Source organism: Taurulus bubalis (genome assembly GCF_910589615.1).
Source record: "Taurulus bubalis genome assembly, chromosome: 2".
NCBI classification, from domain to species: Eukaryota; Metazoa; Chordata; class Actinopteri; order Perciformes; family Cottidae; genus Taurulus; species Taurulus bubalis.
The window spans coordinates 11,773,979-11,846,067 of NC_136590.1; the positions used below are offsets into that span (position 1 = coordinate 11,773,979).

General features: G+C 39.0%; 2 protein-coding genes across 2 annotated transcripts in view; one reads left to right on the forward strand and one right to left on the reverse strand.

Moving 5' to 3' along the window:
- Nucleotides 1–18,181: 18,181 nt before the first annotated feature.
- Nucleotides 18,182–36,063, forward strand: gfra1b (gdnf family receptor alpha 1b; the record flags this gene model as incomplete). The annotated part of the gene is made up of 10 exons (XM_079214409.1): nucleotides 18,182–18,221; nucleotides 18,539–18,847; nucleotides 19,623–19,706; nucleotides 28,769–28,947; nucleotides 29,645–29,817; nucleotides 30,026–30,135; nucleotides 31,789–31,923; nucleotides 32,834–33,033; nucleotides 35,349–35,396; nucleotides 35,911–36,063. 10 exons carry the CDS (start codon nucleotides 18,182–18,184, stop codon nucleotides 36,061–36,063), a joined length of 1,431 nt encoding a protein of 476 aa, XP_079070535.1.
- An 11,329-nt stretch (nucleotides 36,064–47,392) lies between these two features.
- Nucleotides 47,393–72,089, reverse strand: part of atrnl1b (attractin-like 1b) — a gene marked incomplete at both ends in the record, with an annotated part of 55,813 nt that continues 31,116 nt past the window's right edge. Inside the window, 6 exons of the mRNA XM_079214366.1 lie at nucleotides 47,393–47,517; nucleotides 48,436–48,550; nucleotides 54,534–54,641; nucleotides 63,886–63,964; nucleotides 67,758–67,819; nucleotides 70,757–70,914. Of these exons, the coding sequence (XP_079070492.1) occupies nucleotides 47,393–47,517; nucleotides 48,436–48,550; nucleotides 54,534–54,641; nucleotides 63,886–63,964; nucleotides 67,758–67,819; nucleotides 70,757–70,914 (647 nt within the window). The remainder of the gene's footprint in view (nucleotides 47,518–48,435; nucleotides 48,551–54,533; nucleotides 54,642–63,885; nucleotides 63,965–67,757; nucleotides 67,820–70,756; nucleotides 70,915–72,089) is intronic.

The following is a 72,089-nucleotide window of genomic DNA, read 5'->3' on the forward strand; positions in this document are numbered from 1 at the left end:
CTGCCTTTAGTCCGACATGAGAGCTTGAACAACTAGACCTGCCCTGAGGGTTTGTCAACCATGCTTAAAGGGTCACTTGGTAGAGTGTTTATTGGATTAAATTCAAAGCGGCAGAAATGAGAAAAAAAACTTTTCTTTTCGTTCGCCGGGAGACAGACGGACCTTCAGACTGCACCAGATCATCCTTTTAAGTTGCTGTTGCTGCCATTACAGGTTAGACCCAGTGCTGTGAGGTTTGTGCCGGCTTGATTTGAGTGGCTGCAGTTGAGTGGCTGCAGTTGCTGACTGGGGCTCCATCTTCAGGTGCCGCTGCACGCTCCACTCCCAGCAGGATGGCCTCCTGGCCGGGAGATGACGGTGCGAGTTGTTTCAATCAAAGCGCACAAGGAAATACACATATGACTGCGCAAAATAAAAGCCGATGCCACATGTAAAGATTATTATTTCAACCGACTCTCAGAATGTATTCCCCCGCAGTTAGTTAGCTGACTTTAATATGACTGATAGCTGTAAATTTCGATTTAGGAAATGCTGGTTCCACTTTTATTTAAAGTGCACATCACACCTTAAATGGAAAACCAACAAATAAAATGGTTGAAGCATTATGGTTACGTTTCATGACATAACATCTCTGATCACAGATGTCGTGTCTTATCATCAATTCCAAACCCAAGTAGCAATAACATATCAAATGCCCCATGACAAGTAGCTGCCCTTCTATTATTAGATCTGACGATCATAATTGTTGTTATTCCCCCCTGTCGGAATCCTCGTCTGATAAAAAATAAAAATGTGTAGAGGCAGGAAATGCCTCTTGCACTATGAGTCAACAACTGTCTCATGCTGCAAACAAACATATGAAATACTGTCACTGGGCACCCTGGTTGCTCAAATGGCAGAGCGGGGACCCCAGTGACAGTATTTCTTACTTCTTTGCCGCAAGAGACAGTTGTTGACTCTTCAATATTGCAAGAGGTATTTTCTGCCACTACACATTTCTGTTTGATTCACATTTCATATCCGGATGAGTCCTTAGCGTTGGCCCGGGTTTGGATCCGACCAGCGGACCATTTCTGTATGGCGTCCCCTCTCTCTCCCCTCCCCAGCCCCCACCCCCTTTCCTTTCTATCTTTAACTGTACTATCCACAGGCAAAAAGCACAAAACATATCTTTAAAAAAGAGATACCGTCACTGGCTCTCAGCCAAAACCAAAGCGCTCTCATCTACCCAGTGATATCCCAGAAGTCGCAACTTCTCCAACACTAGTCAATCAAAATGATGAGCCGTCTATCTTGAGATGGTGTGTTGCCTAAAGCTGAACTAACTGCCATCTATAAATTCACCATTGGCATAGTGAATCTATATTCAACATGCAGGACAAGCAAAGAGCAATGCTGATGCTCACATACTGTCATGAATGGTCCTGATCTGCTGCACATTAAGCCTCTCTGTTCTTTTGGTTCTGACTTCTTCCTGTTGATCGGCTAAAATGCCCCAGAAACTCAGAGCTACAGCAAAGCTCGATGCTAACCTGCAGCAAGACGAATGTACAACCTTTTGCTAAATAGAAATGAGAAAATGTGGGGGAAAGGATAAACACCTCTGCTAAGTTATCATTACCATTATTATTTCTATATAGGAAATATTTAGGGTATTCTCAGCATCTGAGGATTCATGCAGAAGGGAGCTTTTAAGAGATGAGATTATAGTTGGAGAGATGGTATATATTTGAAGGTTGAATTAAGATTCTGTTAAGCCGCCCTGAGCATTTTCCCTGTGTAATCAGAGATCAAATGGATTATATCAATTCAACTGAAATGGGATGAGTTATTGTATTGAAGTACCTTGATGGATAAGTATTGTATTATGTGTGAAAAGATATCGGTTAAACCAGACATCATGTCTGCGTCGATGGTTTTTGTGATTGACACCTTTTGACAGTCTGAGTACCTCAATTAAATTCAACACAAAGCAGATGAAGTCAGTAGATAATGTCTTACTTTCTTGTTGACTTTATACTGCCAAAGCCAAAATGCAGTAACTTCATATTTGGTAAAAAATTTAGTTTTTGACATTTTTTGTGCCATAAAAAGGTGTAGTTTGTGATGGAAAAAAAACAAAGTCACAGCCAGTTGGTGAGATAGCTTTAGCTAAAGCGATTTTAACTGCCTTTTACCGTTTCCAGTGATTGAAAAATTAATTGTGATGATCACAAAATCTTCGTAATTGAGCTTGTTAAAAATGTGCTAATCAAAGATAATTTTATGATACTGTCATTTGTATGAATGGAAAAGGTAGTGTTTTTTCCTTGCTACTTTTCTAAACATAGACGGCAATGTCTAAATTCACAATGTTCAATGATCATCCTAAAAAAGCTAACATTGTTTATTTAGCAACATTTTAAACCTTATAAATCTGTACCAGTTTGGCCTTCAAGCCCTATTTCATCAACGTGTTTTTATAGTTACTGCTATCTGCCTTTCTAAAGGCACCATAGATCACAACAAAATGTATGAAAATGACTATTTTGCAAAAAACATCAAACAAACAAAAGACAAAATTGAGTTTAAACCAAGTACACAGTAAAGGTAGGCAGGACAATGTTGAGAAACAGTGTCTGTTGTTACATATGTTATACATGTCCTGTTCTAGTTATCTTACATGATGCACACCTGTACACCTTATCCAAACACATACAAGTGGAACACAGTCAGTGGCAGTCAACTGTTTCATAAAAGATAGTGTTGTGTACACTTGTGACAGCTCACAGAGTATGAGCCAGCTGTAATAATGTACACAAAGCCTGAAGAAAAGACCATGTGGATAAGTGTGATAAGACATGACAATCCACAGATACTGAGATGTGCTTTACAGCTGTACGACAGCATAATATGCAAATAACATTGATGGCACAGAACAGAAGTCCCCCTTTAGCCTTCACAATGGCAATGTAGCTCATCATCACAAGCGTGTCTGGATAGGTGGGAAAGGCTACAGGGAGAGCTGTGCTTCACAACTGTAGTACTGAGGGAAAAAAGGTTTCTGAGCAAACCAGTTGTTGACATAAATATATGTCTAAAGGACAGTGTTAGGACACTGAACTCCAGATGTCCAATAAAACGTGATTTCAATCATAAATACTTCTCCCACACATTACAAGGCTCAAAGCTAACAGCTAGAGCCCATTGACCATAAAAGTAAAGCAAAATATAGCAATGCGTCCTGATTTATGCCACTTAATTTACCACCTAATTAAGAATAAGACATCCTATGACCTTCATTTCAGGCAACCACGCAAACCAACCATAAATGGAGCATAAATCTCCCGCATTATGAAGAACAACTTGTTAGTTTCATTTACACACAAAGAAAAAAGGTCTTCCTCAATTTAGCCACTGAAAGACATAACATACAGTTTCTTAACATGATGACTTTATTTCTCAGTTTGAGGAAGGATTGTTTTTCAATAATAATACATAAATACTACGTATAATACGAAAATAATATTTCATACAAGAATACCTGAAGCCACAAAAACATCACAATAATCGTGATCATTATTGTATCTTAATTTGGTCCAGAGTGGCACTCCACCACATAAAGCCAAAGGGCAGCGGCTTGAGCGAGTATAGAGACAAAGCGCTGCATGTCCCCAGTTAAAGGGACTGAAGACGGAGAGGTTAGTCCTTCCAGGCAAAGTCAGAGTTGTGGTACCTGTGATTTGCTCTTTTGCCTTGATTAATTCAGCGCTTGATGGAAGGAGCTATCCACTGCATAGCAAAATAGTGAAGTCCTGGGAAATGGCTTGGAGTCATGCATTTATTCTCTTTCAGCATGTCTTTGTGTGAGAGAGATTGTGGCACACAAGCTGTGCCCAATTTCATGCTGTATGCTAATTCTAACTGGGTGGTTACATGAAAGAATAGTGGTACACTCTAGTATAGTAAAAACACGTTAGTTTTATATATATATTTAACCTACCACTTGTATCAAGTAGAGAACTGAATCACAGTCAGTCTATTTAACCTACATGAGGTTTTCAAGTGTGCAAATGTAAGATTAAAGATATTGCTAAAGATCACACAGTTGGGACATAGTTTCTGTGGAGCTAAGAGCGCAAGAGAAGTCGTTCCACAAGGATGGCATAGGGCTGACAACCAGGCACTGGCATTGCTTTGGTCACTTCATTTTCACAATGCATTTCGTCACCTTCCTAAAATAATGCCTAAATAATCTCCTCATGATATTGGCCACCTCTGGTAAACAGATCATGTGATTCTACCCCTATAGTATAATGGCCTATGTCAAAAGTGTGACTTAGGCCATTTTATTTTGCTTAAGTCAAAAGACAATCTGATTTAGGCAATTTTACAAGCTTTTCAAGATGGCATCTTGAAGCCAGCATTTAAGATAGCAATTTGGTTAGTATTTTTGCGAGCATCTTTGTCAATGAAAATCTCACTTGAACATAATATTAGTAATCATAACATCATTTGACCGTTATTACAGTATGCCTGTTGTGCAGTGTCTGGCAGCTTGTGCACCCTTATTACATTGGTATTATTTTTTTCTGTTTTCTGAAAAATCTGAAAAAATGACGAAGGCCATTATTTTCGGAAGGTAATGATTTGTAGAGATAACAAACAACGTGGATCCGTTTTTTATGTACACAGTGAGCGGTGGTAAAGAAGTCGGGGAGACCCTGAGGACTGAGGAAAGCAGATGAAAGCGGCCTTTTTGGAAGTTTCCCTCCGTGAATAAGTAGCAGAACAGCTGACGCAGCAGCAAAGGGAGCACAATAAAATCCACGCACATTCAGCGAGTCAGACTGTTCATTGAAAAGAATTGGGAGAGATAGAGATTGTGCATGGCCACACACCCAGATGCAGGTCTACATTATAAGGTCAGTTCTATTGTAAAGATGACTTTTTGCTGATTTTTCCATTTCTCCTGGTAAAGTCAATTGCGACATAATTACATGCACGCGCCATGACCGAGAGCATTGTAAAGTCTGTTTTGCCACACCTCCTTGGCTCATCCAGTCCCTGAAGCCAAAGAAAAGCAACTCCAGAGACATCGAATTTAGTCGGCCAAAGCAATCCATCAAAGTGAACTGAAATCCACAAATCACATTTTTCAACGTTGCATCAGAACACTAATGGGGCATAAACTTCAGCTCCTCAGAGTTTAATATTAACACACAGGAACAGCAATATAAAGGGGGGTTGGAGGGAGGGCCTGAGTTCGATTTGCTTCTGTGGATTCCTCTTGGATTATTATTAATTGTTGGTTTATAATCTCATAATCCTATGGTTTACCTCTCACAAATGTAGTTATGTTAGAAGTCTCCTCATGTCAATCACAGGCAAGTCTGATAATCAAATGGAAATAGAGTTCTATTTTTAGGCCTTGTTTTTTTTAACAGTATTTAATAAAAAATGTTTACTACACAAACAAAACAGGCAAATACGGTTTCTTACAAAGTGAAAAAAAGATGTACAGGGAAGCAGGATGTAAGAATAAACTCCAATCACACGAGAATGTTCCTTTTAATGCAGCATATAAAAGGCCTTGCACCTTGAGTAATAACAGGATGTGCACATTGAACGGTATTGTGGGAATAGAGCAGAGTAAACACTCCTGTCCTCACACAACACCTGCTTCTGCTATAATCAAAGAATCGTGTTAGGCTGAATTTCTCCTTTCCATTTGCTGATCCAGCTTTAATCTGCAGTATAGTGTTGATCAAAATGTGCCTCTGATTGGTGACATTTCCTGCTGGACGTGATGACATTTTATTTGGTGGTGAAATTGATGTGATGAGGAAAAAATCAGCATTTTACATGCTGTAATTCATCATACAGGCAGAGTGAGAAAATGAACAAACCAGTTTTAAAGTTTAAAGTGAGCAGCCGCTTAATAAAGTCACACATGAGCTGTTGTAATCCATTTGTAATACACGTTGTAGGAATGTGCTTCAGTCTACCAACATGATCACTTCCGAAACATGTCCTCCTTCTCTAGATGTAACACTTCTAATATATGAAACCATTAAAATGTAAGGATCCTATTTAAGGAACGTCCTATCGCTGGCGGGATCTTCTGCTCTTTATACTTGCTGAAGCTGCACGGCTGAAAACACCACATAAGCATATCGTGAGGAATCTGTTCAGCTCAGCTGGCAAGAGCACAGCTTTATCCCCATTGAGGTTCAGAGTTCTCTGCCTACAATGTGTTAGTAAATGAAATATCCCATTAAGGTCCATTAAGTGGTGGAAAACCAGAAAATGCAAGCTACAATATACAATTATCCTTTGCTAATGATCATAGTATTTATGTTACTGATCAATGCCTTGAAAACTTTTTAAAACAAAAATGAAACCTCAAATCCAAAACTTTATGTTTTCTAAAACAAGTAGTTTCAACTCGTTGCTCTAAATCTCATCAAAATGAGTAAGTAGAAAGCAGTAAATGTGTGTTTTAAGTCCACTCATGTCTACGGATTTGACTTATTTCAACGTTAAATGACCCTACTTTATTACCACGACATCATTCAAATTAAGATAATACAAACTTTTAATGAAGACATGTTAAAACTTTTTCCCATTTGAAAGGTTAAAGCTGGGGTAGGCAACTTGGGAGAAACTTGCTTGAGTAAGCTGCAAGCTTTTAAGTAAGCATTTGAAAGTATCCAACCGAACAAAAAAACTCTGGCCCTCTCTTTAGGCCGCCCTCCAAAGCCACTCCTCCACAACACATGACAGGGAGCAGTGGGGAAAAGAGAGCACTCAAAGTGAAGTCAAAAGCAAGATTGGAGATATTTTGTTCTTCTTTCTCTCCGCCTCGGCCTACTTGCACGCGTCTGAAGAAAAAAAAGAAACACACTTCAAAGAAAACACAGCGTAGCTTACCGGTAGCCTGCCCTGCAGCTGCACTTTCCGTAGACACCAAGACAACTAGAAGAGTCGGAGGTGACAAAGAAGCAACAGAACTGTAAAATCCTCCTGCTTTCCCTGAAGTCACCGTAAGGTACGCGGGCCAGTAAGTAGCCAGGTAGGTAGGCAAATAATTGGATAGGCTTATTACAGGCCTGTGACAGCTATGATAGATACCAGATGTATTTATGTCAGAACATTTAATTGATTTGATTATTGTAAACTGTTAAATCTGAATTTCGACATATATAACAAAAAATGCTTGTGAAATAAATGGCCTACCCTAGCTTTAAACATAGTCAATTTACATAATGTCTGGTCTAGAGGACGCCATTTTGCAAGCTATAAACTGATATTCCCACCAGAAAGCCTGGTCTGGGCTTAAATGAAGGAAGTTGCTGCTTTTGTCTAATCAAGGTTCAGTACCGTTACTGTTCTGACAATATGGATTCAATTAATGAACCACCTTCAAATCACTGTGTAACTAAAGAAGTGTTGCTCAGATGAAAACCCCATTGGACGAAATGAGAAGCAGCAGATGGACAGTAGAGCTGTAAAAGATCAAAGTATGCTCAGGAAATTGGATGTTGAGGTGGTCGGCAAAGCCAACTTAAAGTCTACCAGATAAATCAATGTGTTTGTTCATTTGTGGACAGAGCTTAAAGCAAGCAGTAAAGGTTTGTCCAAGGTAGCCGTTAGAGCAGTGAGTGCCTACATCGCTGTCAGCAAGTCGGGCAGTACAGGAACACTTTGTCACTGATACACTAGATGTTGTAATTTGTGTGTTGAGTGGCATGTTCGTTTAAAGTTTACATGGCAAAGGTAACTTTAATGTTTTGTCAGCCGTAGTTTGGTGGTATAACTGCAAGCTAAAGCCCTGATTGTTGCCTTGTCTCAGGGCTCCAGAGTACGAGCGTTTTGACCAAATCATTTTATTGGTCACACCGGAGAGCCTGACATTTAGCAGGTCTGTCTCTGTGTGTGTGAAACTGTGCCTATAATACCTCGAGTGACATCACAACTTTGAAAACATATCGGTAATTCGTCAAGAAAACTACTGCAGAACTTGTTACACTGAAAGGCCCCGCCCAGGCCTGACATCATCGGCAAAGGCCCCATCACCTGTTTCCCCAGTAAGACTACATTCAGTAAGACTAAATACAATTCAGAAATAGCGAGAGGGAGCAAAAATAACTCAAGGTATCTTATCACAAGTTTTTTTATTCGGCTTTGATCGCCAAACAGTCAATCTGCTCTGGGCACCTCTCCATCGCCCAACCGCACACTTGTAAATCATTTTTCATAAAACTGTTTCACACAGCAGTGCTGTGAGCGTCAAAGTTGGAGCGTAATAAACGTTCTCTACATCTAGCCTCATTCAGGGACGTAAAGTGTGTGGGAGGGCAATGGCGGCGTTGACTATTTTTACACTATTACTAACACTACTTCCTCAACAGTTGGGCTGGCTACTTTTATTTAAGTTAAAGTACAAAAGTATTAGCATCAAAATATACTTTAAAGTAAAAGTATAATCATTATGCAGAATGGCCTATTTCATACAATATATTTACTATATCAATGGATTACAACTATTGATGCATTAATGTATTCATCACTTTATGGTTGCAGCTGGTAAAGGTAAAGCTCATTTTAACAAATTCATAAAGTTAATAATATACATATATATATATATATATATATATATATATATATATATATATATATATATATATATATATATATATATATATATACGAGGTAGCACTTGTCTCACTTAATACTACATCATAGTTTATAAGATGATTATATTTTGTGTTAAGAATCTGAATATGCAAAGTAGACCAGCGGGTAACTCATATTGTATATTTTACTCTGAGATGTATAAAGTTCCCTCTGGAAAAATAAAGTTGCATGAAATGGAAATACTCAAGTAATGTACGAGTAACTTAAAAAATATACTTAAGCACACTACATGAGTAGACTAAATGTCCTAAGTACAATACAGGAGTAGACTAAATGTACTTAAGAACACTAGATGAGTAGACTGAATGTACTTAGCTACATTTCTGAAGCAGTGTGTTTACAAGAGTACTGTGCTCTTATTTGCACCAGATCGATGCATTAAACTTAAACATGTACAAAATGTTCTTATTTCCCTGAGAGGGCCCAAGTATGACCCAACACAGTCTCACAAGACCTTAGGGGAACAACGGTATGAGTGTATAGTTTGTATGCAGGTGGAGGGGTTCACTTCTTTTGTCTGCCTTTAAATGCCATTAAACAGTCTGTGATTATTATTTGAACTGCAGAAGTAGTTGTAGTTTGTGCCATTGTTCATAATGAATGGTATTTGAGTCGTGTGTTGTCTGGAAATAATGACATTGCAAACTCAGTGAGACTTTCAAGACATTTTCTTTACCAGTATGCAGAGGGAAGTGTGGGTCCGAGATCTGTTACTAGACAGAGTAGCTGCTTGCCCTTGTGTGTCACATTATAGTGTGTTATCACGTCAAGGATAATTCGAAGTGTGGGGGGGAATACCAAGCGGGTAAACGGAGGACAAAATGATGGTGAAGGAAAACAGTGAAAGCCAAGAACAATATCCAAGACTCTAGCACAGAAGAGACACAATATGTTATATAATCACAATTTTAAACGCATTATAATCTCACTAAGATTCAATGTGTCGTCTACATGTGCTTGAAAGTGTATTTCGATTAAATTCGCCTTGTCAGGTCAAAAGGTGCATTAGAAGAAAGTGTGTCCATGTCCTGTGAACATTTTAGGGTTTTGGAAATAAGTAAATCTCTCTTAAAATACATTTCAATTAATTATCCAAACACAACCTAACCATCCTTTTATTTATTTTCATATGCTGAAACCATACTGTAAGATACATAGTGTATCCGTTATTTAATGTCACATTATTCTCTCATAGACAGTCAGTCAGTATTGTCACCCAGATCAAAAAACTGGTAGACAGCTTTGAATGAATTGGATGATTAAGACTGTCGATATAAAAAGGACACTGTGTTTCTGGTCTCGTGTTATTCTTACAAAGAGCTGACAGGAAGTTAAATATTCATAGCCTCGACTTCTCATTGTTTTTTTACGCTTATTTAACCCCCCATGAAAACAATTAGTGTATCATCACATGCAATTACTGTACCCTATCTGTAGCCTTATAGCACGATTATACATACAGCATATCAATTAAATGATGTGAACGGGCTCTTTAAATATTGCACTATCCCTGTGAAATTGTATGCAATCCCCAGAAAAAACTGTCTTATATAACCTCTTTGGAAGCATCCCAAATGGGAGCAACCGCAAGCAGCTTGTTATAATTGCTCTACAAGAACGGAGCAAGTTTACAACAAGCCTAAATATGCCTTGCTCACTTAAAGCCTACTGGAGGCCAAGACATCCCCGGCATCAGGCGGAGAGGTAAGGCAATGTTGGAGGCCCCCGTCCAAAGCCTTGCAGTGAAGACAGAGAATCTCACTCCATCGAGATAACACTGCAGGATATTTGTAGAGTGTTAAAACAATAGCAGCGTTGCTATGGTGCAGCAGCCACCTGGAAGTGGACCATCTAAAATGAACACGTACAGTATGACAGAACTGAGGTAGCTCGTGAAGCCCTGTTCTCTGATCATGAAGCCTGGTACTGGTGTTCCTCCAGGACTGGGACCCCGCCCACTCACTGTCTGTGTGCATATGTGAATAGTTAAGAGGGAACCATAAATACCAGGCTTACAGAAAAGAAAAGAAAATTCACTGTTCCACATGACTGGCTCTAAGACGGCTACTGTCAATTTACTTCAATGTAACTATGTGGAGGGAAAATGCAGCAACAAATAATAAATAATGACGCTTGTAAGATCGTGGCATGATGGCTAAATTCTCCCAGAGCATTTGAGGCGATGACACAGTGGCCGTGCAACATTCAGCACTATTTTTAAGATGATCTCCAATGTGGTATTATGAAATGCTTTGCAGTCTGCACTGCTTTGCATTGCTCCTGATGGTGGATCGACACTGCCCCCTGCTGGTTATCTCACGCTCAGCAGATCACAACAATAACCACTATCAGTGCATGCATGCTGTGCACAGTAAGGGAACGTCTTCTCTGCCATATGAAAGCATGAAATGATAGAATGGACTTCACCAACAGCTGACACAAGAGTAATTGCAAAATGAGCAGAGCAGTCCCATAAAGCAATATACTCATCATGTTTGCCTGTTTGCTTTCCTAAATGCCAGCTGGCTGTGCGAACACTTTGGGGCGTGTCTGTGTGTGTGCACCCATATGTTGACTGGTCACATATGGTAATTTGCAATAAATCATAGACAAGCAACACTTCTAAAAAAACAATCAAAACAATCCAATAGTCGAACAGATGCAGCAAATGTCCTCATATTCAATTTCACATGATGTGACAAGCTGTTCAATGTAAAAATGTTCTTTTCTTTTCTTGTTGTTGTATTGTAGACTAATAAAATCTCTGTTTCAAAATCCTCTTTATGTGTGGCTTTTTATATTGTCTTTTTTATATTGTTTTTTGTTTCTTATATCTTTTCTTAATGCCTTTCAGTCTGCCTTTTTGAAAGTTGCCTCGCGAATAAAGTGCCTTGTCTATAATACTGCTGACATAGGTCTGTAAAAACCCTCACCATTACTCATTACAATAACTCTAAATACTTAAGTCAAGATTGTCACAGTGGACAGGAGTTGAAGTGACATATGTGTATTGCTCTTTTTGAAACTGAAAAAAACATTTGTAAAACATTGTATGCAACATATTTAAATTAAAGTATATGAAGATATTATTTCTGTATTTTCTGGAATCTGTATTTTGGACACACCTTTTGATATGTACTTAGTGGAACAATGACCTTAAATCCCCTTCCTTAACAGCATCTCCTCCCACCAATAGTAACTTGAAGTAACAGGTAAGAGGAAGGTAGCCCGGGAAAATGGAGGCTGTTTTGGGCATTATATTTACTATTACTTCTGAGGAAATAGGTGTGTATTTTAACCCCAATATGCTTTATACAGGTAGGAGATCTACCTTCTGAAAAAGCTCAGAATAAGCAGACATTAACCTGAAACAGCTGACTGCAATTAAACATTCTCACTCATTTTCACTTACAAGGTAGCAGTTCCCCCGCTGTGTTTTTAGAGGGTTTTTTTCAGTGATGTCACAGTCTCTCTTTAGACACAGATAAGTGAGACAAGTGCTACCTCGTATATATATATATATATATATATATATATATATATATATATATATATATATATATATATATATATATATATATATATATATATATTTATATATATATATATATATATATATATATATATATATATATATATATATATATATACCCTTCATCACCGGCACAGCAAGAAACATGGCAGCACAAACATCCCTTTTTTCTGGGTCACAGACGAAGTGAGAGAGGAGGTTTAGAGCTCGGGGACACAGATCTCGTCTTGTTCCGTCCACAAAGATATGCTCCCTGTTACCAAACCCAAATCACACTGCAAGTCTGTTTTCCCCATCACGTTAGTCTAATCAGAGTACCCTTTCCTCTATGCTAATCACAACCAAACTGACCTTGTTCTTGCCTCAGGGAAGGTATGAGTTAAACACCAGGCATGTGAGCTGCGTAGTGACTTGCCTTTTGTGCATCTTTGATATGCAAATTATTGCAGCAAGGTGCTCCTAAAATCTAATCAGATCATCAGTTCTCCAGGGGAAACCTGTGGAAATATAGAGTTTCTGTTCTTGAGTTATTATGTTCAGAAGAATGCGTCAACAAACTGAGGAAACACTGAGAGAGAGAGAGACCCCAGACGAATGTGTCAAGAATTAAATCAGTTTCATTCAAAGTATTCTTTTGTCTAATATTTTCCGACTTCTTTATTTTTGTGAAAAAGTATGAAATACACTGATGCTTTCCTTCCCCACCCCAGAGGGATGTGAAGGGTTGGATCCTAACAGCAAGCAATCTCAGAGCCCATCGGCTATCGGTCTGAAGACGGTGAAGCCTCTGGGAGCAAGCAGATATCCAGACTTCCTTTTCCCTGCCCTTCTCATTATTTACACTCCGATTAGCAACTTGATATGCAATACTGGAGTTGGAGAGATGATGTGTATGACCGCATTTTTCACAAATAGCCAATTTACAAGCACATTTCAAACCAAGAAAATGCTAAATCATAATAATAATTGACACTCACCGCCGTTACACATTTATATTTAGAGAGAGAGAGAGAGGGAGAGAGAGAGAGAGAGAGAGAGAGAGAGAGAGAGAGAGAGAGAGAGAGAGAGAGAGAGAGAGAGAGGGAGGGAGGGAGGGAGGTCTGGTGTTTGTGGGTTTGTTTGTCTCTTACCAGAAGTCTCAGATATCTCTGTCTTTATTTTGGGACCAAAGAACACGTCCTTCTCAGAATAAAGGACATCTGAAATGGCTCAATATTGCACTATAGAGCTGAAACTACAAACCAAATGAATAAAACATTTCCTATCAAATCAAACAGAAGTTATAACATTAGACCGTGATTCAGCAGGTCAGCAAAGCTAGTACAGGGTTATGTTTTCCACTAGATGGTACTGTAGTCTCTCTATATTTCACTTGGGGCTGCAAGATGCACCATTCTTTCTATTGCTCCACAGTGATCAAGGATGATTATAAGAACATTTTTGCCTCCCAAATAGGTTATTTGTATAATAGCTTGCTCTGTAAATAAGAACTACCAAAATCTACTTAAAAGAGGAAAATATTAGAACCACAAATCTGTAGACGTGGCAGAAAGAAAACACAAGAACTTGGCTTCCATTTTCAAATTAAAAGACTTCAATAAGTGAACCTAGAAGCTGGGTCCCCAAGGGGCCAAAGGATACAGTAAACCCGAGATGGTAGTAAGTTTTCTGTTGGTTATAAAGACATACAATAAGACAATAAAGAATATTCTGCTGCACCTATTGAGATTAAACAATAGTCAACAACAGTCTGTCTGTGTTAAATTACAATCCAAACTCCATAAATCTATGCTATCTAGTCTATATTTTGCAGCAGTAGTAGTCACCTTAAATGCATAATGGTCAGACGATTCTGAAGGTGACCAGATTTCACAATGGGGGTAAAAAGTATCAAAACATCCTTATGAATACAAAGTTCCCACTTTGAATGGATACAACGTTATCACAAAGCTCTCTCTTCATATGGATGCAACGAAACCAATTTATCCATCACCCATCCTTTTTACCATATTTGGGGATTTGCTAAATTTGGGAAAATGAATGAACACACATATTGTCGATCCATATGCTCCGTGTGTTGGGAAATCTGGAGATTTGGTGAAAATGTGAGTGTTTGGATCACACCGAGCCAAAACATGGCTAAATACACTGCTTCCACTCTTCATTCTCCATGGTCCTCATGCACATCCATGCCATTCACATTTCTTGGGCATGGCTGTAAGCTGTGTGTTCAGCCATAATTTGGCACGACGGTGGGTGTTTGGAACATGCTGAACATACAGATGGACAGTGGATGGGATTAGGGAGCAGGAGAGGTTTGAGAAGTTTGTTTTTGTTCTTTTATATGTAAGGAAATCTTGTCACTGAAATCTAATGTAATTACAGCAAACCAAGACGAACATGGATTAGATTTAGGGAGAATGGATCAATAAGATTTTAACAGCTATCTTTCTTTGTTTACAGGTTGGTTAGTATTTAATACTTTAAAAAATACATATTGTGCTCTGTACGTATCTAGTCAAACTCTTTGGTTATTTATATGAATATACCTGTTATTTATATGAACAACAAAATGACTGGCTGGGCCGTAACAAGAAATTAATCCTTTTAACATGAATTGAGTTATAGATTCCTGTCAGAGGTGCAGAGACTGGCCTCGGGACTCAGTAATTGGTTAGTGTTGATCTTATGATATACACAGAACAATAATATTGATTAGCCCCTAATAAATCTCATCCTGCACGTGTTCAGGTGCTGCGAAGGCTTCAGTGATCTTAGGGGACGCATCAAGTGAATGATCACCATAAAGAGCTGGAGATGAATAATGCTGAGAGAGAGCTTTTACAAGGTAATAAAGGGTCCCGGCATGAATGAGCAAGAGACCGCAGAGCTTGAGCCTCTTCCTGTTACTGACTGAATAGATTTTTCATTTGTTTAAGTAGGACATATCATATGCAGGAAATACAACATTAGCTACTGTCACTGGAAACTTAACAACTGATGGCTTCCTAACCTCCACTGAGGCTTTAATGAACAGCAATCTATCACATCCAACAGCTATAACACTCTATCATTGTGTGGTTATTTATCGTTATTTATGTTATATAATGAATATGCTTTCACCGAGAGGTGATATTGCAAGTTGACATGTATTAATACAGACCTATGATTGGTATCATGCAATTATTTTTGATTTACCAAGTCAGTCAACATCCTTGTAGATTTGAAATGTGAACAACGATTTCACTTCAAACAAGCCCAGCGTGTATCAAACACATATTTAATGATTAGCAATGTCTGTGAGTTGAAGCACTTATGCAGCTCAGGCATAGATATTGACTTATTGGTCTAATATAGCCCAGTGTATGTACTCGGGGCCATCCAATAATCTCTCAACACTTCATTAGAGAGGACAAATTGCCATGCGGTTAACAATACAACCAAATATAAATTGCACACAAAAAACTCTTGGGACAGTATGAATGCTGGATGAAGTTTTCGTGATCTAGTCTACAATACATCTCTGATACATAGACAAATCAATGTCTTTAATGCCTGTCTTTCACTTGGGATGGGAAATGTGACATGAGTTACATCTAGTCGAATGAGTTTTTATTATGATACTAATGTAATCCAATGGGCACTCACAATTAATGAATCAGTCATGCTCCAATCGATCCAATTCACTGGCAAACAGTCAATGAGTTAGTCTCTCCTCCTTTATACTGGCTATTCATTTGCAATATTAGATGGTTCAAATGTTCCTCTTCAACCTATAATGTGCAAAGCAACTGAAATAATACGGTAGAGGAAGAAAACGACACTATCACAGCAAACTATCAGAGGAAGTTTAATAAGTTATTACAATGCACACAATATCCTCAGGCCAAATCAAAACAATCAGCCTTACAAAATAAATGTTCTCTCTGCACCTATGCTCAGCAGTTTGGAGTCAGAACTGACGCTTCTCCTTAGTTGTATTTCTTTGATATTCAGAGACCGTTATATGGATTTTCTAGATGCTGCAGCTCCCCCCTTTCTTACAATATAAATAAATGAACCTGTGATTAAACTTGATGTAACCATACTGCTGTTCTTTATACTTTGGTTACATGAGGAAGTTTCTGCTCGCGGGCATGAGAGTGGCCTCAGGCAAACTAATAGAATAAAGACGAGAATAAATAAATGAAAGGTGGTGCCACTGAAAGGGCTTCTTCTGTAAATTTGAAAGGCATGGCAACGCAGCATCAAATAGATAGTTTAATTTGTTTTTAATGGGTACGATCCTGACACATCTTGAAATGTATTTGGATCAATTCTGGTGATGTTGTACTTCTTTTGATATTAGCACATGTGGTCTTTTTTTCAGGGGAGGCAGCCCACCTCCACAAAGCAAGACATTCCATATATGCATTTCATGTTGAACAACGTGCATAACAACATGTCATATAGTGTCTATAACAAGCTACGTTTGGTTCCATACTGCATAGAATCACACAAGTAGAAGTGAAGCCATAGGTCTTCATTGTTTCCCTCATGGACCAAATGCCCGTATGTGGACAACATGTTTTATAGCATTGCAACATATACAAGCAGAACATTTTATAGCATTTAAACACAATATATACTGTGGAACTTGGATTTATTTGTGTTTATAAAATTGCCACCTTAATGGTTTCTAGACTGCAAAGCAAACTGTAATCTCCAAAAATCCTATACCCAGTAAATTATTGAGTGATAGGTTTCATTTCTTCACTCATTCTCCGTTTTGCTGATTTGTTTTTGTTCAGAAAAACAAACTTTGATAGAAAAAGTTTTGTCGACAGTTATCACAATGTATATGCTAACTGCAATTTCAGATACAGAATCAATGTTATCTTTGCCCAATTGCACTTTCAATTTGAGGATTGAAATACCTTGAAACGTTTAAACATCCTACAAAAAAGACAGTTGTAGGCCACCTCTCTCAATATATAGGACTCAAGGCTATTAATAGGGTGCATACATTTAAAGAGCCGAGCTGAGAGGGGAAAAACTTAAAGTGCCTTTAGTGAGCAACTGAGAAACTTAAAAATAGCTGCAATTTAGATATTCAATAGGAAATACACTTAAAAGGTGTTAAGGCCTGGAGGTCACATAAATATATAATGGGCCATTATAAATGTTGATTTTACACAGAGTTAATAACTCGATCCAGCATACATGCTCTTACATGGTGTAACCTGCTCGCTGCTGGCCATCAATTTGCTTGGACCGTTTTTTTTAGCAGTATGCAAATCGAGGCTGCTAATGGGATTATTAAGGTTATTGTGCGCATATAGTCGCGTGACGTCACGCCCACACTCGTTGCATCCCGAGCCTCTCAGTTTGTCACCAGAGTGGAGGACAGACCGGATCAAACGGGTCGCTGTTCTCTTTCCACCTGCGAAACGGAATGGATTTTATTCCAGCTTCCTTGGATGTATAACTCAAACACAGTCAGGACATTGGTGGGCAATCAGAGTTAAATTGACACCTTCATCAAGTTGGACTGGTGGGTTTAGTTCCTCTGACTCTTCTCGGTCTCGACTGTAAAGTTTTGTCCTCCAATCCAGTGACGGCTCGCGTGTGTGTGTGTGTGAGTGTGTGTGTGCGTGTGTGTGTGTGTGTGTGTGTGTGTGTGTGTGTGTGTGTGTGTGTGTGTGTGTGTGTGACGGTCCGGCTGCTGTGCGCGGGGTGAGGCGGACATGCTCTCCATCGGCGCGCCTCTCCGCGTCTCACTCGTCTCCAACTGCGGCAGGTTTTGCGCGATGTGGTTTTAGCTGCTGCTGGACCCGAGTCGAGAGTTTGGAGTCTCACTGTTGGATCTATGGGATGCATCATCATCATCACATCAACTCGCATTCTGTGCTACCCGAAGAAAAGCGGATCAGTGTGATGTCTCGTTTATTTTAAAATCACTAAATCGCCTCTTTATACCCGAAAAGCGCAATGATTTTCACAACTTTTGTCTTGATGCTGTCCTTCCCGGGTAAGTGACGCGTAAGATACATCTGTTGAATTTCTATCTTCGGGCAACTGTATTTGATATGTTCAAAACTTCAACTTAAAACACGCAGCAAACAGATGCAGTGAGGAGGAGGCACGTGGCCAAACGGCTAAACACACCTGCATGTGTTTGACCTCCTCTGATTGCAGAAAGTTAGTTTGCGCATTATTTGTGCAACAATACAATTAAGTCGTGTTAATTGGCTTATCGGTTCGCCTCTAGCGTGTATGGAGCGATGATGACGAATTAGTTGACATCGGGACCCTCAACGTTTCTGCCTCTCTTCTTGTAACTCCCAGACTCCGTGTTCACCTTGAAGGGTGCCGGCAGCTCGTCCTCCCGGCCCGCGCGCCCGGACTGCGTGAAGGCCAGTGAGCAGTGTCTGAAGGAGTACAGCTGCAGCACCAAGTACCGGACGATGAGGCAGTGCGTGGCGGGCAGGGAGAGCAACTTCAGCGCGGTCACCGGTCCGGAGGCGCAGATCGAGTGCCGCAGCGCCATCGATGCCATGAAGCAGAGCACCCTCAATCACTGCAAGTGTAGGAGAGGCATGAAGAAGGAGAAGAACTGTCTCCGGATCTTTTGGAGCATATTTCAGAGTTTACAGGGTATGCAAACTCTAGGCATCATCATTTGGTTGAGTCGTATGATTACTACCAAAGAACGTCTGGGATGATGATCCAGATCTTTTTAGTGAGCGTACAAAGTAAAAGTCTGATTATCATCGGAAAAATTAAAGTGTTAGAAGAAAAAGCACAGCACACATTATGCAGGAAGAATGGTCCCCGTGATGTTATATCATATTTTATACCATTATGTAATTAACGCATGTGCAAGTACGCAAGTGTAGTTTAGTCTGTAATGATGCATTATTTATTTGAAATAAATACACTGTATGCTTTAGGTTTAAAATCTGAAACTGCAAATAAATGGTCAGATATATGCTTTGGAGTGAAATGTAGTCTCAACAAGTGAAATACATTAAGTACCTCATATATACCTTGAGTAGTTAAATACAGTTACTTCCACGTTCGCTTAATCCTCCTTTTGCTGTAAATCAGTCACCCTGACACATTCCCATTGGAACTCGTTCACCAAATCACATATCACCTATAGGAGACAGAGATAATTGTACTTGTAACATAGTGAACCTAAGCTCGACCTTGTGCATAAATCCTATTTAGTAATTACATGACAACACATTGTTTACAAAACAATAGGAGTCAATAGGAGTAATTAACAAGGGATACTCTATTTAGTGTAATTAGTATAATTGATGGGCTACTGTTCAAGTATCAGATAACATCCGCCACCGACGTTTACGCAAACATGCACACACCATTGTAAGCATATTGTTGACAATATTTGTTTTCTCCCATGCAGGTAATGATTTGCTGGAGTATTCTCCGTATGAACAGGTCAATAGCCGGCTCTCGGACATCTTTCGCTTGGCCCCCATCATCGCTGGTAAGACGCTGCTTTTACGCTGACGACATTCCTCAGGTTTAAGTTTGAACATTGTGGAAAGTTAAGTCCTTGCATACATAGAGCTATTACATCTCAGTCGTGCTTTAAAGCTTTAGTCACCACATCACCGTAAAAAATCTGTCACTATTTGACAACTACTCATTTCTATTGCTGTGTGGTTTCAGGCTGCAGCTTTCAACGGCCATTATCCATCACAAAAGCTTTTATCTGATACTGTGACCCATCGTATACAAAGCAGAGTCATTTAGTATATTTCACGTTCAGCTTTCAAAGCAATAATGAGGGGTTTGCATGTTTTTACACTGTCACAGTGCTAATTTTGGATGTGGCATTTATGTAGTTTTCAATGAATTATCCTTTTAGAGTGAAGTCTGTGTTGTTTGAGCTCCAGGAGCTTGTAGGGCTAAATGTCTTAATTGTAAAAAAAGAAAAAAAAGAAAATTCAAACAGAAATGTTGCTGGCTGTATGTCGTTGTTAATCTAAATATATGTCCTCAAATACCAATCTAGTGCAGGTGGACTTGGGAGCATACACCTTGCAGGCCCATATTTAGACTTCACACTCAGAGGAGCAATTAACCATCTGTCTGCATTCAATGACACTGATAGAACAAGAGATGTGTGTGTGTGTGTGTGTGTGTGTGTGTGTGTGTGTGTGTGTGTGTGTGTGTGTGTGTGTGTGTGTGCTGCACTCTCTGGCACCCTTCAGTATTGGGCTTTCTGGCTGGAGGAGGGCGTCTGCCGGCACTAGCCAGCTACCATTTCAGTGAAAAAAAATGGTCATTCGATTTTCTCCCTCCCTCTCTGGCTCTCCCTCTCTCTGTCTGGCTCTCGCTGTGATTGAATCCACTTAGTGTATCAAAGTGGCTCTGCTCCACATGCGCTGACATAATGGCTAACTGTATTTTAAACAGAGTAACATTTTTTTAATTGGAATTTGGATTTCTCTCCTGTGGAGATAGTGTGCAAGACTGAGAAGAATTGCAAAAAAAAAAAACTAAACTTGGGTTAAGAACTTCAAACAATCAGGTAATTTATTTTACCACAAAATAATTGCTAATAATGCTGTTTAGCTGAGACAGCAGATCCCACTGAACAAATATTAAATGTCTTAATCTTGATGAAGATATATAAATAAAAAAACGGATCTGCTACTAATGCATTCATCTATGAAAGTCATTTACTGACTATAGAAGTCATGGCAGGTTAACTTGTGCGTTTTTATCATAAGAAATCACAAATGTGTATGCAAGTTTGTGAGTAACATAAATCAAGAAGCAGAGATGAATAGCGGAGCTGAATAGCTAGTTTAATGCATAGCAGTGTAAACAGCCAAAGGCTTGAAGAAAAGATAAATCACCTAATGGGTTAGATATCAGGAATCCATTTGCCGTAAGTGGTATCATTCCTGTTTGCAACTAAGCCAGGCCTCAGGCAATCTGCTGTGTAAAATAATGCACATGAGAGTCCACACCACATCCCCTGGGTCTCCTGCCAAGATCTTATGCTCACTACTGAATGGTTGAAAATCAATGTTTTTTACTATATATATTTAGTCCATTTTTATTCCAAATAGGTTTCAGCAAATCAAGATGGCTATGAAATTAGCAGATGATGACCTACAGACTTGTTTCACGTCTCCACTCATCCTGTCGTGATTTAATTGGATTTTATGTAATCGCTTTACACACATGTTTTGTCATATTACATGAATTATATTACTAAACATAAATATATATCAACACAAAATCAACCAGACAAGAAGACAAGTCTCCACCCTAGCATTCTAAATGCTAACGACAACAAGCTAACATGCTACCATGCTCACGAAGACAATTCTGAGATGCTGATGTTAAAGAGGTGTGTTAGCCATGTTCTCTGTCTTCATTTAGTGTGCTAACATTTGCTAATTAGCGCTAAGTACAGCTGAGGCTGATGGGAATGTCATATTTAAGTAAGGGGGCCGCCAAAGTCATTCGTCTCTCAAAGGACCATAAATGATTGTAATTGAATGGAAATTGATGTAAACTATTACCACTAGGCCGAGATATTTCAGTCCGGACCAAAGTGGTTGACCGACTGACGGATTGACATACTGCCTACAGACATATGCCACTCTTATAGCTAAAAGCAAAGACAGCATAGCTTCCCAGTCAATTAGTACGACTCCCCTCTGTTATTGAGTGCTATCTTTGTTAAGCCCCATTTATGGCCCCTGCAGAAAGCTTCTCTTCTGATGTATTTATATAACATTATTAATTCAAACCGAAAAGGAGTGACATCCGAGCCAATAACTGCTTGATTATAGTTTCCAGGAACTCCTGAAATGAAATGCCGCGTCATTTATGAATCAATGTACAAGTGCCTTTCAGAGATGTAGCACAATGCTGTTGTGCAGACCGAGGGAACGATGGGAATAGAGAGCAGTGCCCTTAACAAAATGAAGAAAACAGCTGCTGTATAATGTGTATGCCTTGAAAGTAATTTACTCGGTTACTCAAGGCCATCAACAAGAAAAGCTCAAAGTATTTCCTTTATTCCACTGCGCTAAAGACAACTACAGGTCATTCCAGACATGCAGCTTTGCGAGAGCTAAGAAAAGGACAGGTTGCTGCAGGGTATATCTATCTTGTACAATCACATTCCCAACTTAGTACTGTACATGTAAGATACTTTCTCGAAAAAAGATGAACTGATTCTGCATTTTCTCATCAAGGCTCACACCAGTGGTAGAAGAACACATTACACCCCAAGGGGTCATGGAGTAGCACATACTTAGTAGTGCATTACAATTAGATACAATACAATAAGTAAAGTCACAATCTAATATAAATTACAAAAAAAAGAACGCCTGAAAATGAAAGAATAGTTGAAATCACTATATATGACTACATGTATACGTATTTGTACGTGAATATGTAGATGTAAATCAGAATTAGAGCCATGTCACGACACAGACATACCTTTTATACTCAACACTATTTCATTTCATAAACGTCCACCACTCATGTTACTATGACACTGCGTGAATGTTTTTAGTTTCAGAGCGACCAAATTCTGAAGTTTTCAAAACGTCCTCCAGCCAGTTCCTCAATTTACATGTAAACAGACAGTCTGGCAGAGGTAATCTCCCGAGTACTGGCCCTGCTACTGAGCCCAGTACCTCCCCCACTGCTCCCAGTGCTCGTATTGTAGCTCATCGGTAGTCTTCCAGAGAATCGAGTCGGTGAACAAGAAGAGAAGCCCGGCATGATGATTTTCCATTGCAACGATCTCCAGAATAATTCAGTGGGTCTAGTTGCCTGAAGCAACAGATTCATCCTCTGTAGTCGTTGTCCTCTGCCCGTGGCCCATCCTGCCTGTGAACTACAAACATCAGAGTATAGAAACACTTTTAATCTGCTGATCCTTTTTACCCAAGACTGCTTTCAGTCATATCAGCAAATCATCTGAAGGAATTTCCTTTCACACACTTCTTCTTTGTTTTCGCTCTGCCCCTCTGTGGCCGCAGAATAACGCAATTCATTCCAACTGAGTTAACCAGAGGGAGCTCGAAATCCAATAATAGACACAAGTTGTGGATTAGAAGTTTGAAATTCCCTTAGCTCCTGTGTAATCAAATATTAAAACGTAAGCATTCAGTGGCATGAAGTGAAACAAACTTTATCACATTTATTAGCGAGGATATTGTATTTCATACTGTTACGTTCCTCATAACAGAAAGCATACTAGGTTTGTTTCACATAATATGAGATATCTGAACAGTGATAGAGCACTTGTAGATGTGCAAACAGGGAAACTGTGCACAGGGGTGGAGACAACAACGCCAACATCTGTAAAACAAAATGCAATCTAAGGTGTTGAATGACCACCAGGGCAACATACAAATATAAAATAACAAACAGCAAAACAGCACTTCTCCAGATATCATGACATCATAGATTGGAAAATTGCATGTCCTGAGAGTAGTTGACTGTGTGTTGGGGGTACCGCCTTAAAATATTGAGGTATAACATATCTAAAACTTGCTTTGCTACTGTGTTTTGACAATTTGATTTGGCAACATCATGCAAAAAAAAATACAACAACTATCATATGAACCATGACAATAATACGTGGATATTCAATCATGGTTGATGCAGGAGAATAGATAATCGTGACTTTCAGATAAGAAAATAAAACGCTGCCGGCTGCAGGTGACACAGGATGATGTTTTCGATCAAATACGGAATTATTTGATGGGCGATAACCACACCCTGCACCCACGCGCACAAACACCTATGTACGCTAATACTTAATCATTCTTACCGTGTGCATTTCTGCTGCATGGGCGCCCTCATCTACATGCAAATCGTCCTGCACACATCCCATACGTTAACAGGCACATACACATCCTCTCAGTGCCTCAGGGTTTTCTTCCATCTCTCAGATTGATATACGTTCATAAATATGCAGGTTCATGGTTTAAACTACAAATGCTTAAAAGTAGGAAGGAAGAATACAAAAGAAAAAGAAAGAAAGTCCCCTAAAGTAACATCATTTGGCAACTGCTGATGGTGAGACAGAACATAAACAGTTTTTATTTTAATTGGCAAAGCTGAATATCAGCCCTTTGATCGGAGACGACAGACATTCTGAAAAACCGAAGGCAAAAAAAAGTCCACATATCTGACTCCCCCACTGCATCGTCAGGTGCAACCGCAGCGATTTACGCTCATACTTTATGTTCTCGCCCACATATCCTGCAGTCACAATCATAGCATTATATGTCCAGTCATCTGAACCATAACCTTATCTTATAGCTGAATCATACTGAATATGGCAGACATGAACAATGTAAGAGGGTATTGCATTGATGCTTGAATGAATTCAGGATGAATGGATTAAATCAGGAGAAAAAAATAAATAGCTGGTGTGCTATAAACTAAGTGAGATTTTGCTAATTACATGGGTGCATTTAATCAATGGGTCTTGGGTCTGGTCGTAAATATTGAGGCACTGGCATATATTTAGTGATGCTGGTAAGAAACCTGATAGAAGGCAGGGTGCCATGAAGAAGTGGGCCCCGACCACTGCTGTTTTATTTCCATTATGGGAGATGAAGAGGGCACTAAGTGGAGGGATACACTTAAAAGGATTAAATAAAACAGCGACGAATTTATACCATTAATTATGATTATGGACAAAATGAAAATCTGGATTTTTTTTTCCCCATCAATATTGAGATCCTAAGTTTTTAAATCACGATTATTCATTGATTCAGGGGTAAAACAAGTTTTTGTTGCACTTTTAAATTTGAATAAATAGAGCACTGCCTTCCATGTTGTATTGTCCAGCTAATGTACACATCTTTGCATCAAAATAAGACATGTAATAATGTTTTTCCCATGCTGCCGCTGTAGGGTGTGCACACAGAGGCATGACATCTCCCCAAGCCGCGCATGAATTCGAAACGTCAATAAATGCTCATTTAATGGAGGGAAGCCCAAATCATGGCCGTGATTAACTGTGTAATTAACTGTGTAGCCCTACCATTAATTTAGACCACATGCAAAGACTCTGCAATATAGTTATGTTGCAGTTTTAAGTATTTGGGCGGGTGAATTTTGAGGTAAATAAAAATGAACTGTAGACATTTTGTTTAAATATAACATGTCTAATATACATAATATACACACTTTTGGCAGTAAGATGACTGAACATCTGGAAAAATTCCCCTACTGTGTGCTATATTAAATTAGGCATCATCTGCATAAAAAGGTTCACTTATTGATGCCTGGAGAGAATGCTATAGAAAGGGATGCCAGACTAATAATCGTAATTCAAGAAAAACCTCATTCTAGGAAATGCTTGACTCAACCCACCTAAATACAGTAACAAACAACTGTCAAAGGACAATGTAATACAAAATAGGCAATGTGATTATGTCTGTATGAACAGAAATCAAGTCTGCACAACTCTGACTACTTGCTACCTTTTATGTGGCCTAACAATGCCGGTCATGGTCATTGACTGAGCTAACAGTTTTAACTGACCCTGTGCAGTCGGCTTCTTAGTAATCCTCTTTTTAAATCGAGATCTCCATGCACACAGCTGGCACTTGAGGTTTGGTCTGATGGTCACACTAATACTCTGCATTACTGTAATCTGTGTCCCATGGATATGGAAGGATTTACATGTCATAGACAGATAAAAAAGGCAATTCCAAGACTACATTATTCTATATTCTTGAATTACATTCAGAGAACAAAGAAGTAGTAGGCTTGAGCAACCCTTGGCTGAACATTATCTAGAACTGGAAATAAACCCCATAAAGAAAGGAGGTTTAACCAGCTCCACTGCTTCTGACCTCACCATGTATCCTGTGTAAAGAGATTAATCCATGTAAGCCTGCATCTACAAGCAACACAAAATAAGGGGATTGCACAATATGACACATGGTGGTGGTGTAAACCATACAGCCTCTTTCTGGAGTTTCTTTAGCTTCATGGCACACAATCTCATATGCAATGTGGTTTGCTAGTGTGATATACACACACACACACACACACACACACACACACACACACATCTGTACAGAAAAGTTGGGTGTCCTGGGGGGGGTTCGCAGCCCCCCAGGACACCGTAATGAACCTTTTCTTTGAGATTCATATTCAACCCTACCTGTCTGTCAGTCTTTCAATGGGTCTTTTGTGTCAACCTATTGGAGGTCAAAGGGTCAGATTCCAGTGTTTGCTACACTGGCTTGTTATTTGGTCTACATCAATGGCAACATGGTGGCCTTGCTCAGGGGGTGCAACTGAAGAAGGCTAAGTGAGATTAGTTTTTTCTTCAGCCTGAAGGTCTTTAAACAAGATATGTTCAGACGGACATATAGGATCGCAGTTATCGGTCTGCACTTCAAGGTCAATACACCGACGACACAGGAAACTAGAGTAATGTTTGGTTAAATTAATTGATGTATAGGTTAAATGATAAGTTGGAACAGTTTTGGTCACTAGTGACCTTTTTTGTATTTTTTTGTATTTTTCTTTTCTTAGAGATCATTTGAGTTATGTCTGGCATTTATTGCTGCATATTATAAATAACCATGACAAGAAAGACATTAAGACAGTAATATTATCACAGAAACAAGCAACAATTGTTTCCAAATAATTACAGTCACAGTGCAAGCACAGAACAAACCACAGACAAATGATGCAAAATAACAACTAATACTAATCTTGAACAGAGCCCTGTCTCCTAAAAATTACCTGGGTTTCCTTGCTAATGTTAAATTACTTAATAGCCACACATTTGTGAAACAAAGAAATCACTTTTCTGAAAAGTGAGGATGGTCTTGTGCTCTTGTTGGAGATTTGAATGAAGTAATTGTTGAACCATTCGCTCATAAACTTCACCATGATCTTGGAGACAGTCAAACATGGATTGTACTCCTGAAACAGAGAATATGTTACCCCAAAATTATCATATTAAATGCAAAAATGCTCCTGACAGAAAAGTGTTTTTCTTGCATCTATATGGAGTCATATTTTGGTCTCGGTGACTGTAATTGAGGCAGAACTGTCACACCTATGGCTTGAGAGCTCCAAACACCCACTAAAGGATCACAGCTCACATCTCGCGGCACTTGTCAGATGTAAGTAATGGCTTTTGTAATATGTGATTAACCCTGGGTTCAAGAATGTATTCAGATTTAATCATGGCTCATTCTGTGGTGCATGAAAGAGTGCAGTGAGCTTCAATTCCACCTCAAAAGGCAGATTTAAAGAATTCATTCTTCCATGTCGAGGCCGAGGGTACAGCTTGTGTTAGTGCACCGAACTCAGTCGGGCAAGAAGGACTTTGTACCAACAAATAGCAAAAATTAGATGTGAGAGTCTTTATGTTGGCCAGAGAGTGTTTTTGCTGGGCTGTGATGGAAAGACTGGCACACTGTGATGGAATTTGGTTCATGTGAAATAAAGTAGGGAAAATGCACAGCGTCTGAGCAGGTGTTTGTATTTTCACGCCGTACGTTTCTGTAAGGCTGCAGACAACAAAATCACCTGTAAATTACATGCTTAAGATAACAAGAAAAACAGCAACAGTCACACAAACAACCAATGGAATATATTAATATGAGCATTGTGCTTTTTGAGCTTTGAATATTAGGGTTTGAGCTGTTCAGTGTGGTCTAATTTGGAGTTTTTCCGTTGCACACATACGGTTTGATCATGACTACCAGACTTAATGAGGTCACAGACTGGGATCTGATAACAACCTGAAGTACACAATTTAGCCAGAGAATTTAAGTTAAAATGTGTAACAAAGCAACTGCAACAAATGGAGCAACTGGAGCAACAAATTGGAACCATAAATTCTAATTAAACCTCTGTAAAAGATGTTCATTCATATACTGTTGTGTTTAGAAATGGCAAGCATGGCTTCGTTCTACTCACAGCTCTCATACAGCCTTTTTATTTTCAAAGATGCTTCCAGTAAATTATGTAATTCTAGTATAAAATAATAGTCGTAAATATGTGTTCTGGCTATGACTTAGGGATGAATAGCTGCTTCCTATTTTTGGGATTATGATTCATGTCAATAATGACAGAAATAGATTGCCTACTATCTACATAAGGGTGTATTTTCTAATGCACCTAAGAGACACTTTGAGACGTCCTTAGGACTATGGATGGGAATGCACAAATTCTGCAATATAATTAAACTGTCAGGGACAAAGTAAAGAGATAATGGTATTACACAGTGAAAAATGATGGTGGAAATAAGGAGTGCAACATCGCTTTAAGAAATTGCTCTGTCAGAAAATATTTCCTCATGATGCCTTTCTTTCTTTTCACTGAACTTGACTCAAATAGTTCTCTTCATTGTTCTCCATCTCTTGCCTGCACTGTATCTTCTAATTTGATTCACTCAGGACTGCCTTCACCTTCAAGAATTGATCATTTAGGATGTGTAAACAACAATGCAACATGTGCAAGTAAGTCCTAATTATTATATGAGGAAATATAACATGATGTATCTCTCTTCGTTCTAAGTTGAGCCTGCATCTACAAAGGAGAACAACTGTCTGAATGCTGCCAAGGCCTGTAACCTGAACGACACATGCAAGAAATACCGCTCGGCGTACATCAACCCCTGCACCAGCAGGGTGTCTGCTTCTGAGGTCTGCAACAAGCGCAAATGCCAAAAGGCCCTACGACAGTTCTTCGACAAGGTAATTAAGCATGTTCATTCTGAGAGCTGCTCTTTGTGTGTTTGAGTCGCTGCTCAAATCAACATCTAAACCAAATGTCAAAGGAAAAAAGCTATTTTAAAAGCGATCTCACATGAAGCTGACTTTGAATCCAATCTCTCGGTAAATGTCTCAGTTACTTATCATAACGCTGAACTCTACTAAAAGCTACTATTAACGCTGAGAGGCAGCCAAAGTGGATCTGACCCCATTTACACAAGCTGTTAAAATGTGTTTTGGGTGATCTGACCATCGGACAGTGCTGGACCACATAAAAGTACAGTTGTAAATGCACCCAAAACTGCAATTGTGACCAAATTATTCAAACCACCTCCTCCGGGTCCGGCACATATTGTGAACCCATTGAACACAAGTACAAATGCAGTTACATTTTCAATGCACTTACAACAACTACGTGGGCGAAAATACGTCGTGCAAGCCTGATACAATGCAGTCTTCCTCATTCCTTCACCAACTGTAACTGTAATCAGATTAAATCAGATATAATCTGGATATGAGACACATTTTAAAGGTGTAAAGGGCTCTATGTTTACATTTCGTACAGGGGGAAGTTGCATTGGAATTTGAAGATCTTTTTTTAGAGAGCAAAGAAGAAGACAGTTTTTCAAATACAAACGGACACCTTTTTTTTCTCCTTCATTTTCTTTCCAATATAAAGGTTCCAACTAAATACAGCTATGGGATGCTGTTTTGCTCCTGTCCAGCGGGGGATCAGACAGCATGTGCAGAACGCCGACGACAAACAATCGTACCCGTCTGCTCCTACGAGGACAAAGACAAGCCCAACTGTCTGTCTCTTCAGAACACATGCAAGACCAACTACATCTGCAGGTGAGAAGGCAAAGAGGGATCCTTAACAGACTTCATCTGTGTTCCAAATATACAGTCCAATGTTCTTCATACCAGTGTTTTTTTACCACTATAAATGATTGGACTATTGCTTATAAATTTGACAAAGCACTTATCATAGTATAAGCCTGACATCTAAGAACAGCATCAGGAAATAAGCATCTATAATTTGTATCTCTGTGGTTTTTAGGTCAAGGCTTGCAGACTTCATCAGCAACTGTCAGCCAGAAGCTCACTCCATATCAGGCTGTCTGAGAGAGAGCTATGCTGACTGTCTGCTGTCTTACTCAGGCCTTATTGGTAAGTTTTCTGAAGTGTTTTTAAATTACTTCAGAATTTGCAAGATACAATGTAAAGCTATACTGGTAACTGGACCTAAAGTTGGACTACAAATGGTATTTCTTAAGATTTGCTTTGAACCTATCCAGATGAACTTCCTTCAAAAGGCCCTTTTTCAAATAATATACTGTACATTATTTGTTGTCAGTCAATCGTTTGGTTATCAAACTTGATTCTATTTTTCTAATCTTTATTATCAATATGATTAGTGATGTATACAGCTGTTTTTTCTAAGTCAGTAGATAACAGAGACACATTATAAGTATGGAAAGGTGAATATTTTCCTTTAACAGCTGCACATAATTTATGCCAGTTCCTTAAAACTACAGTACAGTATTAATTATGTAGTATAAGCTGCTTAGAGGTAGTCTAAACAGGTCATAATTCATCTTTAATAGCTATTTATGTTATTGTGAAAACATTTCCTTCGAACAAGTGGATTTCTCATGATAACGCTATAATGTATCTTTGTTCAATTCTTATTTTCACTGTAACAGACCCAGAATGCATCATCATGTGAGTGAACGTAACCTCCGTTCACTGGCCATTAGCGGTGCAGCCAACTTTAGTCGCTCTCCTCCTGTCAATTTAAACACAAATTTGATGTTTATAATGCAATTATATTGGAGATTGGTGATTAGAAATGCATAAATGCCTATGTCCTGAACTCATATTTCACTGAGTATTGGCGGATAACGATCGTCAGTAAAAATTTATTTCACTCTGTGATGGTTAACTATGTAATTAATCCGCGGAAAAAAATGCGTGCCGAACTGTGAGGGGCGATCCGTACGGCTCCCGGATCCACAGTGGTCTGCTACAGCAGTAATTTACACTGTTTTCATTCTAGCTCTCTGCACAAGTGGAGCTTATTTCCTTTTGTTCAGTCTTTGATCCATCAGCAGGTTCCATCATGTAGAAAGGAAACATGTTGAGTTTTAGTAATGAGATTTGATCGCAGGGCAACGGTGATCAATTGCAAACTCCACACGCAGACATTTTAATCTTTCCCATTCATATTCTACTCCACACAGGTAACACCCTCTAATGTGCTCATCTCTGCCTCTGCACAAAGACATTTGCATGTACTTGCACAGCTAATAAGTACGAGCCAAATCAATCCCATGCTTGTAATAAGGCAACAGTTTCATTCACTTACATCAAGATGGCAAAATAGCCATGAAAGGTTTCATTTGATTTTCTGCCAATTGAGTACAATCCACCCCAATTTGGTCCCGACTGTTTGCTCCCAATAGTTGAAACAACAGGCCTTATAATATGTCACATATTAAAGCAGAATCAGTGAATCGTGATGCAGCAGGTTGTTGTGTCAGTGTGAAGGCAGAAGGTAGAGTCAATGGGGACCACACTTTCCCCCCCAATATAGCCTATTTCAATGGTTAAAGAGGGGAATTAAACGTGTGCATCATGACGCAGCTCCACAATGAGGAACCCTGCACGTTATGTAAAATAAATGGTTAGTAAAGGCACCCTATAAAACTGAATAAGCTCACTCTCAATGGCTGATCTGAGCATTCAAACATAAGTGTGGAACCAAAAGAGTCCTGAGAGTAATGTTTCAACAACTAACAATAGTTCTCTGTTTTGCTGCAGGTACGGTGATGACACCCAATTATGTGCGATCACTTGGGATCAGCCTGTCGCCGTGGTGCGACTGCGGCAGCAGCGGCAACAGCAAGCCAGACTGTGAAAGATTTGCAGAGTTTTTCACCCACAATCGATGCCTACGTGAGTTCCAGTACAGCAGAGATTATAATTTTCCTTAAAATAAATTGGCTTATTCTTCACAGCATGAGGCCAAATTGACCCTTTGTAACGTCTAAACTTCAATTTACCTTTTGAAATTATGGACTGGGAGATATTGACTACAAACTGTAATAGTACAGTGTGTGATGGTCGATGATGTGTTCACCCTACATATACAATGTATGTTACTTTGACTGTGTCTACCGTCTCTTGAGCATTTATTTTCTCTTTCTGCTCACATGTGAGCATGAATGGCAGTCAGTGCCCTTCACACTCCAGGTTTTAAAAGTATAACAGAGCAATTTTAATTGCTGCGTCCTTAATAACTCATGCCCAATTGCTTTTTACTATGATTAAGACTAGATATAAAAAAAAAATTGCCGACAGGGAAAAGTATCTTCGATAACATGTCAAAGTTAATGATAAAAAGTTTTCAGATTTCAACCGGTTATTAAAGTCCTTTTTTGTGAATCATAGCTATTATAGGTAGACACTGCTTTTAAAAATGCTCTCGAGAAAGGTCAAGTAATTTTGCTTCCTCCACAATCATCCAAAGTATCAATTATATGCAGCTCTTAGCTGGGCATGAACAAACTGTTTAGGGTTATGCCACTTACTTCTTCGTCACTGTCTGAAGACATCTGCTATCTTGTTAGATGTGCAGACTATATTATTAAAAAGAGGCTCGGGGGCCATGCTGCAGGATACGGCTTATTACATGTAATTATACAATTCTACAGTTGAATGGAAGTAATGATATTGAAAGTATATTTTCTCATAAATCCGTACACATTTCTCACTTTACATATAATTTAAATATATACTATCCATTAAAATATAGATTTAGTAAAGGAACAAAAATGTCACAAATTAATACACTATATTCTTGCAGGAAATGCTATCCAGGCCTTTGGCAATGGTACTGATGTTGGAGTCTGGCAACCTCAACCCCCGATTCAGCCGACTGTACCAGAGCCCAGCATCTCTGGGAGGGGCAAAGACCGAACCAGTAACGGACTGGATGCCCTGACAGACATCACCAAACTGGATCTTGATGGAGACTCATTATATCACATCTGTGGGACCTTACAGGTGACTTTTTTTTTCTTGCTAACTGACAAAACGGATGTTTATTTATAATATAAACAAACAAAACCAAAAGGAGAGAAAAGATAAATTCACTGCATAATTTTTTTCCAATATTAAAAGTCACTAAGTAAATGTCTCTGTGCGAGCTGAGAGTCTAATTGCATTTATCTTAGTTATTCAATGTATTTTTAATTGTACTCTATTATGGCTCAAAAATACCTCAAGAGAAAGCACAAACTAATTTAAAGAAACAAGTTTCTATGCGTTGACAGACGACAATATTAACTTTTCCGTGTTAGATTTAAATCCGGTAGCTCCTTTATTGAGAGATTACTAACCATCTTATACCTTTACTGGTCTCATTAACAAAGAAACTGTATTGGTCTCATAAGGAATTCCTATCTGAAACAAATACTTTAAATTATCATTATTAACTAGCCTACTTATATCAATCTTTGTTCGAAGTTAGTGGCTGTGCCTCTACTATACTTTAAGAGAACAGTAAATCCCTCTATGCCACAACAAATGTTTGTTATGATTTCCAGGCTTTTCTTCCTTGTACATTTTGAAGGTTTCGAAACCTCTCAAAACTTAGGAGAGCAAAAAGCCTGAATCGAAATATCAGGTAGAGATCTTTTCAGAGCTTCTGTCTGAGTTTTAGATATCTGGCTCTGTCACCTTGACGGATCCAAAATGGTTTTATGATGCATGCACAGAATAACGCCTCCCGGGCAGAAAGCTGAGACGTCAGCGTGGAGTCAGAGCTTCCAAAGCTGTCATGTCAAAGCTAATTGGTTGCCACGGTAACATCAAAAATGGCCCACAGGGGTAGTGTGTCTGCTTGTGTGTGTGTCTCAGTGTGTGTGGGGACACAGTATCATTCTCAGGATATACCACATTTTTGACTTAGCTTTGTCACAACAATAGCTGCTCATGGTTAAATAATACAAAATGCTGCACTTGAGCAGAATAACTAGCAAACTGATTTGCTCTGAAAGTGTCTCAAGAACAATTTAAGCTTTATAAATCTCAAGAAAGTTCATTTGTGACCTGTCTAACCACTCTATTTCGAAGCTGTTCTAGAGCTTCCGTTAATATCTCTCAATCATCCTCAGCAGATAATGTTTGTGCCGTTGTCATGCATTGTTAATGTCCGCAGTTTCAGCTCCATCGATAGGTTTTCAACAACTGTTTCCAGGTGAAGGATAATGTAAACTTTTAATCTCAAGAAAGAAAAATAATCCTGAGTAAACTCCTTATCTGCTGAGGAAGATTGTGTGATACGGGCCAAAGCTTCAAAATAGCTAACTTCTAAATTGACCTTGTGGTTATGTTATTTACAAAAGGTAATCCTAGTGTTTCTGAGATAATTCATTTAATTCAACATGTGTCTAACCATATGCATGAGAACACAAATCTCAAAAACAATTTCCAATGTGATTTAAAAAAGTGCTTCCACAAATGGTCCAAGCAGTCACAGATAATAATGCAAATGGTATAATTAGTTTTTTAATACCTATTGCAATTGTAGAAAAACACTTCAATGCGCTGATTATGACATTGTACGTGATAAATTGCATGTTTTGCTGAAACGTGCTTTCAGGTACTCTGAATCTGCTCCATTGAAAGTGTTTGGCTGCAACAACACATTTCAGACCTATGCTATTCTCTTCTGATAAATACTATGGGGCTATAAATGAGATGATATCACATAGACTTTAAGGGACACAATCTATCATATTGGCTTTTAATAGCGATAATATGATTTATCACCGGTAAAAGCATCCTCCAGGAGGAAAGACCTCCTATAGAGCAATTAATCACTCTTCTCCAGAATCCTGGTTCATAGAATTCTTTCTACTTAAAAACCAATGCATTGAGTGTTTATTATGTTCCCAAACCACCACACAGTCACTTTATCATTTTCTGTACTCCATCTCTGTATCTGGGAGTGTGTATTTGTTTGTGTGTGTGTGCAAAATGCATTTGGGTGTTTTTATATGTGGCTGAAGAGGTTTGGAGGAGTCTGAGAAAAGTTTTAAAGTTATTAAACTGTCATAACCTTGAGCTGGCGTAAACAGGGGATCTAACACAAACACGTACGTCTGGCTCGAGGCGGATGATTATACAAAGAGGTCCATGTGGGTCTAAACTGTGGGAATTGGTGGGCACTGAAAGTATTATCATAAATCTTATTGTTGTGTATTTTGCTGCATAACTGTGGCGGTCGGAGTTTGACTCGATGCAGTAATGATTTTGCTAGGACTTGTTTTATTTTGAAGACAATGCCCTTCTTTTTCATTTTTTCTTTCTTCTAGGCCCAAAAGCTGGTGTCAAATCTGACAGTGGATACTGCTCAGTGTGTGGTAAGATTTGTTCTACTCTGGTCAGTTCCATTCAAGGTTTTAGGGTCCAAAAAATAGATTTGTGAGGTCAATAAAGATATTGATATTTGAAAGCTACAAGGAATATGATATTATAGAGATATTGTATCAAATATGTTGTATATGGGTCCCTTAAATTTGGTAAATGAAAATGATGCACTGAGTTCAATATTTTACAGTCGAAAAAAGAAAAGCTTTCAAATGCTGTCGGGACAAAAAAGAAATAGCGAATGAATGTTCACTTTTAAACACACTATGTTTCTAAAATGTGTTAAAACCTTTTCCAGAGTTTCAACTCAGGTTTCTGTATGGACAAATACAAATTCTGCTGTTATATAAAATAATATTTATAACCTGATTTTGGAAGCTATCTGCAGCACCAGATTAGCTTTGATTGTAGACACAAGCAAAACATATTCTGAACCAGATTCACGGTAAAAAAAAAAATATATTAATTGTGATCTTTCAGCTTCATGACACTGTTGTTTCCCCTCAGAACCATCAACTGGATGAGTCCAGGAACTCAAATGCCAACGCTAGAAGCCCAGCAGCTGAACTCACCTGCTTACACCCCTCAAGTCTGCTCCTCTCACTCGCCTTTGCTTTAACGCCAATGCTCTTACGGCCTGAAGGTTTTCCACTGTTGTAGGATCGGAGGACTATGGATCAACACTCCTCTCAACAAGTGATTCAACTCATTTTTGATTTAGACATTTGCCAAAGTGAGACACATTTTTTCTTAAAACGGAAATAATCAACACACGAGCGCTGACGTCAGCCAACAGTGGATTATTTCTGAGCCGCCCATTTTAAATGTTGCTGACCTGTTGAAGCTGTTGCTGAGATATCAGCTCATTTGCCCTCCAGGCCTCGTGGGGAGCAATTTGGTGACTTCAAGAATCAGATCCAATGCTGAGGAACACTCGTTTTTTGGGAGTTAAACTCTGCGATCTGATCTGTGAATAAATTCACTTCTTTGGAATGTGTTGCAATCAGTGCGCATCTGACTGAATGGACTGTCAATGTGCTGAACAGTGTTTTTGAGAAAGAGTGGATCGTTTATGTATAACTGTGCTCGGATTTGTCCAGCCAATGAACCTGCTTTAGTTCTACAAAAGAAAAACTAAGTGTTGTATAAAAGTGCTGATCTATAATATGTCAAAAGGGACGACTAACACATTTCACAGACACACTGAATGAAATAATGCATATTTAACTCATTTCACATTGTCCCAGCGTGTCATCAAAGGACAAAAACATATCAGTCAGAAGAAAGTAACAATTTCTATTCTACATGTTCGGTACTAGGTATAGATCAGTTTTGTAGATTTATTTGATCGTTATGGTTGTTTGTGGTTTAATCATATCGCCTCGAAAAGAACATTTTGTACATATGATACATAATAACACTCTATAACAGTATACTGCCGTTAGCGTGTAACATATTGTCTGTAATGTTTTTGGGAGTCTTTGTTAGTATCTGTTGACTGAGGCCGGTCAGCATTATCCAGTGTAACTCTGATTTATGAAATGTGACAGGATATGTTTCATTAATCATGTGGTTAAAGATATGACTGTTGTGTGGTTATATTTTGGTATATGATTGCAAAGTGCATAATGTTAACTTAAACAGTATTTTTCTTGAGAATAACAAACTGTCTGTAACAGCAACAAGAACATAAAGACTTTACAAAAAGTGTCTTTACTGGCAAAAATGAAGTTATGTTATCTTTCCGTTCTATTAATAAAGAATGTGTACATATTTACAAGTAGAGCAAATGCCAAAAGACAAAAGCTTACACTGCCAGCGATTACTGCTGATATAAACAAAGGACAATGAAAACACTTACATAGTTACTATAAATGTAATGACACTATAATTATCAAAGACATTCAAAGAATGTACAATATTAAGACAAGGAATGCTAAAAAAAATGCTAAAAACTTTAAACATTGTTGCCATTTCCAAAAATGTGAGAAAATGTGAAATGTGTCACATCGATATCTTAATGATGCACGTTTGTACAGATTGTGTATCAGATTTGGAGTTATTTTTTAAAGATTTTGGTCAAAAAATACTCCATATAGGTTTATAGGTATAACAATACCTATAAACTTGAAAAACATAAACAAATTGGTTATCTGTTCTGAGTTTCCCAAACAGCTGAAATAAAAATGGTGAACGGTGACTCATGCTGGTTTCTGAAATCCACAGAAAAGGATACACCCTGTTTTGGGCCAATATCATTACCTCCAGTTCATCTGTATTTTTAGCAACCAGGAGGGACACTTGTAAAGCAGGATTATGAGATAAGAGCAGGCAGACAGGCCGCTATTGTCAGTCAGATCACATCAGTCCCAGTGCGGAGTGACACGGGTGGACAAGGACGCCGCCTGTAGAGGACAGACTGCTCCGTGGACAGGAGGGGGGGGCACGTCTCGCCAAGAACATGACACACCTGTTTGGGCTCAGTGATGGAGCACTTGACCTAGAGAGAGAGCCTACGATTTATTAGATGCGTCATAGAACCAAAATATCCTCCTCGTGTTATACGTGAGATGAAAAGGACACATTCGTACGGATAGATCAGTGATCGGAGAGATTCAAACGCGTTGCTTCGGGAAATATGGTTATTCGCTTTTTGGCAAAATGTTAAACAACATCAAGTTTAAAAAAATGACCAACACCAACAATATACAGTATAGCTGATTCTTCTGTGCCGTGGAGCTTTTTTATTGATGTGGAAGAAATTGATCAAAAACTGTAACTGATATCGATGGCCGAAGAGCAAAACCTCCTATCTGAAAAATTGCTATTTCGTAAGGATACCCAATTCATAATACAAAAAGAAAAATATGTGCAGATAGGAGGGTTTTCCCCACTTTTCCTGGATCATTTTGCAGACAGGAGGTTTTGCACTTTGGCCATCGATATGGTCCTATGGCTGGCACATCAAATGAAAATATATCCAAAAAATGCAATTTACTCCTTTGTGAGAAATAATTGATAAACCTACAGATACCAGACCACGACACAGAACACACGATTTTGGTCTTGGTTCATAAATGTTACACTCCTATCAGCAGCCTTATTTATATGGGTATCCACAATTTGACACTAATTAAGCACAGGGGTCTTGCAAGTTTTCTTTTGCAATAGCCAAGAATCAAAAACAGGTACTTGTAGCACAATATCCAAACCACTAACTCATGTATCCATTGACCAGGTATGTTAAACCATAAGCTCATTAGCTCCTAATTCTAAAAGACACTTTTTGCAAATAACTACACACGATTATTACACACATCACTCAAAACTAGAAGCCTGTGCCTGTGTTGTTGCTACACACTGCCATTGAAATACCACACAATTATTAAGCACTTGCACCCAGAAAACACATAACTAACTAATTAGATAACTTAGAAATTGGAGCTCCAACACTATAAATAGGAATCAGGTTCGCTCTTTGGTGTGAACACAAATGGAGGCCACTTTTGGAGAGTTACTGTAATCGCAAAGCTGTATTTTGTTTACATTACAATATAGTTAATGTTATCTTTAATTAGTATTTGCGTTTTTGATACTCCACTATTAGAGTCTACTCTTATGAGTGTATGAGTATTGAAAATAAGCATGTGTTCAGAGAGAATATTTACAGCATGCTACAAATGAAAATGCACAGGAGTCCAGATAATAGTGTTTTATACTGACTTATACTTACTTTTATACACCGTCAGTGTGCACTTGGTATTTGGAAATAACTATTTATTTGGTGCTTGTGTGTAGAGTTGTTATGCAAAAACACTATTTTTTGTGTTGTAAGATATTTGTATGTAATATATTTGGTCAATATGATTTTGTTGTTGTTGTTGAGTTCCAACAAAGAAACCCCTTCTTTCAGAAATTGTGTTTTAGCAATTGCAAAAGAATTGTGACATGTCAAAATGTTTTGAAAGTATAAGCTATCACTACCACAAAAATAATGTTTAACAAGTCATTTTTATTGATTTGATTGTTCCATTTCCTTGTGCTTGCTCATTTAAGTCATACTTATCTTGTTTTGGTTTCTCGAAATGGATATTAGAAAGAAAGTCAAACAACCGCAGCACTACTCAAACTACCGAACTCTTCTCCTATTACATTCAGAGATGCGACTGACACTAGCATTTAACTATTGAGGTTTTTAGAATGCAACTCACGTCATAGTTGACTGAAGCCTCGAGACAAGAATAGTTGTCATTAAACCTATGATAAATATTATTGCTTGCCAGGTTTACTGTTCGCCTGCCATAAAGCCCTGAGGACGGGGAGATAGTGTTGAGAGACTCCGCCTCCCACTACTATAAAACCCCTGCAGGACTTCTACTCAATCCAAATGTTCACCCGTGGCGTAGATTAAAGCGAGTACTGATAAAACGGTTCAATCACAGCAGCACGGCCTCATAGGGTTCACATCTAGTTACTGCAATTTTGACCTCTCCGGCAACATTGTTTCAGCGCCTCGAAACTGCTCTGTGGATTTCACCTTTTCCATTAACAAGGAGAGGAGCACCAATTTCACTTTATTACTTTCTTTTTGTTGTTGTGTCCAAATGTCAGGTTGGGCCTGACTTCTTGCAGTAAACACTTTACAGGATCAGTTATTTTGAGACGCTTCCCCTCTCATCTTTTCCAGAGTAGTGTAGGGGCAAAGATAAGAGATGATAATGCTTCGTTGATTGCACAAAACCATAAGCTCTACGTGATCAGACTTGACCGACCATAGTAAATATGGCAGAGCTGGAGATGACCTTTTAATGTAGACTGGAGACAGACAGCGTCACCTCTTAACCTGAATAGATTTGATCATTTAAGTCTTCATCTTATTTTTTAAAAAAAGGGACACTGAATTTGTGGCCGGTAAACTGCGGCCTACACAGCAACTAACGATTATTTCACACAGCCCAAAGTGACAATGGTTGTACTACCATTTCATAGTTAATTGTTCAGGTTTTTTACTCAAATTGGTTTGGTTCAAGATGCTTAGAAGTATCAATTCAAATTCTATAACTAAATAAAATAATCCAGTGTAGTTATTACTGACTATAAGAAACCAGAGTCTGTCGTCTCTCCTTCCAACCAGTAGCTAACTTCCTATCTGTGTGTTTACCAAGGCAGCGTCTTTCTGGTTTAGTCACAGTTGGCTGCTTTTGAGCTTACACCCACTTCGTCAAGGAAGTACTAATCAGCTTTAATGTCGCATAATGCCATATTAGGGCTCTCCTACTCCTACTGCAAATGTGTTCTGTCAAGTATAACAATACATTTATACAATATTTAGATAAATGTTTCCCCACGGTAGTTTTATTTGCCTGTCAAGAGTGACATAGATGTTGCAGTATTGCTTCCAGCAGTTCCATCTGAGACCTTGTAAACTCTTGTAAACCTCGTGTTTTCAATCTGATATCGGCAAGCAGACAACTCACATAGCACAGATTTATTATGTAAAACAATATTTACTGAATTCACGTTTGGTAACTAGGCTCTGCTGTTGTCACTTCCCACACACATACAACAAGCTTAGCAATCAAAAGAAGGAATCAGGCCACAAGAAAAATGTAGGCGACTGTTTAGTGAATGCAAAATATACGTGTTTTTTTAAGTCAGACATGCAGCAGATATTATTAACTTCAACAAAAATCTGGTTCTCAAATGTTTTGTGGCATCGATAAGCAGCAGATGGCCATCAATACACCAATAACACTTAAGGTTGGGCAAAACCTGGCAAACTTGGCAAAGTGTGCAGCTGAGTGTAGCGGCAATGTAATCATAGAAAGAAGCAGCTCAGCACTTTAGATGCAATTATGATATGAAAAACAGTAACCCGAGCTGTGACATCATAAACCCAGCACATATGAAGTGTGCAGAGAAACTGTGAAGATAACATATCTTATGATACAATAGCCATGTTAAGTTGGCCATTAAGCAAACACTACAAATGCATACAGTAGTTATGCATATGCACTCTGTGCAAGAGAACTAACTATTTTGCATCCGTGAAGCCAATAAACAATATGTCCCATTCTGTGATACAGATCTGAGTTTGCAGCACAGAATGTAAAACAGACCCCACATAACAACAGGAGGGGGGAGATTTACTGCAATTCACACACAACAACACTGTCAACTGTCATGATACGTACATGAGTACTCATATTTCATTTTTATGTAAATTAATATAGCATAATGCACCTGCCAAACAACCAAAGAGGAATGAGCTCAGCCTCAAAAAGAATAACACGCAAATATTGCACTCCATATGTTGCTAATGTTAGGTAGCAGAATAAAAGAAGGAATTAGCAACCAGTGGATGCCAAGACACATCTAAGAAAACAGGAAGAGCAACCACACGACATGACCTGATTCTCAAGCGCGCACACACACACTGTATAGAGGTTAGCATTCACTCTATTTAACAGTAGGATACATGGTAAAACAAGAATAAGATCAAACCTCATACCAGATGAATTTACATCTCACCTTTTACCAAGTTGCGCTTCAACCGCTGTCAAACTATAAGAATTGAACCTCTTGGTTTTGTCGAAAATACACTTAAAACGATCTCTGTAGCCATGTTCAGACAGTCTTTGTTGCTATTTATATATATATATATATATATATATATATATATATATATATATATATATATAGAACCAAAATTTGGATATAAAAAAGCAAGAATTGGAGTAATAACTTTTGATGAAATGTTTCCGAGTATTGTGTCATGTACTTAACTGAGCGGACACAACTGGCATAATAATGTCTTAGTAACAATACAGTACAATGTCTTGTTAAAATTAAAATTACCAGAAGTTTCTCAACGTAATCTTTTCCCTCCAAAAACGTTTGGCAAGAAGACATGTAGATCCTACAAGATGTGAATTTCAATAGCTATGATTAGGATGCAGAGGCAGTCCTGAGCCACACAAGTGATACACACTACCTCACGGATATTAGTTCATTTCTTTCACCCTCCCCACTGCAGGTAAAGCACACCGACGTTAACATATCGTGAAGTTAAGGCCTGGACAGTTTGATCTACACTGTGCACTTGCAGCCACATTCTTCCAGCAGGATTATATTGGATGGTTTGGCAGATCCGTCTTCTGCCGCACCCCCCACAAATTGTATTGCCGGAAGTGACAGATTAATCACCATCTCTTGGTAATACTGGAGACAAACCAAGACAAAGGGGAATACAAATCCATACTCTTTCATCATAAGTGAATCAGGGAACTCGAGAGCCTTATTTTCTGCATTGATGCATGTTTTGCCCGGACGGCAATCCGCCCATTCACATGCGTTTGGGAACTCTTAACCTGATAAAGTCAGTGCGACCTGCAGATTTATTTATGTAGTGCCATCTGGTGGTTGAATTAAGTGCACCGTGATAATTTACGCAAAAAGACAAAGTCACGGTCTCCTCTACTTTATCCAATTTATCTCAGGAACATTTTGTAATGTTATCAGGGCAACAACAGAGGAAACTGAATTAGGTCCTATTTATAAAGGAGGAAGGGACCCACGTTGACATTGATACACAGAGATTTGACTTTGTCACGGGAGGAGGAAAACTAAGATGAGTGGGAGTGTTTTGGTGAAGCAACTCCCCCCCCCACCCCCCTAAGTAGTAATGTAGCGGGAGCAAGTTGGGAATCGGAAATCAGATTTCAGCTTTGAATAATGCGATTCATTCATGAGCGATGAATCAGAGTGAGACCAGACTGGACTTCAGTTTGCCAACAGTGACTCAGACTCAGCACAGCAGTCACTCTGAATATTTTCTGCACATCTCTCTCCAGCACTTAGCAGTGACCTCCGTTCACTCAACTGTCATTTTGAAAAATAACAGCCAGTCACACTTTGCAGCAGCCAGCAGCCCGTTTGGCCAAAAGCCCTCAGACGTTAGCAGCTTCCTGGATCTTTTTCAGACATAAGGCCGATTAGCTCGCCCTGGCTTTAGCATTATTAGCATTGTACGTAATATTATATATTCACAAGGACCTGCTCTATATGTGCATTTAAAAGTAAACAAAGAAACACCATCAATGTCAATAAAGGATTATCTTATCTCTCTTAATATGCAAATATAGATAAGGTGTGCTGCATTAGATATCTGTAGAGAGAACTGTCATTAGCTCTTCTCCTCTTGGTTTTACAACTACTGACAGTTTGCTGTAGTGTCTCTCATATAGTATATTATAGTATATGGGCTGCATATACGTGGCATAAATCCTCAGCCATGTTCTAAAGCTTTTTGTATGCATTTATCGATTCATGATTTCTTAGTGAAATCCCTTCTGCACTTTTTTCTATGTAGCCATCAATTCTGTTTGTTCAGTGTTCCATTTATTTTATTATTCATTATGTGACGATATTGGCGGCTGCAAAAATGGCACTAATGTACCTATTTTAAAGAAGCGTCTATTGTCGGCGTCACTAAAACAGCAGGGGAGGATTCATGGGAGTCACGCGGCACTTCACAAGAACGACTGGCAGACACGAGCGCAACAAAATTGGAAAGCACAATGAAGCCCTAAGACCACCTGATGTGCACAAAGGACATGTAGTTTCTCTAGAACATACACTGAGGGGAGGAGTTCTTTTCAAAATGCATACATGGCACTTACGAGATAAAAGAGCAACCCATTGTATTGGCCATGCATTACACAATCCCACTGAAAAGGGGACATTATAAAAAAAAAACGTCTGCAAAATGAACAGAAACCCTTCATAAAGAACAAATGCAGTACATTATACACGCACCCTTCATTTACACAGTAGCACTAAATGGGCTTATCTTCTCAGGTTTCTTGCCATCGACAGCGGTACCAAACACCCACCCTCCTTTAGGGTGCTATGGCAGCTTTTCTTCAACAGCCCCTTCAGCTAATCAGGATACTGTTGAGTATAAATGAGGATTATCCAGAGTAGCGCTTCGGCAGGCTGCATCCCTCCTACTTACATCCTTATTAATGCACAAACCTGATGTTGAAGAGGGAACACAAGCACTCTGAAAGGTGTTGGCACATTGAAGGACAAAACTCCTAATATCAGGCTGATTATTAAAAGACGCAGCAGTGCAGCACTCATTTTTGTCACATTTAGTCTACCGTAGTCTTGCAGGTGAAATTTAAATAAATGGATAAAGCAATATTATTTGTTTGCTGAATATTAAAACTGGAACTGGAATTCTAACCTGACACAATACAGATGTGACGACAAACCGCTCAGGAGGAGGGTTCATTGATGTTTCTATGTTGCTTTATTCCATTTGAATTATGCTTAACAGAATTCAGAAAATACTTTAATTTGTTTTATTCATTAGGGCTTGTGTTTTAATTCAGTCTTTGACTTAAAGTCAACTAAAACTACAGCAAAACAAGTTTAGACGCTTCCCGTAAAAATACTAATTCATGAAAGAACCAGCCAATAAATACATTTGAAAAGAGTGGACAGAGTGAGTGGCCGTTGTAGCTTTGAGTGCTGCATGTCATCCTCTTTCTCCCCTGCCATTCCTGTTTGTTTCTCACCATCAAATAACACAAATGCCAAAAAGATTAATACGAGACTGTTAAATTACTTACGTTACTGTTAGATTTTTTGTAATGTTTTGCAACCTTCTCTATTAAAACCAGTTCCACCCTAGAGTCCCCTTATTAGGGGACCCTAGAGTTCTACAGCTCATATGACCACAATGACCCTATTGTCCAGGATCATGATTTTACTTTTGAATTTTGAATTACATCGTGGATGAGTTTTAGTTTTGAATGGAAAGAAGGGAAAAAAGAGCTGCGGGCTTATGTTCACTACCCTCCCAGGTCTGGGTTTTATAGTTTCTCTCTCAAGACACTTTCAAGTATCTTTCAAGTTCAATTATTATCTTTAGCTTCAGAGGTAACACCAGACTGCGTAGAATTCAATACCTGTACTATAGAAGAATTGTATATGAAAAGACTCAGGTGCACAAAATATTTTCAGGTCTTTTTTTTTTATTTTCTGGCATGTTGTCCACCTTTTAAAATACACTGAAGATTACTGATATGCAGTCTATCACCTTTTTTTTCACGGTACAGTGAGACCCTGATTCCTGTGTAATGACACTGTTATAGTATTACTCTACAAAAACACAAAATAATAACACGTTAGCTGGCGTACTATCCATATGAAATGCATCCTCACGACCACATCGCAACAAAAAGCAAGACGTATAGTCCGTAAAGATGCACAATTCAAAAGGAATTGACATTAAAACAACTGATTTAGGTTCAACAATAAAATCAAGTTAAATGCTATTACACAGGAATCTGTTAAATATCAAAACAAAATTATTAACAGAAATGCTCTTTTCACAAGTGTAGCAAAAGACTTAGTTTATCATAGATATAATAGCGACAGGTGACAAGGCCTAAAATAAATGATAATCTCTTGCCGTTCAGTCATAAAAACCTGACAAATACATGACATCTCAAGAGATAAGAGTGACAAAGACTCACATTTGTTCCAACAAGACACTGTACAGCTCAGGGTGGAGGGCGGGGCTAAAAATGGTCGACAGCTTTTAAAATTCTGCAGATCAACACGACCCCTCCTTCCATGGAAAGCCAAGGCATTATAAAAAAGGTAACGTAACTCCTTGTACTCAAAGATGAAAACAAAGTCATAGCGTCAGAGGGCTCTTTAAAAAAAAAAAAAAAAAAAAAAAAACGTACAAAACAAACTAGTAAACAGCCAGAGGCGCATGATATCCCTGGTGTCATTTTATTTAGCAGACGTCTTTCCACCACACCGATCCAAGAACATGTGGAAAAACCTAATGTCCAAGTTGCACAGCAAAATGACATGACAACAAGCCACAGTAAAGAATCCACCGGAGCGGAGATGTTTCTCAACAGTGAGCACACTGGGAAAAAAAAAAGTCTGGATTTTTGTTACAAATAAAACGTCCAGTTTGCTAATATAATGCATCTATCTTTTGGAGGTTTCCCATGCTTTTGCTTGATGAATAATTTGTTCGTGCCTTCTCTAGTTTGTTGTTCTTCCCCCACATGCCGCTGGTAGTGATCGCAGTGTCTCTGCAGCATTTGTATGCGTTTTCCACAGAAAATACAGACTTTAGCTTCAGCTGAGTGGATGAAACACATGTACAGTAAATGCTCAAACATGTCATTAATTGGCAAAATACTCGAGCTGTCGAAAGCCGATCATGGTGGCCACGGAGTGTTACAAAAGAGCTTTCCTCACTAAAAGGCAGAACGATTTCAGTCCATACAGCAAAGGCTTCACATAGGAACTAAATGCTTTAGCACCAGAGAATACCACTTGTTGGCAAGCAAAAAGAAAAAGAAAAACCCATAAGCAGCATGTGCTGGATATCCACCAGCCATATTTTTTTAAAATCCTCTCTTATATTTCCAACACGATGTGAGGGAAATCAGTTAAACTTTGATACAACCTAATGTACAGACACCTTTGCTTCTCCCTCATGCTGAGCAAATGGACGATGAGGTGTCACAAAATGTTCACTACTGAAGCTTCAAGAGGTGCAGATCCTACTAATTAATCTGTCTCTGATGTCACTTATCAGGCAGGTTCCTTCCAAGCGGAGACGAGGCTTGCCGTGATGAATACCCAAGCTGAAGGGAAGAGAGAGTGTGCTGGAGGAAAAGTTGTTCCAGAGATTGGAGTAGTGTTCATGTGACCAGAAGTGGATGTTATGCAGATTAGAGCAAAGGGGCAGGAAAGGGAAGCAGGGTTGTGCTCTTGTGGCCTCGGCAACTTTCAGTGAAATCTTGAGTGGTCGAAGCCAAACGTAATCCTCTACACGTAGCCATGGGTCGTCTCTGGAAAGGCCTCCGACTGGGACCTGCTGCATATTGGAACCATAGGGCCTCAGATGGCATAAAAAAGGGACCCAAATGGATTGCCGGGCTGAGTCTCAGACGCAGGTGCCTTGGTGTGCTGGAGGAAGGGCTTTTCGGTTCTTTAAGCCCTGGGACTTTTCTTTAAAATCTGACGGTTTCTGCTGTGAAATGTCTATTAATGCACTCGCAACAACGATTCCTAAAGAAGGAAGAGAGAAAGAAAAGTGTGAGGGTGATGGGGAAAGCAGGCAATTTCCACAAATTGCGTTGTTCAGTAAAAGAAACAAACCGATATTACAGGTGTGTCTAGAATACTCAAAACACCCAATCTTATGTGGAATATTTTGCAGCTTCCAAGAGCAACATCAGGAATAAGAGTTTGGTTGCTTTATTTATTTGTGATGCAAATACATGGCAGTGCTGTGACATTTGCTGTATGTGATATATATTTCTGATGGTGTACTGGTTATGATGTACTTTTTAACGATGGACCTTCTTTCTGAATATTAGAGAAACCAACAGACTTGGTCACTAAACCATGGTGAAGATGTGTGTGGTGAAATATATGCCACACACACACACACACACACACACACACACACACACACACACACACACACACACACACACACACACACACACACACACACACACACACACACACACACACACACACAACCTGGGCTGAGCAAAATGTTTACAAAGTAGTTTCTTTGTAAAAAAATCCCTGGTCATAAGGACGGGACGAGTCTGTAGAGCTTTCAGGGTTGGTATGCAGTGCAATGTGATCGATAAATATATTCACTGAAGGAGTTAAATCAAGGCGCCCTCAGCCTTGTCATCAGAACAACAACAACAACTCAAACCTGATCAACTTTCATCAGAATAAAGCAGAGTATGGGGAGTGTCCCATGAACGGTTTTCATTGTTTCACCACACTTCACCATATATATATATATATATATATATATATATATATATATATATATATATATATATATATATATATATATATATATATATATATATATATATTTTTATATATATATATATATATATATATATTTATTTATTTATTAACTGAAGTGATGAAGCCAATTGTTTCTGTGCGTGTTACCTGACTGTCCTGGCGGAGGTAAGTCTGAGAGCCCGGAGGGCAGACGCATGAGGACCGTCAACACAGCAGCTTTGCCTCCCGAACACGGTTCCATTGCAACAGGTTTAGGTGCACCCTGAAGAGAGATGGAGCAAACAAGAAAACAGATTTTAAAAACACAATCTCAGGGTGACTAAGAAATTAAATGAAATCGCCAAAAACTGAAATATGTGCAGTGGTCCACACCAATAATAGTAATTTGTGATAAGGCGTAAGAGACTAAAGTACTTTATTGACTTGATTGGTGGAAAATCCCAGGATCTCTTTACCAACCAAGCATCAATGCAGTCACACTTGGAAAGTCTTGACAGTTGAGAAGCAGCAGACCAACAGTCACTGACATTAGTTGCTGTTTTTAAGACGACACAGACACACTCCTCCAGGAACAAATGGTTGTATTGGTCACACAACAAAAATGTGTGTGTGCGTGTGCGTGTGTGTCCCTGTCAGACAGTCCACGTGTTGAGGCAATGACCTACCCTCTCAGTTAATGGCCAAAACTGCTCGTCTCAAGCGTGAAAAACATGTCATCCTGATAATGAATGTCAGGGGTTTCACAGCATGTTTTGGCTGAGGGGATAGAAATTGGGGAATAATAACAAGTCTGAATAGAATTTTTTTTTTTTTTTTTACACGTCTGGATGAATATAAAATGGAGATGAGAGTGAACAGAGGCAGATTGGTAGAAAAACAGGGATGCACGAGCACATGCATTAAAACCAGATAGGATCAGTGGTCATTTGTATTGACATGTTCCACTGGAATTGGTTATAGATTTTATAAATACAAAACACTTAATCTAATTTGTGTGTTTTGAATAAACACTGACTCTAAAAAGCCTGGATAAACTGAAAATAAACAGCATATACTTGTTTAGTATAATTGATAGTCAGAAGTTACATGCAGATTTTGAAACCTTTAATGAAAAGTAAGTGCAATCTTGTTTCCTGAAAAGCATTCAGTGTAATTTCCCAAGCCACTTCCAATGAAGTTTCTCATTTCAAATGCCATAGTTCACAACTCCAGTCTGCTTCTTAGTTACTCTGTGACAATGAAGGCGTTAAAAAGCCATTTAACACGACAAACCTCATGATATTATCAGGATGAATTAACATTTCTCAGCACAAAACAGATAAGAAGAGAACATTTTGCACATAATAATAGCAAAATATCTTTACAAACGTCCTAAAAGACCAAATGATATTTACACGGACCACCAGAAAGAAACTACTGAATGTTGATTCTAAGATGTATTGGTTTTGACCTTCATCAAAAGAGAAACCTCTTTGAGAAATATGAATAATTTGCTGAGGTTATGAATCCTGTCACGATCGTTCCTGGGTTATTTTCCATTTGCCTGTTCTACTAATCAGCTGAAACTAATGCAGAGGGACAGATCGATGAGGGGGACAGAGAGCAGGACAAAGGTGAGCCAAAGCACGGAGAGAAAGTACATTAAATGTGACAAGACACAAACTCTAATTGTTAATCAGTCGTGAAACGGTTTGAAGAACATGTATACAGTTTATACCCCGGTCGTATGACTCGAGTCCCTACAGCACAAGGCTGGATTTCAAACACCTCCCCTCTGACGACACGTGTCATTTAACTCTAGTGCATACTTTATCTGGGAAACTATTTAACGTGCAGCCCTGATCAACTGAAAGCACCGAATAGCTACATTCAAGACCGAGGATCTTCAAGTCTGCACATCAAGTCCAGTGGCCTTCGACCTACGATTATGAATGTAATATTCTGAAGCGCTCAAAAGCTCCAGAGGCACAAAGTTGAAGCAAACAATGATGGCTCATACGGATACTGTAGATAAGAGACATGCTCCTGTATTGCAGGCAGATTGGTTGTGCGCATTGTTTCTCAACCCAATTAGGCCACATGATGTGAAAACAATATTCTCAATCTTTTTCCCGGACATTTATGAACAAGAGTCCCGTCATGGATCTACCATTGACTTACAAGGGCAATTAAATTGCCGGCCATTTCATGACCATTCAAGTGATCCTGCTAATGAAGAGCTACATAAGCCATATCTGTGCAAGGGAGCTAATTTAACCTATGCTGAGGTTTTTGATGAAAGCCGATTCCACTGCAAGCGATATTTACACGGACCACTGGGTGAAGCATCATTACAGCTGTTCCAAACAAATGAATAACACTAAGGCCAAATGGTTTGTCAGGCTGCTGTGTAGTAGATGTGGAAATACTCTGTCAGTGTTTACATTAACCATTCAAAGGTCATCATGAAATAATTACAAAACATTGGAAAATAGAATTAAAATGCATATGTATTTTAGCCATCGTAGCAGAACGGCTCTGTGGGTGTCTGTTTGCTGTACGGTACACCTACCGTACAGCTTGAGGTGGCATTTAGCTGCTTTTAAAACAACTTTGGTTATCTTGTGACTTTTCTCAGTAGATATTGGATAGAATACCTTGAAACATACTATATGAAAATGCTTTTATGTTTATTATATTGTTGCCATCTTACTTTTTTTCAGTGTACTCGTGTCTGCTTGTCAAACCTGGGGCTGGGACTGCCATAGACTGTACATAACTATGGATAAATATCTCATTCAACCACCTTTAAAAATCTCAAAAACCTTTCCTTTAAGTTGATAATATCACTCATATTAGTTTCAATATAAATGTTGGTATTATTTCTTGTTATAATGCCTTCTTGTCTTTTCAACCAAATGAGGAATACTCTTTGGAGTGTGCTATTCAACAATACATTGTTTGTTGTGCAATTTCCACCACATCAATAATGTGATGTTTTCTCAATAAAAGAATAAATATCACATTTTTGTTTGTGTGAACGGTAGCACAAATAGCACCTTCTTTCTCTCTCTTACTATCAGTCTGGAATAACAGAAATATGACTAAAATACGGATTAAATTCCATTCCAATCATAGGCATTTTAAACATTGCCGTCTCCATGATCAAACCTTGTAAAGGAGGTTTACACACACACACACACACACACACACCCCCCCCCTCCGCTGACAGGTGTCATCCATCATACTAGCTGTCCGTTAGTGGTTCCATATGTTGAATGCTGGCCGTAGTGAATAGAGACATCTGTGACGTCGAAAACTAGGCCGGAGTGTTTGTGCCTCGATTGGCTTTCTGTTCCGAAATAAAACAGCTGCTGACATCTTGATCGCTAAAAGCAATGACCATCTCTTTGGGTTTAAACCGAGCAACAGCGGAGGAAATGGGCACGGAGGCTGTTTCTCTGAGACCAGCTGGAGGGTCTCAGTGACAGAGCTGGTAATAAGTCCAGAGCCAAGAGTACAATGAGAGAATACGGTCTTACATGTTTTCCTGTGTTGGAATGGGTGTGAGGTGTCATGGTGGTGCTGCAGTCCCTCTGCGTCTCGTTTCATGTGCAAGCTGCATCATCTAATAGTGTGGTTATTGTATTCTAAAATATGCTCTTAACTTTGTCCTTGAAAAAAGAAAGAAATTTCAAGCAAAATTCAGATTTCCAAACTGATGTGCCCTTAATGTAAAGTTACTTTAACTAAAAAAGGTGTCTTGTCTGCACTAACTCAGGGAATGAGTGGGTCTGAGTTTAAAAGCACAAACAGAGCTGGTGAAACAAATAGGAAACCAGGAATACTAGAGTGAAATCAGTGTCCTCTTTGACATCAACAATAGCTAAGTGGTGCCAGATGCTGACCAATTTACCTTTATAAAAGACAATTAGGGTGGTTGCATATGGTTCACCCTCAGCTGGAGCCAAGCTAAGTGATGGAGCTGTAAATGGTCCAACATATGCATTTGCACATCTGAAACTATGTAGATTTGTGTCATGGAAGGCGTCCAAAATACACCAACATGATTCAAAAGCTGACAACGGCTACTATGTCTATAATAAAACACATCAGTTCTTTACATATCCCCTTAATGCAAATCATTTTAACAGCTGAAAAACTAAAAATGGAATAAAATCATAAATCTTGTAAGCAAAATACCGCAATTGCAACTGCATGACCTCTGAAAACACACATTTAAAACAGAGACATGTGTGTTTTGCTTTTGCTTCCCTGCAAGGTATGCTTTATGACCTTTCAGAAAGTACACAAGATATTTCACTTTCTATTTGACGATTACACGTCTGGAATTAACACCGTGCCTGCGGTGATGCTGGAGTCACACACCGCCAAATGTCAGTTGAGACCATTTCTGGGCCATTAGAAGCTACTGGAAAATGTGGCGTGTAAATGATTAACCAACAACACTTAATTAAGAGCTACTTGGTGAATTAGATGTGTGCTGGGTTTACCATCAAGACTGCCACCCTAAGACGTGTTTTTTATACATTTAGGCAACGTAATCGGTAGGAAGGTTTGTACCCTTGTATGCTGGATTTAGCTCATTTCTTAGCTGCTACTGAAACACATTCAGCGTGGACATGGCTGTGGAGTAAATGGAGGACAGAAGCATGCAAATCAGGATTCTTGGGTGTTTTCCCACAACAAAACTATTGTGGTAACTTCCTGAAAAGCTGTACGGACATCGAAGATTGAAAGTCGAGCATTTTTAGGTTCATTCTGCATCTTGAAAGGGTCAATAAGCAGAAGACTGAAGAGGGTTTTATCCAGTTATCATTTCCAAAACAGCTTAGGATATTGTTCTCAGCAAAACTCTCCAGTGGATGCAAAGTCTCTGCATTAATTCCGCTCTAGAATAAGAACACTGCATTGTTTTCTTGTGCAGAAAAGGGAGGAACGCTACAGGAATAAATGATTAAATAACAGATTGACAAACACGTTCCACTGACAAGTACGTAAATACTGCTTTTTACCTGAGGTTCATGTAAAACGTTAGTCTCTAAAATCCATCCAGGCTGAGATTGTACCGCACTGCTTTAAAAGTACAACTCAAAAAGTGCACTCAGTGAGCGAAGAAGCATTGTTTTTCTCCTCTTCTGCTCTTTACATTGCCCTTCCCAACACCATAATGCACACTGAGTACCACTCAGCATCATACATTAATCGCTAATGTAGGGCCTCTTTCGTGGTTGCCACAGTGATTTTATTTCTCTCAGCGGCAGGTGACAGAGGAAACACTGTTGGTCCTTCGTATTGCTCCCCATATTGTCCTAAGCTACGCTTTTATCCCACGTGGCATAGAGCCCCAGACTGTGCTGAGCGCCTGCTTCTCTATGTTCAGTTGGTATGGGAGGTCTTCACATCAGAGACACATGCTGCGTCTAGGAAAGTTAAGTGGACTAAACATTTCAAATGCGCAAAAGCATGTGAGCACTGAGGGAATAACAAAGTTTAAGTGCAAACTTAATCATACGGCATGATTCCAGAAAACAACCTATGGGGACAAATAAGGCTAAATTAAAACACGCACACTGTAGAACAAACAAGTACACCGATAAAATGTTCCACAAACCATTCTGATGTCATAGTTTTAAAATCATTGCAAGTCAGTGATGCTTTTCAAAGTAATGACCACATTTTCTTTGCAAGAGGATTAAAACCATTCATTTAAAAATAACTTTTTTACTTTTCAAAAATCCATATAAATCTTTTTCAAAATTGCCATTGTGACGACACTTCAAATAAAAGATTTATAACATTGATTGGAAAATGTCAGCAAGTCTGTTGGCCTGATAGCAAAACCCCGTTCATATAAAGAAGAAGAAGGAGAGGGACACGGTGAGAAAGGACAATGGCAGCGTTCTTATTGATGTGAGGAGTGGATGAAAGGCTGACATATTGCGAGTGGTTGAGTACACCACAATAAGGTCCAATTATGTAGCACTACGAAACTATTGTGTGTGTGTCAATAGAAGCACTAACAAATCCAATACTTATTGTATCAGATGCCAGCACAAAGATGACACGACGGGGGGGGGGGGGGGGGTCACGTGGTCAAACTCGTTGCTGCTCGTCAAGACCACAGCTAGATTTAGGTGAAAACATGTGATTATCTAAAGAGAGTGAGTGAGTGAGTGAGTGAGTGAGTGAGTGAGTGAGCATGCGTGTGTGTGCAAGTGTGTAAAGAAGCAATCAAGACTCACCTCAACTGCAGGCTGCAGCAGCTCCGTTTCCTCTCCTCTGGTGTCCAGTGCAACCGCAACTGAGGCAAATGGACGGCTGGCCATCTGCTGGCGCTCTCTCATCAGTTGCTGTAAAACCAAAACACAGATGACGGATGAGCTAAACATAGAACGTAGTCTAATCAAACAACAGATAGGCGTTGAAAGGAGTGCGAAATAAATATACACGTCATGAATATAAAAAGATTTTAAGTTACTACCCGAGAGTGACACGTTTTCTGTTGGTTAGACGGAACAGAAAAAAAAGCCCCACTAATCAATATTGTAAAACAACTTGCGCCATACTTTCATCAGCAGCACAGTGTCGGATCAATATCTAAACAGGCTACCATTTTAGCACCAAGGACATCACTGATTGATATTGGATTTGTGATGAGTTTAAGTGTGCTGTATTAGGATCTAATTGTACTTCAGATTACAGAGCACATCAAGCAGTTGTGACGATTGGCCTCACGACCTGCACTTCTCTGAAATTCAATAAATAAGGCTTGACATGTGCACCAACCAACATCTGTACAATAGTATTCAAAACTACTGTGAAACACTTGAGGTAGTTGTATGTACACATGTAAATAGACGTGGCAAACATAAGGTGCAAACGTTGCAACGCATCAACCCGGCGTTACTGCATTACGTTCGTCATATTACATATTTTTACAAACATAAATGACATTTGGTCTCTGCATTTAACCCATCCATAGAAAAATTTAGGAGCAGTGTGCTGCTGAGAAGCGCCCGGGGAGCATCTGGGGGTTCAGTGTCTTGCTCAAGGACATTTTGACATGCGAACTATGGGGAGACCAGGGGTCGAACCGTAAACCTTGCGGTCGTTGACGATCACGCAACCCATGAGACCGTTTCATCATCATTCTAGTAATACGAGGACGAACTACCTCAACACTGCAAAACAAACCATGTTGTTTCTTTACTGTTTCTTTACTTCACGGTCGTATACTCGAGTTTCTGACGTGTTACCCGGGAACTGTTTGCTTTAGAGCAATGTTCCCTCTAATTTTTTTCAGCACTGAGCAAATTTTTTTTTTCTGAGCGCACATTTCAGCAATGTGATCAATTCGCAACCACGCGACCTGCCGACCACAAGCCTGCGTTAGCCATAGGGGATTCAAAGAGATGACAGCAAATGCATCAATATGTATACAAGGTTGATATTTATCCAATATCCTTTATAATGGCTGGACTTCGGGAACATTTTAATGATGGTGTTTTACCAGTCAGTTTAGTTGAACTTAAAGGATCTTTGTTGAACTTCAATAAGGGGAGGTAATGACTGGTTCACTGGTTATGACTGATAATGATATATATATATAAAAAATAAAAGTATCAAAGGTGTTTAGTCATTTCTCAGCAGGTACAACATTTAAGTGGAACTGCATTGAAAGAAAAATGCTAATGCAGTGCTTAACAATAATTATAGGCCTATTAAATTGACATGGTGTCATTTTTCCTAAAGGTAGCCTATATAAACAATTTAATAACTTCATATTTAAATATGTCTGAAAGTTTCATCCTTCCTGTGTCAGTTTGGACTGTTTCATCTAGCCATTCATGTTTGAACGTTAGACAGACCTTTTTCTGGGGCGCCTGCTCTGCCTTTCTTTTCGCCATGGTAACCAATAACTGCTGGAGCAGAGCCCGCCAAGAGGAGCCTAAACAGCGCCGGCCCGAGCTCATGTGGCGCTCTGGGCGAGCTTCGCTCCTGGCGCCGAGAGGAGGACAGCGGGGGTGGGGGTGCTAACGGAGGCAGCGCGCTAGCAGAGGTACAGAGAGCGCATGCCGAGAAACGGGACGCTGATTGGCCAAGAAAACTCGCTACGTCACATCAAAGATCGTATTATTGTTGAGATGGCTCACTCCTATCTCAGAAACACTGGCGCAAAACATATTTTTAACCCCTGAAAAAAAATCGTTTGTGCGGTCAGAAAAATGTGCGCGGTCTGAAAAATCTATTGCGCGGCCACTTCGACTGGCCTGCGCGGCCGCGGACGCGCGCAGTTTAGAGGGAACACTGCTTTAGAGTCTGCCTTTCTGCATCAAAGTGGTGCATATTCAAGATCCCTTTTATAGGGGTCTCGTTGTAAAATGGGTCCAGTGGAAACTTTAAAAAGTCAGCCAGAGACAGACAGCTTAAGAAGCTCGCTAGCAACAGCTGATGGAATCTGCCAGTGACAGTTGTCATTTCAGCAGACGGAGTGATGGCCATCAGCTAGAAATGAGAAGCCGGCTTTTATCTGCTGTTGTCTCAGGTATCGTGTGGTAAATCTGCCGCCGGTATCGCTGTCGACGGCGTGTGCGCCAAACGAGAATGGAGCGCTTGAGGCATAGCAACCGTAACTAAGGGGGTGCAGCTCGGCAAGCGGTCAATTGGCCAGAAAACAGAGGTGAAGTCTCCCGAAAAAAAAAGATCAAATAGAAAGTAACTCTTCAGCTTATCCTCCAAAAGAAGAAGCAAACTATGATGTTTCAAGTCCACTAGACAGATTCAGCACTATCCAATTATCCCATATTATCACTAATGAAACAGAGTCTCTGTTTGGGTCGACGAATGAGAACGTTGAGCTTTCTCGTGGTCTCGATCCTGAATAGGGATTTGTCCTTGGTGTAGTAATGAACGCTGATATTCTTGTGTCCAGACCCCCCACCCTCTCCCACTCTGAATTTAATTAAGTATTCATTAGTCTGGCTATTAATTGGCAAAATTAAGATGAGGTCTGGAGAGGTTGATAGCATTGTACAGGCGGACAAGTGGGAAAGGAAAATGTCTGCAGAAGACGCTTTGAATTAACATCTTGGGGAATCAACGACTCCACGTACATGACAGGTTTAGAAAAAGAGTGTGTCGGAGCACCGTTTTCATTCTTTCAAATACCATTGTTCTGTTGAGGGTTTACACAGGAAAACATTACAATTGATGGAAATAGTGGTATTCAATTAAAACCCTTGATTCAATATTTGAGAGCCAACGATGACTCATTACTTTGCACAGGCAGTTTAAACAATAATGCAACGCAATGTATTTAATTTTCGATTTATCTTTAATATTCAACTGTAATAATTACCATTAGGACACAAGGTTACAGCTGCCGTCTACATATTTTTATGTAATGTTCAAAAGTGTAAAAGAAAACAAGTGTTTATTTTAGGTCACATATTAGCTGGGCCATGTATATACACCGTATAGGTATAACATATATTGCTGCGTAACATTTGTCTAAAGGCTAAAAATGAGAAGCACGGTCCGTGTGTGTGTTAAATATGTTCTATGCATCATTAATAATACATTATTTGTGTCGATGCGGCTCAAACATTCCATCACAGAATAGTTGTACAAGACTCACTGATGGGGAGCGAGTGAGAGGAAAGTTGAGGTCATTTCCATGTAAGGAGTGTTTTGTTGAACACTCCCGAGGGGAGGTAAAGCTGAGAAAAAAACAACAGCCATATGAAATTGAGATTGATCACCTGATTGATTTTTCTTTTTGGAGCTCAGATTTTTAAACTTTAAATCTAAGGGCCGATGTTAGATTGCTGTACATCTCTACTATTAAACATCAAAACCGATAGATTTGAGCTGCTGGGCCACCGCAGGTCAAAATGAGAAATTTTGCCCTTTTGGAAAAGATAAAGCAGGATTGAGGGCCCGGCGGGGTTGTTGCAAAACAAGAAAACAGCTCACGGCTTATTATGGTCTGCAACACAAGAGCTTCAAATCCAACAACATTCATCCTAAATGTCAGATAGCAGTAATGTTATTTATCATGTTGCAAAATTCATTTAAAGCAACAAAGAGGAGAGCACAGGCAAAGTCGGGCAATGCTGGTGTTCTGCTGCGTGTCCGGAAACGACATCAAACAATGTGCTGGCTGGAAATACAATCATCAAAGGGCCAGAACAATACCAGGGAGATTCTGGAAATTAATAGTAAGTTAACTCTGCAAAAGCAAATAAGGTTTGTGCAATGACAGACTGATTTTGTCAGAAATACAAGCTGGAGCCATTCACGGCTGTGATAAGGGAGGACATGCGGTGCATCGCTATGCAACTTGATTAACTTTGCAAGTGGGTGCACGAATTATCCGTCTTGTGAATACAGCGTTTTGTTCCCTTCATTTGATTCTATAAACGGGTCAGTGTCATCCCCGTCTTTGAGCATATTCTACACCGAAGCAGGTCACTTTGTCCTTTTGAAAGTTCACTGGCTGTGCACTGGAGAATAAAAACACATTTTTAAAAAAAACACAACATAATGGAAAATAAAACAAAATAAATGCTTTAACAATCTACACACCCACTGGGATTAATGGACTTGACTTAATGAAGATATCCTGTATAGTAGACGGCAGCTGCATAACACACTGATATGATATTGGTGTGGTTGAGTGGTTTTGTGTAGGCGGAAGTACAAAGAACTAATTAGGAATAATATGCATTATTGTGGTATTAAGATCCATATTAAGAATTCTCACATAAAATATTAATTTAATGTTACCGTGTCGTATTTTTATAATTCCGTTTTACTCATTAGTGGAACTGCTTCTAAGCTTCCAAGGGTAATCTATATCCTAAATTGAACTCCTAATCACAGGTACGCTCAATCATCTCCAACTTCAGAGGAAATGTTTAAAGTGCAAACTAAACAACGGACAATCAAGGTGACCAGGAGTTTAAGAGTCGGATAATCTTATTATAGCGATCGATGACTGCTGATTGAGCTATTTAAGGGAAGAGCCGGACATGAGGCTACAGTCTGCATACAGACATGCGAGGATTATGTGGTTAGTAATGTGTTGCTTTCAGTTTTATCCATGCAAGCATATAGAAAATCAGATAACCAAGTAGTCTTAATCCAAATGTTTTTTGGAAAAAAAGTGAATCTAGTCGTGCAACTTCATCCGACAATCAAATATGTGCAACCAGACATTCTTACTAGAATACTTTGTAACATGAGCGGTTGCATTTCCTTGCCTCACGATTGTTGCGATGAAAGTAATGAAAATAATTGTCTCCATGAACTTCATGGAAATCGGTCGAGTAGATGTACATGTCACAGGAAAACGGGCATGTTTGACCCGTTAGAGAGGAAAGGTCATATCTTCATTCATCTTCCGGATACCAGAAAGGTCCGTCTTAGCTCTAATGCCAATCCATCCGATAGTTACTGAACTACTGAACACCACTTTGGATTACTGAATCCAAAGTGGTGGCCTGACTGACCGACATTGTCATCCCTAAAGCTATGCTGTAAACGTGGCTGAATCAATTGTTGAAGAAAAAGAAGAAGAACTACTACACCATTGTAAACAACATAGCTCTTGCTTTTAGCCTTCACGTCCATCACTATCTTATCCTCAGCGACACAACAGGCCGGTTTAAGCCATCAGTTACAAACTGGAAAGACAACTTCTATGGGCTGAGAATGGCTTTACATAAACAGATGATAATTAGTTACTGAAGGATTTAGTAAAATGGAATGCTTTAACATGCTGTAGAAAAAAAAACAACATTAATAATTGGTCCTATTTATGGTAGCCGCTGCTCAATAATAGTTTTAAGTGCTTTTAGAGTGCGGGTAAAACATCACCGCTCTGCATGACGGTCAGCACATATGTCGCGAGTGTGTCTAGAGTGTGTATCCGCGTGCGTGTCTGCCGGAGTGTGTGAGAGAGATAAAGAGAGAGGAGCTGCATTAGATACATCCACACGTTTGTGTGTGAAACAACTTCCGTGTTGCGGTCTTGTGAAATGTCAGCGCCCCCTCCCTCCAGTTCCCCCCACAGGTAGCTTCAAAGAGGTCAGCCTTGTCCTCCTCCATGGCATTTACAGCTGTTGTTGTTTCATCCTTTGTCCCGTTCATCCCCCCCCACTCAGGACCCAAGTCTGGACACCTCTCCTCATCTATAATTATTTAAATACAACAGCTGTACCTCTGGAACAAATCCTTTCAACTCCTGCCAAAAAAAAAGAAAGCTTTTATCCCATTAGCGCATTAGGGTGGTGAAAGATCAGCTTTGTTCGATTAAGTCACTACAAGGATTTACACATTTCCCCCATTATGGCTCCGAGATGTTAATGATTGTTATTATTATAACTTCCCAAATAACAGACAGAGCAACCGGGTTATGTACAAATACTCATGTCAAGTGTGCTTCTAGCAAAAGATTCCAAATTACTCAGAAAAACGTTTCATATAAAGACATTGCTTTTAACATCTACGACCAAATCAGAAGTACTAGTACAGATTACACACCAGGAAGCCAATACAAAAAGCATTCAGAAGTTCAATCAGTACCAGACATCCATATGTCACTTGGCTGAATCAGTGACTGGTCATTGACTGCCATCTCTCAAGGCCTCATTATGATGCGTTTATTTCATGTCCATATGCTAAATGGGGACTTGTGAGCATTTGATGGCTTCCAGCCAAAATCCTTCCCATATTTGGACAAGCTTCGTAAGCGCATGGGCTTTTCAAGAGCCCCTTCAAAATTAACTGGACACAACGCTCAGTGAAGAGCCAATCAGTTCACCAAATGGGCGAGCTAGACGGGGGCCCAATCAGCTATCTAATATCACTCAACACGTGTGATTAATCACGAGGTCCACTGAAACTCTTGAGATTATAACTTCCCCACAGTGGCTATGTGACAGAATGTTGGATGCAACCTAAAATATTATGTATAATGATTTGTATGAAATGTGTTTGTGGATGCTGGATAATTTGAGGCAGTTAAAGCTGCTTGTGCCGTTTTAAAAATACTCCCTAAACTTAAAAGAACACTCCATTGATTTAGCGTTTCACTCTTGTAACTGTGATTTACATTGAACAGAGAAAAAAAAGTTTAAAATTGATGCAGCAAAACAACAACAAAACACATAGATACTGTCTTTTATATTTCACTCATTCTTCTTCCTTCTCAAAACCTTACACCTACATTACCCACAAGGCTAACACAAAACAAGACAATAGCTTGTAAAACCGGATGATAAATTATCCATATCTAATAAACTGTAATAATAAATACTGATCATATTTAGGTCCATATGTGGAAGAAAAATCATAGCATTGTATCTGTATATTATTTAGTCTAAACTCCAAATTATTATTATACATTTAAATGATTCTTTACATTTGAAGGGACTTCTTTAATATTTAGACTATTACATCATCAATCACTTCACAACAACCGCAGTTATGGTTTTGTTAACAGCCGAATCCTGCATCCAAGGATGAGTGTGCACTTTAAAATGGACACTAATATTTCCTGATGAAAAACAAACAAACACCAAAGCAAAGAGAGTCCTTTCTGGGACATTCTGAGATTGATTTGCATGTAATTTTCCTTTAAACAGAAGATCTTGTTTTCTCTGTAGTTTTTTAAAGAGTAATCGATTATGTCTGCACATGTCAGACACTGATAATAGAGTTTATCAAACAAAAGTGAGAAAAGGATCCAAGCTGGAGGCTGTCCACAGGATTGCGTCACCATTTGTATTTTGCGATCGTTATAAGAAAATGTAATTCTATTCCAAAATGCTTAACTTTGGTGTGATCTTAAATGGGTATGTTTTTATCAGTGCCAATGGTGACGCTTACATTGATTGCAGTATGAGGCGTGCAGAACTTATCCAGAAATAATAATAACTACAGATGATTCTACTTATTTGGCCATCATAAAAAGGTGGACTAGAGAAGCTGTTAAACACTCCGTGCAAGTAGCCATCACAGCACTGAAGAACACCCTCCAGGCTTTTACAGCTTTCAGGAAAAGGTGACCAACACACAGCTTCTCCTCAAAAGTAGGGCAGCTGAAAATGCCACGAGGAACCTGAAGGTATTATTTTTCTCAGGTTCACGAAGCCATGTAGTACCAACCTTTTGTGTCAAACGGGTTTAACTGCATAAGTGATCAAAATTACCTATCTCAGGCTGGTCGGATCTCAGGTTGTAGAGACAGGTTTTGAGCATTTATTATATTCAAACCTGTAATTATTTTTGCATTTGCAGCCATCAATGGCTGGTCCCAACAGAATCCCAGAGATTTTTAAGTTGTCGGATGGATTCGAATTCAGAAGAAAAAAATAAAGAAATACACGGCGAACACTTTGACTGAACTTTACACTAGAATTGACAGACTCCAGGGAATGTACACTCAAAAGCAGAGCATTAATATAGAAGATACACACTATATATTCAAATGTGCAAATCATGAATTCATAGATACAAACTGTTGTGTCATCTGCAAACAAATCTTTGAGTCCTTCTTGCAGAATAAAAAGTATTTTATAGCTCCAGTTACAAAACTTTTCTATCACCTGAAATTAAGAGATGAGTGATTTTTTATTTTATGTATCTATTTTCATGTGGCAGCTGAAGGGCAGTGACAAACAGATGACGAGAATGCCAAGAGCAGACAGGAAAAATGAGCAGAATTTCAATGACACGAGCCCATCTGCCTGCATTAATTTTTATTGACTTTAATTCTTTGGATAGGCACGATTCTGAGTCATGGTAGCTATCATTCTTGTTTACTTTCATATATCAATTAGAGGATATAAAATTGGGATCTTGTGATTATCAATGTCATCCCCAAAGGGGGAATAAATTGTGGGAGCTTTATTAGTAGACTGCAGGTCATAATTAAACATCCTGATATTGAGTATCAGAAAGCATCTTGGAGAATATAGGGTTGAGTCTGAAGAGATGGAAATGATGGACGCTCTTACAGAAACCAGGAACCACCCGATGCAGTTTGGGTTCCTGGGAGTGAGGGGGATTTATATGCATTTGCTCTCTTCCTCAATTTCCTGCACCATATTTTTCTTACTCTCTTTTTTTATTGTATTTCTACTGCCAGTCATCTCATGTTTTTCCTCCCGTTTCTCAATCTTTCATACCAACACTGAATATTAATGATTAGTTTCATCACCTATAATTCACTGTATATCTACGTACTTCCATAAAACCTTCTTTGCTAGTCAACATAACTGAAATACAAATGTAATCCCAATTATAAACCTTCAACCATTTTTATTCATGGACAAACAATGAATCAAAAACTGTGACGCCAAAAACATTATTAAATACTTTCCGTTGAACGATTTGTGTAGATGTTTATGGGATAATGAGAAGTAACCACTTTCTACAGAGTGAACCAGAAGTTTTTTATATATATATATATATATATATATATATATATATATATATATATATATATATATATATATATATATATATATATATATATATAAATAAAATGTATGTTGTGCATCAATAGAATGTGTTTTATGGACTTACTTCTCTCCGCCTTGATGCCCAGCAGGTCTGTTTGATCTTCCACACCACTGCAGCCACCAGGAGTAGTGATAGAAAACAACTGGAGTGAAAGAGAGGAAACAATGTCAAACAAGATGAAACCGCTGCCACTGAGAAAGTTCACACATAGTGTATATTCTTTGCATACAGAGCAGAGGACCCTCTGGTATTTAAAGCTAGATATTGAATATAAACATGCAGTTAACCCAGTGTCTCATGTTTCATGTTGTAAGAATCCCCATCTTTACATTATAGCCTTCAACAGATGCATTTAAATGTATTGTATATTCACATATTTCTCCTTGCTATTCAAAGTTTCCTTTTAACTTGAAAAGAGACAAAACAGAGGAGATGATACAAAGCACATTCATGGATATGTTGGCCGATTACTTCAATTAATAACCCAAGAGTAAAATCATTAGTCAAGGGAAATTCAACAAGGTCCGAGCGCTGCTGGGATATTAAAAATATGACTGATGGAGGGCTTCCACTTCATTATCTTGGAGACAGATGAGATTGTTAAGATTATTGTGCGCTCAACATTTGCACTTCGGATGAGCTTGTCGGAGCACAATGTTAAGTACAAATAAATGGCCATAACATTAAAAAAAAATAAACTTTAAATTTGCAACTGCTCATTAACACGCATGTCACCATTTCCCTCAAACTGTTCTCTACTCGCTGAATTACACATGAACATGATCCTGCTCCTGATGGCCAAGAACAATGAATCATATTTGGATTTGAAACCCATATTGTAATGTGACCGATGAGCCCTCGTCTTCAGGGACATGCAACATTTTTTTTTTTTTTTTTTTTAAATGGACAGCCTGGTCCACTAAGCACATTTCACCAGAGACTCTCGACTAGCTCTGATTTCATGAGCCCATTTCTTTGATATTTTAACTTGAGTGGGCTTTCAATTTGCCGGCCACACCTGCTCGATTCTTAGGTCAGGATCTTTGAAGGAGGCGATAACATCTGTAAGGAATGTGATAACACCTGGAAAATACAGCCTCTAAAATAAAAAAGGTAAAGAGGGGGCTACCAAGCTAAAAGAGAAAAAAGAATAAGAAGCAAGTGGTATTAAAGTGTCAAATGAAGGGAAACAGTGCTTCAAACATCTCGTCATTGCCCCAGTGTATTTTAAAAAGGTGCAAAAGCTGGGAACCCTTTCATTCTTTTCGAAATACTTGCATCTTAGAAACCTTTGAAGATAACAGCGATTGAAAGGGAGTGTTGTGGGGGCTTCAATGACATTTACATGCCGTGGAAGTGACAAAAAAAATCCCTAGACAGATGCTTGGCTCTCATTGGCACTATTTTAGACAGTAAAGAAGCTTAAATCCCCTTTGCTTCTCCATCTGCTGGTAATAAACAGATTTATGCAATTATTCATGATCTAACACCTTGACAAAGTAAAGGACAAATATAAAATGATTTACACAAGGAAGCACTCAAGTTTTCAACAAGTCATTTATATGGGATAGGTTGATTTGTAGATTTAGTAACAACAGCAGTAAGACATTAGGAAGCTGTTGCACTTTATAAGTAATTTCCTCAGTGTATTGATCTCAGACAAAACCCACTGTTCTTTAAACCATCTTAGTCAAAAAGGAGACAATTGGCTGTTCACGATGTCGACTGTGACATCACACAATGCAACAAAATACAATTGCCATTTGATCGACAGGAACATGATAATTACATGCTCATCTCTGTGACCGCAAAGCTCCAATTACCACAAGGGAAGGCAATCAATGATATCCATACCGGCTTTCTAGCCTGTGAGGCTGGTAAAACATGATCCAAGATGCTTTTTAAAGAGTCTAAAAATGATAAATAAATACATAATTATTTCTTGGCGGATTCAAAATACAAGTAAAATTGTAAAGCATAAGCCTAACCTTTTAAAAGCATATAGACATTAGATACATTTAGTTTTGCTTCCTGTCATTTGACCTTACCCATATGCAGTTCAGTGATACATAAATAATGAGTGCAGGCCTCTTAATATTTCTACTGCTTGCACATATATGGTGTAAACACGTAGTTACACTAATGTGCACGTGCATTCACTGAAATATTCTGTATATAAACATACAGATGTGACTGGAGTGACTCTGGTTCATTAGTATAAATTAGACCCTGCGGCTCCTCTGCAAGTACAGTGCAGCATCCAATTAGCAAGTTTCTGCAGTGTCTAATCAGAACAGTCGGACTCAAATTAGATTACAACTTAGGCAGCGCTTTGCGAGTAAATATTGTTTGTGAAGTCACGACGATGAAGAAGCAATGAGGAAGAGGAGGAATAAATACTTCTGAACGGCTTGTAGTGAAAAGGGGGAGGCGATATTTGAATAAACAAGGAGAAAACAACAGAAGGAGAAAATAGCGCTTGTTCCCAGTCATGCCGTGATTTCTTCTCCTGCTATCTCTCATACAAGGAGGTCTAGAAACCCTGTGGGGTGATGTGGCATTTTTGTCATCAGGCTGATTGTGTTTCCCGCAGGTTCAGCCCCTTAACATGTGCACGCACACACACAGAGAAAGAGAGAATGCATCAGGGCATTTCACTATGTTTATGGGTCAGTGAGAGCAAGGATGCAGAAAACACTTGAAAGAATTAGTATAACCTTCATGACAATGGAAAAAAGAAAAAGATCAAACTAAATACAACGCATGCTGATGGAAAATGAGGCGCAGCATGAGGCTGGCAAAAGGAAAAGCTTTGTGCCGTGTACTGGATTGCTGGGATTTAGAAAGCACGACTGAGATAAATTGATTAATCAATATAGAAAGGAAGTAGTGTTTTGTAAATACTATTCAAACATTATGTTCCAATAGAAAGGAGTACAATGCTATTGCTGTTCATTTGTTATTTTAAAAAGACCCAAACTGTTACTTTTTTTTGCTGTGCCCCGATTGTGACCCTTTTAAACAATGGTTTCCTCTGCAAATGATGCAAGTAGCTGCCAGCAACATTTTTAGATAAAATAAGCTCCGTCCTTCTCCCCTTTCCTTCCAACAATTCCTGAATTCGGCTATTCGACTGTAATTTGATCGGATGGAGGGAAAAGATAACCGATTGTGTGACAGCTTTTCTGGAAAGTTATTGTGGGCTGGGCCGTGATGGGCAGGTGCCTTGGGCAAAGGCCGTCTCATATTCCCACCTTGACAGCTACACAGATAATATGTTAGTCGATCGGGCTACATCGGGAGCACACCTCGAAATAAATTGAACAATCACATAGTGCACCATGGTCAGTAACCATCAGTGTTAAAATAACTACCCCCCTATGTCCCCAATGATAGTAACCAAAGCTGTGTGAAGGAACTCCTTTGAGAGCTGCGTCAATGTTGATCGTTTTTTCCCCCAATGCCAATATCTAACTTAGAGCATACATTTTCCAATTATACTCACATCCTCAATGTAGTCAGACTCTGCTGTACTTTTGAGAGAACATAAATGACTAATTTAAAATATTTCAATGAGAAAAAAATTCCATCACTGCTCTCAGGATGAAAAATCATTAGGAGCCCCTCATATCTTGATGGTCGATGCCTTCCCCTTAGATGGCGCACTCAGAGCAATATGCACCTATTTAAATGGATACTGGCTGCTTTATCTGCCACTTGGGGAAAAGGAAAACCCCTTCCTTCAAGACACAAGAAGCATTTACATGTACTCAGTTACCAGAACAGGCTCAGGTAACTCAATAAGCCTGAGAGGCAGGGGTGAATAATGAAGAGGTGGTGGATCAAATTCTGGAGGATGCTTCTTGACCGTTGAAGATCTAAAACAAATGACAGAGAGCGCGTATTTAAGACGTGTGCATATTTGACTCACTTACCTGAAAAACGTCACAAAGAACTGGACAAGGTCCATGATGCTGTTGTGTTGGGAAAAGGCAATCTGTTTGAGAGAAAGACGAGAACGAGAAATTACTAGAAATCTGACAAAGACCAGAGCAGTCATTAAAATTAAGCATTAAGCCACGAGACACCGTGATTTAGAGTCATTTTAAAACAGCTCAGGGGCTTTGTAAGACACAATGAACAAGTGTGACCATTTTGTGGTGAACTTGAGTATTTCCATTTTGTGTTTGATACTTCTACTCCACTACATCTCAGAGTTAAATATCATACTTTACAGCAATGCATGTATGAATACAGAATATTATCAATAAATACATTCTGTAGCAATATTATATCCTGTGTAGAGGATATTCACAAGCAACCCAACAGTATATAAATTAATCAAAATGAGCCCCACCTTTACCAACTGCAACATTCAAGAGATGAACACATTAATACTATTATTCAATAACAAAGTAAACATTATTCTGAGACAGGCCATTCTGCAGAATCATTACTTGAAGTATATTTTGATGATAATACTTTTGTACTTGCACTTGAGTAGAATTTTCTAATATTTTCCTGCCAACATGAAATAAACATTGATGTAAAACCAACATACTGAATGTAAATTAGGCTTTTTTAGCATTATCAGACACGTTTTACTTAAAATCGGTTATTAAAAATTATCTAATTTGATACGGGAATCACTTAATTGAGTTTTCCCAGTTTATTCATTACATTGTGTTGATGTGGGGTTGACAAGTTAAGTCTGTAATAAGGGCCGAATGGACGAGCAAAAAAGTCACTGCCGGGATTTTTGTGTCTAATAGCTTCTGCTTGTGGTAGAAATGTCTGTTTGAATAAAGTGGGAAAAGATTATTTTTCAAAAACAGGGCAGAAGGCTTTATGTTTGGAGACAACTCGTGAAAAATCATTGCTTTCCCTAAAAAAAAATTTTTCGCTACATTTTAAGGAGTCGGCTCAAATATGATGCATTCTGAGCCTGAGGAGGATAAAGCATATATAAAGCTAATTTATTTGAGTTTTGACTTTATTCTCAGAATTCTGATTTGAAATGTTCACATGTGGCCCTAATCCTCTTCAGTACAAGCTGCCAGACTTATTTAGACGTATAATAATTATGTTCCTGCATTTTCTTCCAATGACTAAAGGGATAGAACAACCTGTCTGCTGTTGAGTTACAATAACATACATCTCTTCGACTAGTGTATTTATGGCAGCAGCATTGCCAGTGAATAATGTATCGGAAATATATTTTGCCTTCATTAAGAGAGGGATGACACAGTCCTGGCAGCAACATCACATCTGATAGGCCTCATCATAGAGACACGTCATTATCTACTGGAGATGCATGGAAGGCATTTTGTCCTCAAAGCACAAACACAACGTCATCTGCAGCAGCACGGAGGGTAATAGAGCACAGGTTGTGCTTTTAGAGGTGGAACGTTTGCGTAATGTCAGTTTTGGACGAGGCAGAAAAATCAAAAAAGTACTTGTTTTGGTGATTCAGTTCATAGTATACTATATCAGTATATATAGTGATATCAGTATATATACACACTGATATACAATTACATGTTTTTTTAAAAGATAACTTTTTTATCCTCCCAAATGACGCCAATCTTTTCCCCACTTTTTTTTTTCGGTAGAAAATAAGAATCACTGATCTGAAATGAGATGCTCACTGACATGGCTGACATGACTCAAAAGAACACTTTACACAGATATTTTTGCTGGCTTTTTTAGTGAGTAGAACGGTTCTGTTTTCACATAATATGGAGGTCAAAGCAATACATTTGGGGTTAATTTAATTTCAATTCCTCTATCTGAGACGATCAATGGCATCATTTGAGAATGTACTTCCATTACAAGTGGACTTTTATTACATTGAACAGACCTCTTGGGGAACAATTATACTAACGCATAATGATGTCATGGAAAAATCTTCACTCAAGACCTCCCTTTACACACATTTAAATGCTTATTTTACGGGCAAAGACAGTAAAAACGAGTGCATGCTTTATCTTATCCAGTTAGGCTCTCACCTCTACACCATAAAGACAAACAAAGGAAAGAGACCGTATCCTGTTAGAAAAGCTATTTGCGTTAACAGCTCAGGCCAGTCCATAATAAATAAGTGACTGCTGGCCAGGAAATCTAATAGAAAACTATTACGGGGCCACCTCCACAGATGGTCTGACCCCAAAGATATCATCGCCATACCGTGCTCCAATCATCTACCTTGTGAAGGAGACGCCCACAACAAATATAAAAATCAATACTTTGAAGTGGGCTAATTAGCAAAAAGGGAATTGTGTGCCATTATTCGGAAACATAATTGTATCTATCATATTATTAAATATAATAATATATTATGAACATAGTAAAAGTGTCTCACTTAAATGTACAATTTTGGCAATACAATTGTTGCAGACTGAATTGCTTTGGCATACATATAGTATCACCAACATCATCTACACCTATAATTGATTAACACCAAGTAAGCAAACAACTGCCTATATAACACATCCTGCAGATAATGGAGAAACATTATTCACAACCGCGAATATTTTTGGACAAAAGCTTAATTGCCGTTTTCCTGCAAACCCAGAACAACTGACAAGCACATGGCATTTATTTTTCATAATGTTGTATTCTCGCCCCATCCACCACATCAAAGCCTCAATCTCCTCCATTCAGAAAGAGGGCTATGAAAGGTTAAACGGTGCTTTGCAAAGAAACAGCTGTGCAGCTATATGCACGCTAACCATCGCTCATTAAATCTGTAATTAGAATAAAGTGCACTTGGAATCACCCTGAGCCGCAGCATCAACAAGCCCTGCTCTCTTCATGTACTGTATGTAGGATCAAGTCTCAATCACTGGCATGACTCTATACGTACTGTATATAGGGAGACATCACACAGACCATCAGATCACTGCGTCATCGGCTTCATAAACTCAGCCTTTACCTGGATCTTGATGGGCCATGAGAAGTTACTGACGTAGACGTAAAAGGTAATATTTGGGTTGCTTCTGAAGGTGAACTTCTCACAGGAGAAGCTGTCTCTGTATTCCTTGATGTTAGTTTTGGACACGATGGGCACCTCCTCTCCAGAAATGGTTCCAGCTGTTGGGACAAAGAGTTCACGTTTAGCACTCTGCCATTTGGCGCTCGGACAGTGATGGATAGAGCTGGACCGGCTGCAACGTATCATTATGAATCCATTAATGGGTTTATCAAGCAAAGGTCTCATAAGCAATCATTATCATCATTGTCTTAAGTGCATTAAACAACTTTTTGGTTAAAACTGAGCGGGGCTTTATTTTGAAATTATCCATGCCGTCCAAATGTTATATAGTTAAATGGGTGTGGGAGAAAAGCACAGCTCGAAAGGTCATGACTGAGTCATGCTAGAACATAGTCATCATTTGAATTCATAACACCGCCATCAAGCTCCTGCATTTAGTTTATCTGAGACCTAGAAAGTAGCATAAATGTCCTTGGGCTGAATACAGATCAAATATTATTATATTAGTATATTATTATAAAAACTTGTTTGTGTCCATTAATGTTCAGAATTCATGAGAAGAGTTGTTTCTTTTTCGAATTTTACAGTTCAAGTTTCAAACTTTGGAGTGTCTTTTTTATACAAAATACCCATCATGAAATAAAAACAAAGTCATCTCCAACCGACGTCTATTTATAAGTCTATTTTCCGCCGATCTAAATGCTTCCAGTCATTTCTTATGCTTCCTTGTGGCAGCGGGTCCTCAGCATTGACATTCCTACCCACAGCCCTGAAACAAAAGAACTGAAAATGACAGCTTGACTGTGTCTACGTGAGCATGTTTATCTTAATTGAAATCACCCTCCTCCTCCCACCCAAAGGCGCCTCAACCCTCTTGTCGATTGTGAAGAGGCTCCCGTTCCTTCTGAGACACAATATCTTTTGTGGGGGAAAGGGGACCCGACTTCAAATATTAATGACGGTGCGCCGAAAAAAAAAAGGTTAAGGTGGCGAAGGTGGACGCGGGAGGTTAACGTGTTTTAGTGGTAGGAAAATGTCAGTGTTGTGGGGAGGGAGAGAGTGGCAGGTGACTTGAGGAGATGGGGAGGAAGGGGGAGGGGATAAACGATGGCACTGGACCGCTGCAGTGTCCTTGGGTGTCTTTCATCAGAGGACCTCTAATACCCACTCAAAAGGGACACGGTCCACACTAACCGGAGCAGGTACATTACATTTTTATTGTTCCTGCTATAGCCGTTATACCAACTGACTAAATTATTATTGTAATAAAAAC